This window comes from Nuphar pumila, chromosome 10 (genome assembly GCF_984573655.1).
Source record: "Nuphar pumila chromosome 10, dmNupPumi1.hap1.1, whole genome shotgun sequence".
Taxonomy (NCBI): domain Eukaryota; kingdom Viridiplantae; phylum Streptophyta; class Magnoliopsida; order Nymphaeales; family Nymphaeaceae; genus Nuphar; species Nuphar pumila.
This window is the reverse complement of record NC_143258.1, coordinates 76,097,593-76,169,681: the sequence shown is the minus strand read 5'-3', so window position 1 is coordinate 76,169,681 and position 72,089 is coordinate 76,097,593. Positions and strand designations below refer to the sequence as shown.

At 38.5% G+C, this 72,089-nt stretch overlaps 2 protein-coding genes and 2 non-coding genes across 4 annotated transcripts; 1 reads left to right on the top strand and 3 right to left on the bottom strand.

The window, feature by feature from the left end:
* Positions 1-45,572: 45,572 nt before the first annotated feature.
* MC9 (metacaspase 9) lies at positions 45,573-48,077 on the bottom strand. The gene is made up of 2 exons (XM_090018390.1): positions 47,720-48,077; positions 45,573-46,174 (listed from the first exon to the last, which is right to left on the bottom strand). The coding sequence occupies exons 1-2, from the start codon at positions 48,075-48,077 to the stop codon at positions 45,573-45,575; spliced, it is 960 nt and encodes a 319-aa protein (XP_089874516.1).
* Positions 48,078-58,241: 10,164 nt separating this feature from the next.
* On the top strand, positions 58,242-58,314 carry TRNAF-GAA (transfer RNA phenylalanine (anticodon GAA)). The gene has a single exon. It is a non-coding gene; the product is annotated as a tRNA-Phe (tRNA).
* Positions 58,315-58,651: 337 nt separating this feature from the next.
* TRNAW-CCA (transfer RNA tryptophan (anticodon CCA)) lies at positions 58,652-58,723 on the bottom strand. Its single transcript has one exon. It is a non-coding gene; the product is annotated as a tRNA-Trp (tRNA).
* Positions 58,724-63,481: 4,758 nt separating this feature from the next.
* Positions 63,482-67,250, bottom strand: LOC149826868 (SNF1-related protein kinase regulatory subunit beta-1-like). Its single transcript, XM_090020153.1, has 4 exons — positions 66,824-67,250; positions 64,932-65,107; positions 64,610-64,772; positions 63,482-63,924 (listed from the first exon to the last, which is right to left on the bottom strand). The coding sequence occupies exons 1-4, from the start codon at positions 67,040-67,042 to the stop codon at positions 63,610-63,612; spliced, it is 873 nt and encodes a 290-aa protein (XP_089876279.1). The 5' UTR covers positions 67,043-67,250; the 3' UTR covers positions 63,482-63,609.
* Positions 67,251-72,089: the final 4,839 nt, after the last annotated feature.

Sequence of the window (72,089 nt, the reverse complement as noted above, 5' to 3'; positions counted from 1 at the left end):
TCATTGGTGGATGAAACATTCATAGAAGAATGTGATCCAAATGATATACCAAGTGGATGGGCAAACAATCAAGAAGAAGAAGAAGAATATGAAAGTCAAATAAGTGATGAAGAAGAATTCTCAAGCTAGTGAGCAAAATCTTGTAATACAAACCTCTATTTGAATGTATTGCAATACTTGATGTGAATGATTTGAATTATTTGAATGTATTGTAATACTTGATGCGAATGATTTGAATGTATTACAGTACTTGATATGAATGATTTGAATGTATTGCAATGATGTGAATGATTTGCAGGTATTCCAAGGATTTGAATTATTTGAATGTATTGTACTACTTGATGCGAATGATTTGAATGTATTATAATACTTGATGTGAATGATTTGAATGTATTGCAATGATGTGAATAATTTGCAGGTATTTCAATGATTTCAATGTTTTGAATGTATTACAATACTTGATTTGAATTATTTGAATATATTGAAATGTATTGCATTGATGTGAATGATTTGAAACAATTTGAATGTATTGTATGACATTTTTTATTTGTTAGAATATGGTTCATGGAGCTTACAGTTGTCGTTCATCCAGTAGTAGTCAGGCCCAACCTTCATCTTCACGGGTTCCTGTGATAGGTATATCATTTAACTAATTGGATGCTTGATTAGTTGAAATGCGCATTCTGAGAATTTCTAACATATTTTTTTACAGATGATGTTTCGCCTGTACATGACCCACCTACATCAGTTGATCATACAAGTAAGAAGCTAACACAGGATGTAGAGTCTTCTCAGTCTGGCACAAGAAGACTCATTCAAATAGTATATATCGATAATCGACCGTAAGTATTTTGTTTTCACTTATTACATATCTTATAAATATTTTATATTGATATTTACTATATACCAATTCATATGCAGCACGAGGTTTGAGCCACAAGAAGTAGTACGCGAGATTAGGAATTCACTTCTTCAACATCTACCAGGACCGGTCGCTCAATAGAAATAGTATCCAAAAGAGGTGATAGACAGATCGTGGTTCTTATTCATGGTATACAGTTGTTTGTCATAGTTAATGTGTTTCATATTTAATTTTTTGTTATAGTCATGTTTACTAACTTTCTGAAAATATATATAGGCTTCGAATCGATTCGCGACTATGATGGAGGAACTTGATGCAAAGAAGGTGTGGCAGAGGGTGGCTGCCAATCAATTTGCAGACATGCTGCACAATATGAAGACTGCAACAAAGAAAGCATCTGGCGGAATAGATGATGCACTACAGTGGAAGGGTCATGGCTCTATTACTATCAGGAGAGATTATTGGAAGGGAATGTGCGACAAGTGTGCGGGGGATGCATTTCGAAATCACTCTATGAAGGCTGTACAAAATCGAGCGAAAATGCCCGAAGCCCATCTACACACAGGTGGATCTAAGACTTTTGGGAGCCACCTGAAGAAAATGGTAACTCATCAATATATATTGTCAATTTTATAAGTATTGTTGCAAACCTATTAACTAAATCTTTTATCATTTAACTTCGCAGGAAGCAGAAAAAGGAGGCATTGTACCATACAAATATGTGCTTGTTGAAACACATAAACGAAAGACCACGAGAGATGTTGTATCAGAGAAGGCGAGAATGACAATAGTATGTATTTATTCTATTAATAATTATTATAATATACAAGTTATCATAAATATTGTAATTCTTAATCATTAATGCATATTGTAAACATTATTTTGTAAGAGGCATATAAGCAATAGATAGTAAAGCGATATGGCGATGACTCTACTCAACATTCATCATTTGATCCTGCAGCATGGGTGACTGCAGCAGGTGAACCCAAAAAGGGTCGTGTGTTCGGGTTTGGGAGTAATATGACACCTCACCTGTCGTTGCTTCCTTCAGTCACAGCTCACAGACTTCTCTCATCGACATCAGCTCCAAGCATTCTATTTTTTTTGTGATGTTGTATGCCAGATCGTTAAGGACACAATGCGTAACTACTTCCATGAAACCATCACTGACGTTCTCCGAGCTGAGTTCAACAGGTTTTTGCTGAACAGAGGAACTTCGATTGCAGGTGCCTCTCAGGTATGAAAGTTTCATGCGATATATTCCATGTCGTTAGATTTCATATAACTTTGATTGCCTTAACTTAGGTGTATTGGATATAATTTATTTCAGTATATTTTGTTTATCAATACTGACCTTTTATATAATATTTTTATTGTCTTTAAACACATATGAGCACGATAGAATCACATATACAGTGTTTTTACTGCCTTAGAACACATATGAGCATGATAGAATCACATATACAACTTTTTTACTGCATTTGAATGCATATGAGCATGATAGAATCACATATAAGTTTTTTTACTGCCTTTAGAATACATATGAGCATGATTGAATCACATATACAGTTTTTTTGCTGCCTTAGAACACACATGAGTATGGTAGAATCACATATACATTGTTTTGTCTGCTTTAGAACACATATGAGCATGATAGAATCACATATACATTTTTTGCCTGCCTTAGAACACATATGATCATGATAGAATCACACATAAGTTTTTTTACTGCCTTTAGAATACATATGAGCACGATTGAATAACATATATAATTTTTTTTACTGCCTTAAAGCACATATGAGCATGAAAGAATCATATATACAATTTTTTTGACTACCTTAGAGCATATACGAGCATGGTAGAATCACATATACAGTTTTTTTTACTGCCTTAGAACACATATGAGCATGATATAATCACATATACAGTTTTTTGCCTGCTTTAGAATACATGTGAGCATGATAGAATCACATATATAATTTTTTGACTGCCTTAGAGCATATATGAGCATGGTAGAATCACATATATAGTTTTTTTGACTGCCTTAAAACACATATGAGCATGATATAATCACATATATAGTTTTTTTCCTGCTTTAAAACACATGTGAGCATGATAGAATCACGTATACAACTTTTTAACTACCTTAGAGCACATAAGAGCATGATAGAATCACATATAAAGTTTTTTTGACTGCCTTAGAACACATATGAGCATGATATAATCACATATTCAGTTTTTTGCCTGCCTTAGAACACATATGAGCATGATAGAATCACATATACAGTTTTTTGACTACTTTAGAGCATATATGAGCATGGTAGAATCACATATACAGTTTTTTTGACTGATTTAAAACACATATGAGCATGATATAATCACATATACAGTTTTTTGCCTGCCTTAGAACACATATGAGCATGATAGAATCACATATAAAGCTTTTTGCCCACCTTAGATCACATATGAGCATGATAGAATCACATATAAAGTTTTTTTGACTGCCTTAGAACACATATGAGCATGATATAATCACATATTCAGTTTTTTGATTGCCTTAGAACACATATGAGCATGATAGAATCACATATACAGCTTTTTGCCTGCCTTAGAGCACATATGAACATGGTAGAATCACATATAAAGTTTTTCTGCCTGCCTGAGAACACATATGAGCATGATATAATCATATATAGAGTTTTTTTACTGCCTTATAACACATATCATTCATGATAGAGTCACATATAGTGTATAATTTATTTCAATATATTTTGTTTATCAATACTGACCTTTCTTTTCTTGTGTAGGTTGCTGGCGATAATCAGCGTAGTGGAGCTGAAGGGACAAATCAAGGCAATGAACAAGAAGACGCACAAAATCTTGGCGATGATTAGATTAATGTGTTGAATTTGTTCTACTTTCTTTTTGTTTTGAAAATGTAAATGTTGAATTATAAATAATTAAAACTTGTGAATTTTAAAGTGAAACGATTAATTATTTTAGTTTCCTTTTATATGTATTTTTATGTGTACTTTGTTTTTTATTCACAGGAAATATAAATTGTACAAGAAATACAAATTATAGCATGAGAAATTTTTTCTCGATATTTAATTTTTAAATTTTTTTTTTAATTTTTCCCTTGTTTGCGACAGATATATCCATCACTATTTAATATTACCGTTGAAGGTAGCGACAACTATAAAGCCATCGCCAAACCGAAGTCGCCGTTTAATAACGACGGCCTTGCGATGGATGTTGCATTCGTTATTCTGTCGCAATTTAGCAACAAAACGGGTGACAGATACAATATGTCGCTACTTAGCGACAGAATGGGCGACAGATATATTTCGTCGCTCATTAGCGTCGAAAAATTCGTGATGGAAGATATCCATCGCTAATTAATTTGATGCTAAGCCATCGCTAAGCTGGTTAGCGATGAATTAGCGGCAGATTAGCAACAGATTTAGGTCGCCGCTAATCCACTGGTTTGTTGTAGTGAATTCACCAAATTTTGAACCCTCAAAAAATCACATTTTTACCAAAAAGATATGACTGAAGGGTCAATTCCTTTCCTTAACATATTTATGGGGTTATATATTTTTTTATCAAAATAATCTTCCGTTATGAGTTTCAACTGAGGTGTTCCTTGCCCATGTGGGTAGCACATACTTTTCCTTTGAGATCATCGTGATACCAAACCCTTTTACTTACATGAGAGCAGTCATGGTCATATTGTAAATGATGGACAATTGCTTATATTCAACCCCCACCACACATCTCACTTGGCAATCGCGAGATATGTGAGAGCGGGATCCACTCGCACCTCCATCAAGTGAGACGCACATTGGTGATCATGGGATACAATGTGGTATACAATATGGCAGTAATTAACTTCACTCATACTTGCGCTCTTCTTGGCAAAATCTCAAACAAAAGCGCTTATCTTGTTCTTTGCATATTTATGTTTTTGTTCTTTTGGTTATATATTTTGCTTTTAATTATTTTTGTTGGGAAAACCCGTAATGTCGAATGGGTTTTCCACCGAACTAAAAACGGACAAGCCCTGCACGTTGGTTTTGTGAAAAAAAGGAATTATTAGCAGGCCGCTAATGCTCTGGGAGGAAAATGCACATTTAGCGGCGATCGCAGCCGCCTCTATATGTGCATTTTACAAAAAAAAATGTTCCACCACTGATCTGCGTGCGATCAGCAGCGGATGCGTCTGATAACAATAGACGATTTGCTCGTCCACTGTTACGAGCTACTCATTTTTGTTGTTTGAAGATTTTCTTTATAAAGAAAGGAAGAAAATGAAACATGATAAAAATATTGCAAGAAATTGTCGGCCCAATAATAGTTATTTAAAATGTTTAACATGCCTCAAGCATGCACACACAAAATCATAATGCCATTTTATTCTGTATTACTATTTTGAAAACCAACAAACATCAGGGTGAAACTCAAAGAACACTGGGCCCTAGAAAGTCTTACAAAGGATTTGGAGGGGGGGTCTCCTCAGGGGTTTATTTGATTATTTGGGCTTTGCTGAGAGAGCTAAAAATACAGTCTCTTCCTACACTGGAAGAAGACTAAAGAAGGCCTACAAGAACACCCCAATTCACTGATGACCGCTTCCACTAATGAGCCAAATATGTCACTTTCCAAAACCAACCCTATCCTTTGAAACTCCAAGTGCTCATTCTTAGCACACACTTTTAACAGCTCTACAACATCCCATACAAAGACCCCAACATAAGGAGTCTTTGTTGGGCCATTGGATTCATTTCCATGCTTAGAATAGGCATTTGTGTCCAGTCTACGGTACTTGTCTGACTTATTCATTGGGATGTTTTTGTTAAAAATGTCATTGGCATGTTGCCTTGGTTCTGCATCAAAGAAATAGTTAATCAACGGTAGTGTTAATGACTTCATAAAATCAAAGTCTGAACCAGTTTTTAAAGTGGACCAACATTCTACATGACTATGGTTCGAGCAAATTCAAAAGTTTCAACCATTTTTTAGCCTTTAAGTTGGACCAACTTAGATATGACCTACAACCTGGTATGTGATTGACTTTGAATATTCAAGAATGACTAATGTTTTTTTTTTTAGCTAAGCCAAGGAAAAATTAAACCCCATGGCTAACCATATGCTTGGCAGGCCTCTCCTCTGGTTTAGGGATGTCAGTGGACCTGGGCGGGGGAGGGGGACAAGGTCTCCACCCCTGCCCCGTCTCAAAATTCTGCCCTTCATCCTTGCTTTTGTCCCTGCACGAGTTTTGATTTTAACCTCCATCCTCGTTTCATGTCCTCCATCTTTGTTTCATGTCCTCCATCTCAGGTCCAAACGGGGCGAGGCAGGGTGAGGCGAGGCGGGGTGGGGCGAGGCTCCGTTTTTCCTCGGTCCACTACCATCCCTAAAGAAGGAGAGGAAGGTTTACCAACAAGTATCGGAGATGGAGACGAAGAAGGGCGGGAGAAAGCATAAGTCCATCCTCACCTTCATCCCCGCACGGGGTTTGAATTTAACCTCCATCCCCTTTTCATGTCCTCCATCTCCAGTTAAAATGGGGCGAGGTGGGGCTTCGTTTCCCCCCCACTGGTCTACTGCCATCCTTACTCTGGTTGGTAAAACACTTGAGGTCATCCCTGCCTATAGAAGAGTACACACAACTTTGCCCTTGCAGCAAGGGATATGAATCAAATCTATATTTGTCCCTAATTCCAACTATTCTGGATAGACCTATTGAGTTACAGACCTGATGTCCACACCAAATCCCAACTTATCCCACATTTTGAGTAAGTGCAATAAGAAAAATTGAAATATGTTTACCAACCAAATATGTTTGCTGGTATGAATTAAGATTTTCATAGGTTTATTTACAAATCTAACCCTATAAATGCATTCACTGTGGTCCATTATACTGTTATCATAATTGAATCAAGAAATGTGATTTTTTTTGCTTGAATATTATAAAAATTCTAAGCCATTGATTTTCAATCCTTAAAAGATCCTTCTTTTACATCATAATTGGATAATCCAAGAGTCTGTTTCTATAAAACCAAGCGTCTAAATCACATTCTTACATGTGAAATTTTTGAAAAAAAGTAAAAAACCTATGAAAATCTTGGTTTATTATAGCAAATATATTTGGTTGATAAACATATTTCAGTTAACCAGTTGTTATCATCGCAAAATTTTACTTTTGCAAATCAAACTGACCTTTGAAAAAGATTTTGAAAATAACTCGCCTCCGTTTTTAAAATGAAGGATAATTCCGAAGAATGGGACTCGTCTGTCGGTACGAGATTCAACCGTTCCTGGCGCCTTTACCAGGGGTAATTGAACCAAGGATCAATCAAATGCTTTGCTTTGTTCAACTTGTCTAAACCATATTCTAATTCCTAAATGCACAAAGAATCAGACATGTGCTATGAATTTCTAAAAATGCACATTTGAAAACATGATGTTTGCTTCAAAGATTGGTAAATATTTGGAAGATTCTTGGAAAATAAACTCTTTGAAAATTGTGAATTATTTTTGAGATGCTGTATTTGAGAAAGTGAAAATCGATTTCTGAAGAAATATAAGGATTTTGTGAAAATCGATTTTGAGAAATGTGAAATAACTTTGAAAAACTTGATTTCTTTGAATTCAAACTTTGAAATTGAAAATATAACTTAGAAAATCGAATTTGGAACTTGGGAAATAATTGAAATATCATTGGCAAATCCATATTTTGAGAAAATCGATTTTGAATAAGACTTAAGAAATTTTGAAGAATTTGATTCCTTTGACTTGGAATTTGAATTGGAATTGGAATTGGAATTGGAATTGGAAAATTCATGAAATGAATGAATATGATTTTGAGGAATTGGGAAAAACTCTTTGTATTTTTGAGAAATGCAGTGCATTTTGAAATTAGCCTAAGAGTGTAGGCTGAATGTGGCTAATGTAAAGATCATAAATCTAGATATCCTTCATATTCTGACTATGACCATAAATACGAATTCCACCAAGTTTATAAACTTCATAAAAACTAGTGTGTGTGCCATTCGTGTAGACCATAGTGAGTTTGAATATGCATGAATCATCATCCATCACACATTAACATTATTTAAAAAAATAAACTATATGCAATGCTGCCTAAGCTAAGCAGGAAATGTAAATTCTTATTCCAAAGTTTAATCTAGTTTACATCACTATTGAAATTTAAATACATGAAAAATAAAGTCTTCAATGTACCTGCAAAACTAGGAAACTTTGTTAGTGATGATATGTTGGCTTTTCTAGATTTATCCAGCAATATCAGGAAATTGCTGGATTTTGCTAGATATAAGCCTTTTTGCCATGATTCCCTTAAATCAAAATGATAAAGTATGAAATAAAATTGAATAAATAAGGAAGATAAGATATAAAATGGGGTCAAAATGACCAAAATACCCCTAATAACAAGACTGTGGCCTTGAAATTAGGGTTTTCAGAAAGATATTTGGTAAAATGCAAGTTTTGGAACACAAATAATGATAAATCAAACTAAATATGATGTGACATGATTAAAAATATAAAAATTAGGGTTAGGGATTTCGAAATTGAGGTCAAATGACCAAATTGCCCCCGATAGCAAGACTATGGCCTTGAAATCACGGTTTTTAGAAAATATTTTGGTAAAACTTAGGTTTTATGCACTAAATGAAATCAAATTAACATCAAGTTTGACCTAAAGTATCCTAATATGATTATGAATATGATTAAACCCTAAAAATGTATGCTTATGCACGAAAATCCAAGAATATCACAAAAACTGTGATTTTGGCAGTGTTTTTGGATCTTTCAGGAACCCGGTTTTGCAATTTGCTTAATTCAGCTATCAATCAGATTCCAAAATTCATCAAATTTGGTACCTACACTTGTTATAACCCTAATTTGGAATTAGAATTATAAAAATATTTTTTTGACATTAAATTAACCCGAAAATTGCATCAAACCGTAAAAATATGCTATTTTTGACTTAGTTCACCAACCAGTTTCAGAGTTAGACCCGAATCAGGGGTCAATCTTTCATGAAAATCTATGAAATTTTACAGAGACAAACTAGGAAAAAAACAGAGATTTTCCAATTTACAGATCGGAAAAAGCATCTCCGGTTAGGGAGAAACCCTTCCGGCAATCTGAACTAAAATCTAACAAATCTAACAGGGGTTAAAACAAATACTTTCAATTGATAATTTTGGTATAAATAGAAATACTGATCTAAAATATCTGATATTTTATCAGTAAACATTAGACAGAAAAATAACAATACTCACTTTTTACAGATCATGAATCGGATCTGTGGTTTGGGATTTATGAATAACACAAGTCTGATTAGGGTTTTGGTAAACCCTAACGAGTTTTAAATTGAAAATCAGAATCTCTGACAGAGGAAAAATACTAAACAGCAATCAAAAAATTTGAAAATTTCACAGTAGCTAGATCTAATCAATATGAATCTATGGCATTTTACAGATCTAAAATCGGATATAAGATGAGAAAAATATCATCACAGCAAGTTACTTTCTTGATTCTAACTTTGATTTTAAAGATTTAAAAACCCGATTTGATGTCTGATTTTTCTGACAGGGTTCCCGAGGTCCAAAACCTCTGATTTGTGTACAGTAGTTTCTTTAGATATGCATGCATCACATATAAAAAAATAAAAAATAAACAACAAATATTTCAATCCGAAACAGCATGCTTTTTACTGTTCTAAACTAAAAAACACATAGAAATCTAAGAAACTTAAGAAATCATCCCTTAACTAATGAAAAACAATAAAACAAACCATAAAACAGTAAATAAAAATTATTTCTATGCTGGAAAATGTAAAATAAACATAAATAAATAAAATAAAATCAAGGAATCAATGGCTGGAATTTGATTTCACCCTTAAACACATGGATTTGACCCATTAAAAGGGTAAATCGTGTATTTTATTGGTTAATAATGCAAAGAATCATACTTAAATCACTTTTAATGGATTAAAATCCTTGTAAATCACACAAAACAGGGTTAGATCATCTTCTTGGAATATTCTTGATGGTTCTTGAGGTTGGATCATGGTTGAATCTTCATAAGGAGTAGCATCCAATGCTAAATCTAGGTTTAAAGCATTAAAAACATTAAATAAAATAAATAAAAGTGAAGCTCCAAGAAACCTCAAAGGTGAATAGTGAAAATCGTCCCCCTCTCTCTTTCTATTTATAAAAAGAAATTAGGTTTAAAAATCAAGTTTTTTAAAAAAATTGCACTCTCTAAAGGGGGGGGGGGGGGATTTTGGGGTGTAGTTACTATCCTACCCCTAGCCAAAATTATCTAAACTAATGCCTAATTAACCCCTAGTCTATCCTAGAAATCCCCCAAATGTGATGCCACTTGGCATCCTTCACATTTGGGTTTTTAAAACACCTTTAAAAACATTTAAAAACACTAGTTTTAAAAACTAATTTTCAAAATGAATTTTCAAAATGGTTTTGACTCTTCTAAACTTTTGACACTAACCAAGACACTGACTAACCCTAGTCTAGCCCTGACTTACTCGAATATGGTGCCACCCCAAGTGGGCCCTACTTGAGTTTTTCAAAAAAAAAAGATTTTAAAACTTGAAATTGCAAAAGTTTTCTAAAGATTTTCAAAAGTTAGCTTGAAATTAAAAGTTTTGAAATGACATAGGGTTCTAACTGGGTCAAAACCCCTCTAGATATGGTTCCAACTGAGTGGGCCCACATCGATTTTTGCAAATTTTGAAATAAACACTGAAAATACCTTTGAAAAGAGGTTAAAATTAATAATTGAAATTCAAGATTTTTGAAAATAGAGTCTCAGGCGAACTGGAACTCCAGGTTAGAGTCCTGAACTCTTAGAATTTTGAGATTTTAGATTTTAAAAAGCCAAATGAAAGGTTTTTGAAAGATTTTATCAGAAAATGGTGAAACAAGTCAGAAAATACAGTCAGGGTTAGACTCCTAACTCGATCAGAACTCTGACATAGAGTCCTGAACTAACTGGACTCTGCAAAATGACCTAATTTTTTTAAAAACGAATGGAAACAAATGAAAATGGAATAAAAACAGACTTCAAAACAGACTCCTGACTGGACTGGGACTCTAGGACAGAGTCTTGATCGGACTAAAACTCTAGATTTTTTTGGTATTTTCTGAAAAATTGTTGAAAGAACTTATGAAAACAGTTAAAATAATAACAAATATTGGAATAAACCAGAGTTCTGATTCAACTGAGACTCTGAGAACAGAGTCCTGATTGAGCTAGGACTCTTATATTGTTGGATTTTCTGATAAGTGATGAAATTTAAGCAAAGCTTTTGAAAACCAGTGAAAATGAAGTGAGAAAATCAATTTTGGATAGAATCCTACTTCGATCAGGACTCTGGGGTAGAGTCCTGATTTGATCAGGACTCTGAGATAAAACCTCAGAATTTTAAAATTCTTTGATAAAAGCGCAACAATTTTGATAGATGAAAAGATTTTTGAAAGATTCTTTCAAAATTTGAAATCAGGATCGGAGTCCTGATCCAACTAGGACTCTTTGAATAGAGTCCTGTTTTGACTAAAACTCTGAGTTTCTGACTCATTTTGAAAGATTTTGAAAGATTTGATTGAAAATGATTGTGAAAGATTAGAGTTCTAATCCGATTAAAACTCTGAAGAAGAGTCCTGATCCGACTGGACTCTTGAAGAAGAGTCCTGATCCAACTAGAACTCTAAGATTTTGGCCAAACAGAAGATTTTGAAAGGTTTTCTCCGAAAACAGGTAAAAAGGTAGTGAAAAGTAGAGTTTTGATCCGACTAGGACTCTGGAAAAAGAGTCCTGATCCAATTAGGACTCTAAAATTTTTGAGATTTTTGATAAATGAAGGAATCCAGAAGCGACACCACCTAAATGGGTCTCATCTGAGAATTGAAATCAATTGAAATTGAGTTTGAAATGAATCCAGATTGTTTCAAAATATAAAGTCTTGGGGTTGGAAAATGACAGAATGTTGAGTAAAAACCTAGATTTTGAAATTGATTTGGAAAGAAAAAGTTCTAAAACTCAAATCTGGATTAAATATTTTGAAAACAGGAGTGTTGGATCTCGAAGATGAGATGTAATGACATGCAATGCTATGCAATGCAATGAAATGATATGCTGAATTCATGCAATGATAAGCAATGACACATGAAATGGATGAATACTGAATGAGGAGGAAAATTTGCGGTGTTTTCAGATGCCCCTCTTTGCTGCTAAGCCGGTTAGAGGCCGAGCTTAGTGGCAAAGAAAAACACACCAAATTCAGACTATATAAAAAATGTCCCAGTTAGATATATTTGACTGGGTATGAAAGAATTAGTTCAAATGATGGTGGTAGATATAACATAAAGAATAAAGAAGAAGATTCACCTCATCGAAATGAGGCTCAGACTTAGCCCTTAACCTGGATGGGATGACAAATGAAATACCTCATCAGGATGAGGCTCAGGTTTTACCCCTTGACCTGAAAGGGGACGATACCTCGTGGAAAAATGAGGTTCAGGCTTAACACTTAACCTGAAAGGGGACGATACCTCATGAAAAAATGAGGCTCAGGCTTAACCCTTAACCTGAAAGGAGACGATACCTCGTGGAAAAACGAGGCTCAGGCTTAACCCTTAACTTGAAAGGGGACGATACCTCATGAAAAAATGAGGCTCAGGCTTGACCCTTAACCTGAAAGGGGACGATAAACGGAATCCTCAAATGAAGAAACCATGATGGGACCTTCGAATTTTGCACAACAAATTCGAGAGAGGTTTGCAAAAGGAAGAAAGGGGGTTTCCCTAAAGCTTGAAAAGGGATTGATCTTGGGCGTCTCATTGCTGAGACTGTATGGCTTTTAAGACAGATGACCTTTTTGCAAAAAATTCAGGTTTAACCCTTAACCTGAACGGGAACTGTCTATGGTGGGACAGTGGGGAGCACAGGGAAGTGTGCGAATCTGAGAGCCCAGGCACTCAGATTAAAACAAGAAGGGAAGGATCTTGGACAACTCCCATCATCCGATCCTAAAAGGGATAACAACAACGCCTGGATACATCAAAATAAACATCCAGTTCTCACTTCATGTCAGGATAACTTGAAAAGATTGCCAATAAGATAAAAAATTGTAGTTAATTCAAGAATGATAAGCACATATATATATATATATATGAAAAATATTCCCTCTTTTCTACCTGAAGTATTACCTCCAATTGGACTTAACTTCGTAGAATCAAGATTCGAATTCAAATTACTTGCAATTGACTTTCCTTCAAGGAGGCTATCAATTTCCTTGATATGGACGGAAAAGAATGTATTCTTGATATTGCGAGAGCTATTAGTGAAAGGATATTGATAAAAGAATTTCACAAAATTAAAGAAGATTCTTGATAGATTCGGCAGTCTGATATCCTGGGATTCTTTTCTCATGATGATCTTTCTGCACTCTCTTTTTAATAGAATTGGAGCTCTCTTGGATTTTTCGGGAATTACATCATCCTTCATTTTGGAGATGTCCTAGCTTTTTCTCTCTTTATTTTTTTGGAAGAGTACGTCACAAACTCCTTCATCTCAAAGATGTTCCGATCCTTCTTTTCTCTCAGGGATTATATTGACGGTTATTGGCTCATTGGTTGAGAATCTCTTGATGATAGCAGAAATTAAATATCTTTTAGGATTTGTCGGTAGGTCCATCACACTCGCCTTCATCTCGACGGTGATCTGGACTTTTTTTGGAAGGATCCGTCACAAACTCCGTCATCTTGGAGATGATCCAAATCTTCTTTGGCCCCGGGGGTCGACTCATCTAATTCGCCTTCATCTTGACGACAGTTGAGAGATCCCTTTTGCAGATATTTAATTGCAGCTTAGGTGATTGAGGAGACATGGAGATTGAGTGGATTTTTCTGTATCACTCAGGATATTTCGACTGCTTTTATTTTCCAAGAATGATCTTAAAAAGTGTGCCATTGACTGCGATCAATATCAATCACTCATGGCTTTGCAACAACATTGAATTTTCTTTGCTGGCCATATCGCGGATTTATTCTTCATCCTTTTGGTTGGCCAATAAAAGATTTTGAATTTTGAATCCTTTTTCACAAAAGCTTTGTCCTTTCGAAAGTAATACTAAAGGTATTCTAAGGTACAATTTTATGCAGTAAAGATTTTGAGATCAACAACTATTTTTCATGACAAATTGGCAAAATATTCCTGAAATCCTTGGTGAAAGAAATCACTTGAGATCTAAATGATACATCCGTGGCTAGATTCTCCTCTCCTTTCCCCAAAGGAGAGACTCAGGTTTGACCCTTACCTGAACGGGTAACAAAAGATACTCCTCTCTTCCCTGAAGAGGAGGTGTTTGCAAAACGAACTTTCGAAGAGAAATAGAGTTTTCGTCAAAACTCCCTATTTCTAGGCTTCTCTTATGGAAAGAGGTCCGCTAACAAAGATTGAAAGGATATCATAGAGGAACAAGTCCATCACACTCTCCCTGGAAAAAGGGTCATCGATGACGGGGGTGGCCTAACAAAAGACATTTAGGGTTACAAGGAGGATGAGCTTCCGTCGAAACTCTCCCTGGAAAAAGGGTTCCTTGTGTGACAATAAAGATTGTTTTGCAAACTGTTCGGGAAGCACGAGTCCCTTCAAACTCTTCCTAGAAAAAGGGGTTCAACGAACGAACAATAAAGACATGCGAAAAGAAACGAGCTCTCTCGAACTCTCCCTGGAAAAAGGGTCACTCGCAAGAGAAATACTTGACGATTGATTTTGATAGCTTTTGATAACTCAAAGAACTGCTTGATAACACGAATGACTAGAGGTCTGACAAAATCGGCAACCTGAATGTCAGATTAACAGAATGGAACGACCCAAGGGTCTGATACAGATTGTTTGGTTCGCAGGTTTGAAGATTAACATCGAGTCTGAACCTCAATGTGAGAGTCATGTTGCGACCAGTATGAAGACCGAATTAAAATACCAGTACGAGTACTGGGTTTTAAAGGATTACCAATACGAGCACTGGATTTTGGAAGATCACTAATAGAAGCATTGGATTTCAAAAGATTTATCAGTACGAGCGCTAGATTTAAAAAGATTACCAGTACGAGCACTGGGTTTTAAAAGATTACCAGTACGAACACTGGGTTTTAAAAGGTTACCAGTACGAGCACTGGATTTTCAAAAAAGTCACCAGTACGGGCACTGGGTTTTAAAAGATTACCAGTACAAGCACTGGATTTGAAAGGTTATCAATTGACGATGGCTCGGACGACTTACCGGGGTCTCAGGATTTTATACATTATCCTGAATGGGTGATAAGGCTTAATGTAAAATGGATGCAAATGAATGCAAATGCAAAGGATGCAACTGAGTGCACATGCGTGCAAAATGAGAGATTTATTAGATTCTGCCTGCACACAGGTTGTTTTGAATAAAAGGCAACTTTATAAGAAGAATGCCCCAGTATATTCTGGGGAAGAGAGATATTTCAATAAAAGAATAATTGATCATTTATTGAAGGGAATTTTTGAAGAATACAAAAGATAGAATAGAGATTTTCTAGGTATAGAATTTCTTCAGATGTCGAGCATTAATGGGGTCGGATAGCTCTACCCCGTCTGCATTAATCAGACGATATGCATTACGGGGCAACGCTTCTTTCACCACGTAGGGACCTTCCCAGTTTGGTGACCATTTGCCACGTGGGCGATGTTTGAGATAAGCCGTTGATCTAAGGACCAAGTCATTAACTTGGAATCTTCTTTCGATGACTGACTTGGCATATTGCCTTGCTATCCTCTGACGATAAGACTGAGCGTGCTCTGCTGCTTTGAGTCTTTTCTCATCGAGTAACTCTAACTGCACCAATCTCTGTTGCTGATACTGATCGAGTGGTAGCTCTAAAAGAGATGTGAACTTAAGGGCAGGCTTCTAAACGTGAAGAGGTAACACTACCTCAGTCCCATAAACAAGTTCTGAAGGAGTCGCATTGGTTGGGGTTCGAATGGTAGTTCGATACGCCCAAAGTGCATCATGGATTTTCTCGTGCCAATCACGACCCGTCTCAACGGTTCTTTTCAAGATGCGAATCAAACTCTTGTTTGTTGCTTCTGCCTGACCATTTCCTTGTGGATAATAAGGGGCTGAAAAATGATGATGAATTTTGAACAAAAGATTTTCATTCTCTCATTCTTGAAATGAGTACCATTATCTGACACGATGTTGTGCGGTATACCGAAACGACAAAGAATGTTCTTATGAATGAACGAGACTACATGTCGACCTTCCACTGTTCGCAGAGTGACGACTTCAACCCATTTGGTGAAATACTCTGTTGCGGCAAGGAAATATTTATGACCATTGGAAGCTGAAGGGGTGATGGGTCCTACGACGTCGAAGGCCCACATAGAAAATGGCCATGGAGACACGACTGATTGCAAGTACGTGGCTGGCGCATGAATGGAAGGTGCGTGCATCTGACACTGAACACACTTCTTCATAAAACGATAGCAGTCTTGCTGCATGGTTCTTCAATAGTATCCTGCTTGAATGATTTGTTTAACAAGGGTTTGGTAGCCGACATGACCACCGCAAATACCTTCATGTGCTTCTCATATGACTTCTTTGGCTTCTTCTTTGCCTAAGCACCTGGAATACTCAGAACTGAACCCACGGCGATAAAGAACATTGGCAAGGATAAAATAGCGGGCGAACATATGCTGAATTGCTTTTTGCTCCTTCTTTGATAGTTCTGGTGGAAGCTCACCAGTTTCAATAAAGTTTTTGATATCTTGATACCAAGGCTTCTTTTTCTGTTCCGCCTGGTTGACTTGCATTACTGGAATGAAGGCAGGTTGGTCAAGTCTACCGATTTCAAAAGAGCGACAGGATTCTCCATTTTTAAAAGACATAATGGAGGCCAGGCTGGCCAAACCATCAACTATTTGATTAAACTCTCTTTTGATGTGGAAAAGCTGAAATTCATCGAAATTGTTGATAAGGGCTAAAACAATCTTTTGGTAAGGGTGCAACTTATGATCTTTTACATGCCATTCAGCTTTGACTTGGCTGACAACAAGCAATGAATCACCGAAAGCTTGTACCCTCTGAACATTGAAGTCTTGCAAAATTCTCATACCTTGTATTAAAGCTTCATATTCGGCCATATTATGGGTACATTGAAAATCCAGTTTCAGAGAAAAGGGGATCATCTCTTTCTCTGGTGTGATCAGCAAGATTCCGATCCCTATGCCGGCCATGCTCTTCAATCCATCGAAAAATAGATTGCACACTGGGGATTGTTGAACATTACAGATCCGCTCATCGGGAAAACTATCCTCGATTTTAATATCTTCTGCCAATGGAAAATCTGCCAATTGGTCCGCAATTGCTTGACCTTTGATAGATTGTTGAGAAACATACCCCAGATCATATTGCATTAACAAGACTTGCCACTTAGCGATCCGTCCACTGAGAAATGGTTGCTCAAGAATGTACTTGAGATGATTAAGTTTTGAAAGAATCTTGACCTCTGATGCTAACAAGTAATGCCTTAACTTCTGACACATCCATACTAGTGCTAGGCATGTCTTTTCTATCTGACAATATTTCTTCTCGTAATCAATGAAAGTCTTGCTTACATAATAGATGGCATTTTCAATCAAACTGCCTTCCTCATACTGTGCCAAGAATCCGCCACAAGCGGCTTGGTTAACTGAAACATATAGCAAAAGAGGCTTTCCCAACTCTAGTGGCTTTAGAACGGGCGGATTAAGAAGATATTTCTTGATACGTTCAAACGATTGCTGACACTCTGGTCCCCATTCAAATTTCACTCCTTTTCTGAGTAGATGATTGAAAGGTTCACATCTCATGGCAAGGTTGGATATGAATCTCTGAATTGATTGCATACGTCCCTGAAGACTACGCAATTCCTTAAGAGTAGTTGGAGGTGACATGTCAATGATGGCCTTTGCTTTAGCGGGATCCATTTCTATCCCCTTTTTGCTGACCAAGAAGCCTAACAATTTGCCTGATTCAACCCCGAAGACACATTTCTGAGGATTGAGTCTCATTTTGTAAAGAATGAGTCGCTGGAAGACTTGACTTAAAGCATCAATATGATCTTATTCTTCTTTGGATTTGACCAGAATGTCATCAACGTATGCATCCATAGTCTTGTGCATCTAATCATGGAAAATGGCAGCCATTGCACGCTGATAGGTTGCCCCAGCATTCTTAAGCCCAAACGGCATGACTGCATAACAGAAAGTGCCCCATGGCGTAGTGAAGGATGTTTTGGATTGGTCACGAGCGGCCAACTTGATCTGATTATATCCAGAGTATCCGTCCATGAAGGAGAACATGGCATGCCCAGCCGTGCTATCAACTAGGAGGTCAATATTTGGGAGTGGATAGTCATCCTTCGGCGTAGCTTTATTGAGATCGCAAAAGTCGATACAAATTCGCACTTTGCCATTTTTCTTGGGAACTGCAACGATATTCACCAACCAGTCCGGATAATCTATTGCTCGAATGAATCCTGCTTTAAGCAAGTCCTCAAGTCCTTCCTTGACCTGTTGCTCGATTCGAGGATCCATTTTTCTTAACTTCTGCTTAACAGGTTTCACATCAGGCTTCAGAATGAGTCGATGTTCCACCAATTTAGGATCTAAACCTGGCATATCTTCATAAGTCCATGCAAATACTTCTTGGTACTGCTTGAGAAAGTCAATGAGCCTTTCCTTCTCATCTGTATTTAGGCTGGTGCCGATCTTGAGAATTTTCGGACTATCTTCTGAACCAATATTGATGTCCTCAGTCGGATCCTGGACTAGGGTCGATGGTTCATCATGTTTCTGAATTGCTGCAAATTCTGGCAACTCTGGAAGCGACGAGTCAAATTCTGCCATTTCTTCTGACTGCTTTGTGACCTTACTGTCCTCTGCTCTTGCCCGGATCCGATGTATCTTTGCCGGTTTCGATAAGATTGAAGGATTGATGACTAATCTTTTTATCGGTTGAGAAGACATTCTGAAATTTTGAAAAGGGATAGCTTTTAGAGAAAGTTCATTCACTATGACATAAATTGCATGAGAATAAAAAAGATAAGAACAAATGAATTTTGAAGACAAATTGAAGAGGAATAGGAGAAAGATGACATCTAGATAGATGAGAAAATTGATAACTTTATTGAAGACTTGAAATGAAATAAGGACATTTAAAATGAACTGAGATGGGACATTGTCCCTACAAACTGCAGAAATCAAATGAAAAGACAGATGGTAGAAAATTTTTAATGGATCCCTTTAATGAAGACGGTACTTTTGTGAGATCTTTTGCCCATGAATCCCAATCCTGCTCTACGCGGATGATGATCAGGGACCACTGGCTTTAGTCGGCCATCTCTGTTCTTGCCCAATCCTTTGAAAGGCTGATAACCATGCTTCAGTAACAGGTCAAACCCTTTCTTAGTTCTAACAAACTGCGGGAAAAGAGGATGGTCCTTGAAAGTACTGTAATCGAGTCGACCTCCAATCTTAAAGAAATGTAGTCCTTGCCATTGGACCATCGCTGCTGTGTGATTTGCCTCTGATGCTGCTTCTAACTTTAGCATTTCAAGGCTTTCACTGAGAACAACCTCTTTACCTTCTCTAATGCTGGGGATATCAGCAGTATAAGTTGGCCTAGGGATCATAGGCTGAGGTAGCCTCTATTCAGGATCTTCCCTCAAAACTGTAGTTATCATGCCACCTTTAGACCATTTGATGCACTGATGCAGAGTACATGGTACGACGTTGGCATTATGAATCCATGTTCTTCCCACTAGAAGATTATACGTTGGCGGCACGTTAACGACATGGAAAAGCACTGTATGAACAGAGTAGTTGATAAATATTTCCAAGAAGAACTTTCTCTTTGTTGTTTGTCCATGATTATCGAACCCATAAATGGTGATCGGATCCGGTGTATACTCTTCTTCTTTTATACCCAGAGCCTTGGCAGTCATTTCAGGACAAATGTTGAGGCTACTGCCTCCATCTACAAGCACGTGGGGTACAGTCATTCCCCGAGTTCGCACTACAATGTACAGGGCATTGTTATGAAATGCGTGAGGTTTTGGCAGATCCTCATCTGAGAAGGTTATGGGAGCATTGGTCATGGCCTGGTTAACTATCTGAGCCATGTCTTCAGGTGTGGTGCCTGGCTTGACCTTGATCTTTCGCAGTAAATCGTCTAGGACTTGCTGATGCTTAGGAGAGGCACGTGCCAACTCAAGGATAGGGATATTAGAGAGGGAAGTGATTGGTCTTTGCACTGTATCGACCTTTTCTTCTGATGTTCTCCCTTTTTCCGAAGTAGATTTGACAAAGCTCTTGGGTAACCACGACATTCTTTTGGCTACCTCTGGAAATACTCCAGCGAGCTCTCTCGAAACTTTCAGCTTACTGAATGCTGAAACGAGGTCCATCTTTTAAGAACTGGACTGGGCCTTATGCAACACTAATACCTGATGTTGTACCTTGATATCGCTGTTAGGGCATGACTGGATATGATCTTGTGGCTGAAAGGGATGATCAGATATCATTGCTGTTGAGTGTTGCAAGAAAGGCTGATTTAGAATTCCCATTTTCTCATCTTCAGCCCCTTCTACCAACAGATTTTTGTCAATATAATCATGTATGATGTTTTTGAGAACAAAATAGTTCTCGGTATCATGTCCCACAGTTCGGTGGAACTTGCAGAATCTGTCCTTCATTTTCTCCATAACCACTGGCGAGTCAGCTGCCCTTGGAAGCTTAATCATATCACTGCCGAGCATATATTCTAATACTGTCTCGAGGGACTAGTCTAGAGGAGTAAACTTGCGGTTATAACTCCATCCTTCCCGCTTCGGCTTTTCCTGTGATCTTGATCTCTGCTTGAGAGTCTGCTGTAGCTGCCTATCATATTGAATAATCGACTTGCCTTTCTGATCACTTTTGTTGGGATTTGACCCTCTTGAAGCATAACTGTGATTTTTCCCATTTCCTTTGTTCTGATTCTTTCTGTTACTGGCAGAGTAGATAAAATGAGTTTTCTTTCTGGACCTTGTATGAACCATCGAATATCACAAATATTCTTCTGAATGTCACTGGTGCTCTCTACAAGGCAGAACTGATGATTAGGCTTTTGAAAGAAATTGGGTTGGAGGAAGATATTTGTTGAGAATTTTGGTAGACAATTGAAAGAGTATCCCATTACTAGGGATTGAGTCGTCGCTGGGATTACGACAATTGCGTTGCCATTCTTTGCAAAATAAACAACTGAAAATATGCCTTGTTACCTAGGCGAGGTCGTCAAACCAAGATGAACTGAAGATTAAAGAAATTTTATTGAAAATATGATTTTAATAATACACTTGACAAAGGGGAGGGGGACAGACAATTTTCCACCCCTCCTGATAATCAGAGGACACTCGAGGACCAGGAAAAATAGTGAGAGTAACAAAAGAATCCCAGCCATGTCTGGCAGAATGGTATGCTCCGGACCACTGATCTGATGTGAGATCAAACTCTGGCAAGACCCCTGATAGTGGACGAATCTCTACACGCTTCTGTCTCTGAGAGAGCTGCCTGACACACTGCTCCGGATGGTAGTAGGCGCAGAAGAAGGGGCCAAGTAGCCTGAACCGCTTGCCATAAGCGTATGTGTATCTGGGTGGTGATTCCTGACGATCAAAATAGTCTCATACGACTTTTTCCTCCTGAAGGTTATCGATCAAGAACCGGTAAAGCGCAACTGGCAGAACCTTTTCACCATTATATCTGAATGAACTGGCTCGGGCTGGCACTTGCTGGAGGAACCAGGATTGCAATGCATAAGTGCACCCTTCGACTAGAATAGATTCTCCAAGTGTGAAGCGGGTCAACCCTCGGTATAGAAAAGCGAGTGCGGCCATGGCTATGGAGAGGTGGCTGGTCTGTCGACTTCCCCATCTCCTTAGAAGCTGAACTATTCTGATATCTATATAATTCCGCCCATCAGGAAAGAAGGCTAATCCCACTGTGCACAGAACCATCGCGTGCTGGATTCTCTCTCGAGCTGTCCTGGACAATGAGCTGACCTCTGCAAATGTTCCATACTATTTGTAGATTTCGAGTAGATCCACATATTCATTTCCATCCTCCTCGATCAAGGGCCACGACTTACGTCCTGTCATGCGAGCTAAGGCAACCTTAGGGTCCAGACCCTTAACATTAATCATAAACTGTTTCTCCAATGGGTCTCCAGGCTGACCGGCTGGCTCGGGTAATCCCATAATCTCTGAAAATTCATCTATCAGCACCGTCATCTCGCCCCACGGGAACCAGAAGGTAGAAGTGCTCGGATTCCACCGCTCTGCTAGTGCATGGATCAAATTGCCGTTGACTGTCTGCTTTCCCACCGCGAACGCTAGTTCTAGCCCACAATCGTCCAAGTGGTCCGAAAACATACGAGAGAAGTTCTTGAACCATGAGTAGTACCACAGGGGAAAGAAGGATCCGGTGCTGAGGACTCGATGTTCTGGAAGACCTTGTCGTACCTCGTAGGAGATGTGACCCTTGGGGAAGACTGAATCAAGCTGACTGGATGCCATCAGAATCGACTGGAAAACATGGAAAATTTGGAATAAGACTTGGGAAAATATAGAGACTTTGAAAAAAATGCAGGCAGGATAAAATGAAGTAGGAGATTCGAGATCCAGAGGATAGGAAGATAGGAAATCACCTGGAGTTTTTAGGAAAATGGAGGAATTTTATGAAAATCGTCCAGGGTTTAATGAAATATAAGGAAGTACTTCATAAAATGGAGTATTTTCAAAATCGTCCAGGGTTTAAAACATGGACAGTACATGGACATGGATTGGGGATTTTTGAAAAGTCATCCAGTATTTTAGAAAATTGGGAAAATATGGAAAATAACAAAGAAATGACTATAACACATTCAATTACAACAAGTATGCACATACAACATTCCCTAAAAGCTGACTCTAGATGCACAAATTTTGAAATAGTTGTAGGACCTTAATCCTAACTCTAAGGTTCAGATCATCTGTGTCCAATCATGCTATGCCTATATACTCAAGCCAAAGCTCGATGCGCGTGGCATAAAATCAATTCCTCTGGTTCTAGGTTCAAGTTTTCCAACATCCTTGAGCACCTGCCGATATACGTTGGACTATGGCCCTTGGTACGTGGCAGGGGGGTTTTCACCCAAATAGGTGGACCAGTTGTGAGGCTCTGTCCCGAACTATGGTTCTGGAAGAGAGCCCAGCAACGTGAAGACCGAGACAATATAGGTGGGGTGGTTTTTGAAAAATATGAGCACATGCAAGCAAATAAAAGGCTCTAAGTCCTAAAGAGATAGATTTTGAAAAATTTGAAGAAGCAAACATTGTTTTCATACAAACCTAGATTGAGGAGTGTTGTTTTAGACCTAAGTCTATGTGAGCATGAATAATTTCCTCCTCAATATGGTCCTACCAAACCATGCCTAGTCTATATGCAATCCATGTCAGCTAGGTTCAAGTCTAGGCTCCTAGGTTCACATGACATTATTTAAATAAAAGCTGACATTCCATGGAATACGATTTTGACAATTTAAACTAAGCAGAGCATTAGATTGATCAGGCGAAGACAGGTCCCATCACGGTCTCCAAACCTGTTATCATCGCAAAATTTTACTTTTGCAAATCAAACTGACCTTTGAAAAAGATTTTGAAAATAACTCGCCTCCGTTTTTAAAATGCAGGATAATTCCGAAGAATGGGACTCGCCTTTCGGTACGAGATTCAACCGTTCCTGGCGCATTTATCAGGGGTAATTGAACCAAGGATCAATCAAATGCTTTGCTTTGTTCAACTTGTCTAAACCATATTCTAATTCCTAAATGCACAAAGAATCAGGCATGTGCTATGAATTTCTAAAAATGCACATTTGAAAACATGATGTTTGCTTCAAAGATTGGTAAATATTTGGAAGATTCTTGGAAAATAAACTCTTTGAAAATTGAAAATTGTGAATTATTTTTGAGATGCTGTATTTGAGAAAGTGAAAATCGATTTCTGAAGAAATATAAGGATTTTGTGAAAATCGATTTTGAGAAATGTGAAATAACTTTGAAAAACTCGATTTCTTTGAATTCAAACTTTGAAATTGAAAATCTAACTTAGAAAATTGAATTTGGAACTTGGGAAATACTTGAAATATCATTGGCAAATCCATATTTTGAGAAAATCGATTTTGAATAAGACTTAAGAAATTTTGAAGAATTTGATTCCTTTGACTTGGAATTTGAATTGGAAAATTCATGAAATGAATGAATATGATTTTGAGGAATTGGGAAAAACTCTTTGTATTTTTGAGAAATGCAGTGCATTTTGAAATTAGCCTAAGAGTGTAGGCTGAATGTGGCTAATGTAAAGATCATAAATCTAGATATCCTTCATATTCTGACTATGGCCATAAATACGAATTCCACCAAGTTTATAAACTTCATAAAAACTAGTGTGTGTGCCATTCGTGTAGACCATAGTGAGTTTGAATATGCATGAATCATCATCCATCACACATTAACATTATTTAAAAAAATAAACTATATGCAATGCTGCCTAAGCTAAGCAGGAAATGTAAATTCTTATTCCAAAGTTTAATCTAGTTTACATCACTATTGAAATTTAAATACATGAAAAATAAAGTCTTCAATGTACCTGCAAAACTAGGAAACTTTGTTAGTGATGATATGTTGGCTTTTCTAGATTTATCCAGCAATATCAGGAAATTGCTGGATTTTGCTAGATATAAGCCTTTTTGCCATGATTCCCTTAAATCAAAATGATAAAGTATGAAATAAAATTGAATAAATAAGGAAGATAAGATATAAAATGGGGTCAAAATGACCAAAATACCCCTAATAACAAGACTGTGGCCTTGAAATTAGGATTTTCAGAAAAGATATTTGGTAAAATGCAAGTTTTGGAACACAAATAATGATAAATCAAACTAAATATGATGTGACATGATTAAAAATATAAAAATTAGGGTTAGGGATTTCGAAATTGAGGTCAAATGACTAAATTGCCCCCGATAGCAAGACTATGGCCTTGAAATCACGGTTTTTAGAAAATATTTTGGTAAAACTTAGGTTTTATGCACTAAATGAAATCAAATTAACATCAAGTTTGACCTAAAGTATCCTAATATGATTATGAATATGATTAAACCCTAAAAATATATGCTTATGCACGAAAATCCAAGAATATCACAAAAACTGTGATTTTGGCAGTGTTTTTGGATTTTTCAGGAACCCGGTTTTGCAATTTGCTTAATTCAGCTATCAATCAGATTCCAAAATTCATCAAATTTGGTACCTACACTTGTTATAACCCTAATTTGGAATTAGAATTATAAAAATATTTTTTTGACATTAAATTAACCCGAAAATTGCATCAAACCGTAAAAATATGCTATTTTTGACTTAGTTCACCAACCAGTTTCAGAGTTAGACCCGAATCAGGGGTCAATCTTTCATGAAAATCTATTAAATTTTACAGAGACAAACTAGGAAAAAAACAGAGATTTTCCAATTTACAGATCGGAAAAAGCATCTCCGGTTAGGGAGAAACCCTTCCGGCAATCTGAACTAAAATCTAACAAATCTAACAGGGGTTAAAACAGATACTTTCAATTGATAATTTTGGGATAAATAGAAATACTGATCTAAAATATCTGATATTTTATCAGTAAACATTAGACAGAAAAATAACAATACTCACTTTTTACAGATCATGAATCGGATCTGTGGTTTGGGATTTATGAATAACACAAGTCTGATTAGGGTTTTGGTAAACCCTAACGAGTTTTAAATTGAAAATCAGAATCTCTGACAGAGGAAAAATACTAAACAGCAATCAAAAAATCTGAAAATTTCACAGTAGCTAGATCTAATCAATATGAATCAATGGCACTTTACATATCTAAAATCGGATATAAGATGAGAAAAATATCATCACAGCAAGTTACCTTCTTGATTTTAACTTCGATTTTATAGATTTAAAAACCCGATTTGATGTCTGATTTTTCTGACAGAGTTCCCGAGGTCCAAAACCTCTGATTTGTTTACAGTAGTTCCTTTAGATATGCATGCATCACATATAAAAAAATCAGAAATAAACAACGAATATTTCAATCCGAAACAACATGCTTTTTACTATTCTAAACTAAAAAACACACAGAAATCTAAGAAACTTAAGAAATCATGCCTTAACTAATGAAAAACAATAAAACAAACCATAAAACAGTAAATAAAAATTATTTTTATGCTGGAAAACGTAAAATAAACATAAATAAACAAATAAATAAAATAAAATCAAGGAATCAATGGCTGAAATTTGATTTCACCCTTAAACACATGGATTTGACCCATTAAAAGGGTAAATCATGTATTTTATTGGTTAATAATGCAAAGAATCATACTTAAATCACTTTTAATGGATTAAAATCTCTGTAAATCACACAAAACAGGGTTAGATCATCTTCTTGGACCATTCTTGATGGTTCTTGAGGTTGGATCATGGTTGAATCTTCATAAGGAGGAGCATCAAAGGCTAAATCTAGGTTTAAAGCATTAAAAACATTAAATAAAATAAATAAAAGTGAAGAAGTTCATACCTTGGAGTTGCAGCAATGGAGGAAGGGCCGGAGAGGAGAGAGAAGCTCCAAGAAACCTCAAAGGCGAATAGTGAAAATCGTCCCCCTCTTTCTTTCTATTTATAAAAAGAAATTAGGTTTAAAAATCAAGTTTTTAAAAAAAATTGGACTCTCTAAAGGGGGGGGGGCGATTTTGGGGTGTAGTTACTATCCTACCCCTAGCCTAAATTAACTAAACTAATGCCTAATTAACCCCTAGTCTATCCTAGAAATCCCCCAAATGTGATGTCACTTGGCATCCTTCACATTTGGGTTTTTAAAACACCTTTAAAAACATTTAAAAACACTAGTTTTAAAAACTAATTTTCAAAATGGTTTTGACTCTTCTAAACTTCTGACACTAACCAAGACACTGACTAACCCTAGTCTAGCCCTGACTTACTCGAATATGGCGCCACCCCAAGTGGGCCCTACTTGAGTTTTTCAAAAAAAAAGATTTTAAAACTTGAAATTGCGAAAGTTTTCTAAAGATTTTCAAAAGTAAGCTTGAAATTAAAAGTTTTGAAATGACATAGGGTTCTAACTGGGTCAAAACCCCTCTGGATATGGTTCCAACTGAGTGGGCCCACATCGATTTTTGCAAATTTTGAAATAAACACTGAAAATACCTTTGAAAAGAGGTTAAAATTAATAATTGAAATTCAAGATTTTTGAAAATAGAGTCTCAGGCGAACTGGAACTCCAGGTTAGAGTCCTGAACTCTTAGGATTTTGAGATTTTAGATTTTAAAAAGCCAAATGAAAGGTTTTTGAAAGATTTTATCAGAAAATGGTGAAACAAGTCAGAAAATACAGTGAGGGTTAGACTCCTAACTCGATCAGAACTCTGACATAGAGTCCTGAACTAACTGGACTCTGCAAAATAACCTAATTTTTTTGAAAACGAATGGAAACAAATGAAAATGGAATAAAAACAGACTTCAAAACAGACTCCTGACTGGACTGGGACTCTGGGACAGAGTCCTGATCGGACTAAAACTCTAGATTTTTTTTGGTATTTTCTGAAAAACAGTTGAAAGAACTTATGAAAACAGTTAAAATAATAACAAATATTGGAATAAACCAGAGTTCTGATTCAACTGAGACTCTGAGAACAGAGTCCTGATTGAACTAGGACTCTTATATTGTTGGATTTTCTGATAAGTAAGTGATGGAATTTAAGCAAAGCTTTTGAAAACCAGTGAAAATGAAGTGAGAAAATCAATTTTGGATAGAATCCTACTTCGATCAGGACTCTGGGGTAGAGTCCTAATTTGATCAGGACTCTGAGATAAAACCTCAGAATTTTAAAATTCTTTGATAAAAGCGCAACAGTTTTGATAGATGAAAAGATTTTTGAAAGATTCTTTCAAAATTTGAAATCAAGATCGGAATCCTGATCCAACTAGGACTCTCTGAACAGAGTCCTGTTTTGACTAAAACTCTGAGTTTCTGACTCATTTTGAAAGATTTGATTGAAAATGGTTGTGAAAGATTAGAGTTCTAATCCGATTAAAACTCTGAAGAAGAGTCCTGATCCGACTGGACTCTTGAAGAAGAGTCCTGATCCAACTAGGACTCTAAGATTTTGGCCAAAACAGAAGATTTTAAAAGGTTTTCTCCGAAAACAGGTAAAAAGGTAGTGAAAAGTAGAGTTTTGAGCCGACTAGGACTCTGGAAAAAGAGTCCTGATCCAATTAGGACTCTAAAATTTTTGAGATATTTGATAAATGAAGGAATCCAGAAGTGACACCACCTAAATGGGTCTCATCTGAGAATTGAAATCAATTGAAATTGAGTTTGAAATTAATCCAGATTGTTTCAAAATATAAAGTCCTGGGGTTGGAAAATGACAGAATGTTGAGTAAAAACCCAGGTTTTGAAATTGATTTCGAAAGAAAAAGTTTTAAAACTCAAATCTGGATTAAATATTTTGAAAACAGGAGTGTTGGATCTCGAAGATGAGATGTAATGACATGCAATGCAATGAAATTATATGCTGAATTCATGCAATGATAAGCAATGACACATGAAATGGATGAATACTGAATGAGGAGAAAAATTTGGGGTGTTTACACCAGTGCAATAATACAAAATATTTAAGAAAAAAATGAAAGTACCTTCTGTTGGACAACAAAGGTTCTGATAAAAGCAATATCTTGGATAATCCATCACAGGTGAAAAATAAACCTCGGCTAACAAAAACAAGGATACATGCATTCTATACAAAAACTGGAAATACAGAGAAATAGAAACATGTACCTTGTGTCCCTTCCATTGATTGATGATGGAGCTCAGGCTTCTCGAGTAGAGCAGAAGAGCCTTCTCCTCTAGCTTTTCTCTGCCTTAAGTGAGTTACAACACTTGAATAAGAAAACTAGAGTAGGGACTCCACTTTGTAGGTTGAAACCTTTAAGAAAATGTATATCGTACACCCCTGCCCTCAACCACGCAGGGATACTTATATTCTCTTCTGCAACTGACTAACAGTTACAGATAAGCCCACGACTAAGTGAGACTTATCTTCACTTCAAATCTACGCACATTTGACGTCCATAACGGTTAGTTATGGAAAATGGATCTGTATCTGAACTAAAATCGAATGGATCTAATCTGAATCTAAGTAACTAACAATCTCCCACTTGGACAAAAAATGTGCCATTCCCAAATGATTTGAAATTACAAACTTGAATAGATTGGCCTTAATTCTATTCAGGTCCAATTTATATTGCTTCAACAAAATTCTATTCACATAGACAACTTTATGCAATATAAGTAAAGAAAGAATCAACCTTTATAACAACATGTGAACACAAGTACAAAATTGTGTATCTGACTACAACGAAATGGATAAACTCATCCTCTTTACATGTTCAACATATAATTCCGGGGCCAAACCCTTAGTAAGAGGATCTGTAATCATTTCTTTGGTACCAATGTTATCAATACACACATGTTGATTCTCAGTCCTTTCCTTGTCAACAAAGTACTTCAATTTCATATGCTTATATGATGTAGTACTCCTGTTGTTGTTGGAGGACACATCAACTTCATTGTCTCAATATACCCTAAGTGGTTTCTCAATGAATTCAACTACTTTGAGTCTAGATATGAAGTTCCACAACCAGATAGCCTGTGACGTCCTCTCAAATAGTGCAATGAATTCAGACTCCATGGTGTGTGCAGTAGTAGTGGACTGCTTCCCACTACTCTAAGAAATGGCACCACCAACAAAAAAGAAGATGTATCATGTTGTAGATTTTCTACTATCAAAACATCCTCCTAAATCAGCATCCGAATAGCCAATCACTTCAAGGTGCTCTGATCTCTTGTAGGTCAACATATAATCTTTTATCCCTTGCAAAATACCGCATGACCCTTTTTGCAGTTGTTCAGTGAGCATGTCATGGATTCGACTAAAATCTGCCAAGAACCCCAACTGTATAGGATATGTCAGATCGGGTACAGGTCTGCGCATATTGCAAGCTACCAACAACTGAAGCATATGGTATTTTGTTCATGAGTGTCTTGTCTTCTTCAATTTGAGGATAATCTTTGAGGCTCATTTTATCCCCTTTAAGTATGGGTGTCGTAGTTGGAGAATAATTTTTTATTCCATACTTTTTGAGAATTTTATTTATATAGATTCTTTGAGAGAGGCCTAAGACACCTTTTGCTCTGTCTCGATGGATCTCTATGTCAAGAACAAAAGCAATCTCTCTCATGTCCTTCATCTCAAAATGAAGTGAAAGAAATTCCTTGGTCTCTGTGAGCATGACCTTATCGTTTGTTGCAAGTAATATGTCATCTACATATAATACCATGATTATGAACTTACTCCCACTTGTCTTGAGGAACACACATTGGTCAATAATGTTTTCTGTGAATCCAAAAGTCAGAATGACTTCGGTAAATTTAATGTACCATTGGTGGGAGGCCTGTTTAAGTCCATATAATGACTTATTTAACTTGAAAACCAAACGTTCAGACTCACCTTTAGAGAAACCTTGAGGTTGATCCATATAGACTTCCTCATCAAGTTCACCATTTAGGAAAGTCATTTTTACATCTATTTGGTGTAGCTCTAAATCTAAATGAGCTACTAGAGCAAGTGTAATCTGTATTGACTCTTTAGTTGAGACAGACGAATATGTCTCACTATAGTCAATGCCCTCCATTTGGGTAAGACCTTTTATAATAAGCCTTACTTTATACTTATCAATATTACCTTTGGAGTTTCTTTTGGTCTTAAAGACCTATTTACACCCAACAGGTTTGACTCTCCTAGGTAATGTAACAAGGTCCCATACTTTGTTTTTGGCCATAGAGTCTAGCTCTTCTTTCATAGCCTTAATCCAAAGTGAGGATTGCTTACTTTCAGCAACTTTCATAAATATCATGGGATCATCATTTGTGAGATTTACGGGCTCCTGTAAATACACCACATAATCTGGATGAATAACAGATCTTCTAACTCTAGTGGATCTCCATACAGGTGGAGGTTCCTGATCCTCCTGTATGTACTCTCCAGTATTATCCATTAATGGTTCTTTTGTAGTGGGTGCATCACTTGTGGGTTCAACACTTGGTTGAAAAATGATAGGCAATCTATCATCTATCTTAAGGGTATTATCCTTATCCCAAGATTCCTCAAAATTGAGGTATTGTAATGCATCTTTCCCAACTGAATCATTTTCTAGAAATCTTGTCTTATTCATTTCTACTATATGTGGTGTATGAAACGGAAAATAAAACTTGTAACCTTTTGACCTTTCTGGATAACCAATGAAGAAACCACTGGTTGTCCTAGGGTCAAAAGCCTTTATGTGAGGGTTATAAAGTTTAACCTCTATAGGACAACCCTATATGTGCATATAAGAATGGGTAGGCTTCCTACTTGTTCATAACTCATAAGGAGTTTTTGGAACGGTTTTTGTAGGAACCTTGTTCAAAATATGCACAACTGTCCTTAGGGCATCACCCCACAATGTTACAGGTAATGTTGAATAATTCAACATTGCTTGGACCATTTTTTTAAGTGTTCGATTTTGCCTTTAGGCTATACCATTCTGATATGCACTTCTGGGCATGGTGTATTGAGGGACAATGTCCTCTTCTTTCAGAAATTGAGCTAATGGTCCTTCTTGTTGTCCCATATGAGTAAATCACCCATAGTATTCTCCACCTCTATCTGATCTAACAATTTTGATTATTCTCCCTGTTTATTTTTCTACCTCTTTCTTAAAGTCTTTGAAAACTTGATAGACCTCAGATTTCTCAAATAGGGGGTACAAATACATAAACCGAGAATAATCTTCAATAAAGGTGACAAAATACTTTTGGCTTGTAAAACAAGGGGCAAATGGTCCACATACATCAGTATGAATGATTTCCAATAATTTATCACTTTTTTTGACATTTTTCTTATATGTATTTGTCTGTTTAGCCTTGATGCAGTCCAAACACGGTTCATTATTTATGAAATATAAGGATCTCAAGATCCCTTCTTTTATAAGCCATTGGACTCTCTCTTTCGAGATGTGTCCTAAACAACAGTGCCAAAGAAGATAGGATTGATCATCTATAAGGTTACACTTATTGCTAATTATTTGATTAGTATTAAGAGTTTCCTGGATATGGATTTAGGTTTCCAGACGATACAATCCATCACACAATAATGCAGAACCAATCAAGACATTATCTTTATTGATATATAATTTAGACTTTTCAAACTTCATACAATATCCAAATTTATCAAGCCTTGATACAAAAATAAGGTTCCGGATATATGATGGAACATAAAAAGTATCTACCAAATTCAGAATGAAACCACTATCTAATACTATTATGCAGGTCCCAACAGCCTTCACATGAAACCACATCTTATTTTCGAAGATGTTGTTCTCATGACTTGTTGGTTTCCTCTGGTTCAGAAATGCCTGCAGAGAATTGGCAATGTGCACAGTGGCATCTGAGTCAATCCACTAACTATTAATTGGAACATCAATCAAATTACATTCATGAGAAACAAATGACAAGTTACCTTTCTTGCTCAACCAGAGCTGGTACTTTATGCACTCTGCCTTTTTATGTCTCTTCTTTTCGCAAAAGAAACACTTTATTGCAGAAACATCAGACTTAGCAAGTGCTTGGTTAGGTTGGGAGGCTGACCTTTTATTGGGCTTCTTCTTAAAACATTTTTTTTTCAGTCCACTCTTTTGCTGAACTTTATGAGAAGTCATATGTGCACTATGCACCTTTTCACCCTTTAACCTCTCCTCTTCCTCAACACACTTGGACAAGAGATCATTGAAAGTCCATTCGTCATTATGTGTGTTGTAGGAGATTTTAAAGGGACCATACTCAGCTGGCAATGAGGTCATAATTAGGTGGAAAAGGAAGGAGTCTGAGATAGTCAGCTTCATGTCATTAAGTTGAGTGGCTATATTTTTTTATCTCTAGTATGTGTTGTCGGATGTTAACCACATTCATGTATCTCATAGATGTTAACTTAGACATAAGGGTACTAGCCCTAGCTTTGTTGGAACTCACGAACTGTGCCTCTATAGCAGCCAAAAAATCCTTTACATTCTTACATGTGGGAATGACATTCCTTATGTTCTTAGCTACCCTAGATTGCAGCAAAAGCAGACTAAGGTGGTTAGAACACTCCCACTTCTCAAAGTCGGATTTCTATTCCGGAGTGCCAGTAGGCGTTAATTTAGCAGGTTCCTCTTTTCTAAGAGCTAGGTCTAAATCCATGTACCCTAAAGTGAATAAGATTGTTTCTTTCCATTCTGATAAGTTAGAACCATCAAGAAAATGGATACTAGATGAGCCAAAAATTGTATTAGGCACTACAAAGACAAAAGATAATATTACTGCATGTAATGATACATGTAGATGGAAAGATAAATACATGAGTAAGGCCCTTAATTATTTACTTTTTCCTAGGCAAGTGCCAGTGGTCATTATTGTTCCACTTTTGGTGGATACCCATAATACGCAAATGCACTTTGTCTTCCACTATTCGATAAAACTGAGGGAACATGTACCCAGAGACAATCGACATGGTACATTTGGGTACTACACATCTCTTGTGTTGTAAGACACTTCCTTCATTTTATCCTACTAGCCTCTGAACATAATAATACCATCTTTGGATGACATATTATTTTTATGAGGCCAATACAATTTCAATGTTAAAAAAATATTTTCTAACTAGACATTTGCAAAAATATACATCAGTTTACTTTGGTGAAAGCAGATACATACAAATGCAAATTCCATGTTAATCCCTATATCGACATTGATGTGAATGCTTAAACAATCATGCACACTAAAAAACGATACTACACATATCTTTATGCATTCAAAATGTGTATACATATGCATGAAACATGCATAATATCAATAGAAGCATGTATATAAGCATTAAAACCGACTCCAAAATATAATGAATCAGTAATATAACTAAATATGCTTTAAAATGTTTCATAAATATGATATGCATGCTCTAAAACATGTATGTCATCCCTAGAACCCAAAAACCAGTCCAAAAACATGATGAATAGTCCCCCCCCCCAAAAAAATATTGGTTCGAAACTTGATGAACCATAAAAAAATACCCTCAGAACAGTCTCAAAACGAAAAACCAGTTATGCCAAGTGAAAGAACCAACTCCAAAACCTCAAGAACCGATTTAAATTCACTCAAAATTGGTCCCGAAATGCCCTGTATCGGTCTCAGAAGCCATATGGATAAATACAGTTCGTTCTGGGTCGTTCTGTCTGTTCCAAAACAGACCGTTCTGTTCAGACAGAAATGGATCTGTTTCGGGATAGCTATTCAGAACGTTATGTCCGTTCTAGAACAGTATGTTCTGGGACAGTTGCAGAGGGTGTCTGGGACAGAAGTTCCTGATGTCTGAAACGTACTGTTGTTCAAAAAAAAAAAACATGTTCGGGACAAACGTACCCGGTATATTTGGACTTTGGGTCTATGGATCCCGAAACAAACCGACTCGGGTCTAGACCCAGACCCGTTACTGTAGCACCGCCTTACTATATGGGTATGGGAAAAAATCAGATATCTTGGATCAAGTTTGTACTTGATCCAGTTTCCTGTATATAAAACATTGTTATGATGTTTTTCAGAAAGAAAACCCTAGCTACCTCTAGCAGCTTCTCTGAAGCATCCGGCGAGGCGGCCGGTGGATCTTGCAAAAGACGACAGTGACGCTCGGTGGGACTGATGGCCGTGGAGCCGTCGACGTCTTCCGACATCTCCCAACCCACAAAAAACCTGATTTCCCATCCGACGAAACGGTCGGTGATTCTTGCGAACACCGACGACGATGCCCTGCGGGAACGATGGTGGTGAACCCGGCGGGGTCTGCCGACATCCCTCAGCCTCCAACCCAAATTCCTACAGCCTTGATCCCTCTGGCATCAGAGGCGGTGCAGGCTGATAGGTCCGGCCAGTACCGACCTCATTCCGTGCTCCAGTCACCACACAGTGATAGAGGCGGAAGTCGGCGAAAAACACCCTCTATAAGTAAATTTTTTTTAGAGGGGTTTTTTCCGGCAAGATAGCCGACAATGCCAATGCCATCATTGTTATCCGGGAGGGTTGGGTTTCACCCAATAACGAGTCCCTCACCATTTCCGGCAAAAAACTCACTTGAACAGGGATTTTGCCAACGATCGGTGAGAAAAGGGGATCTGGTCCCGGCGAGAGGTCAGAAAAAGGAAAATGATCTGACACGGGTCGTGTCGGTCACAGGAACTCATCCAAACCCGATACGGGTCGTGTCGGTCACAGGGACTCGCCCAGACCCGACACGGGTCGTGTCAGTCATAGGGACTCACCCAGACCCGACATGGGTCTGAATCCAAGATTTTGGACCTAACCTTAACCTTATTCGATTTACAATTGGATCCAAAATGGGTCATCCGATACAATTTTCATAACCTTGACCCGATTTGGTTTATAACTGGATCCAAAATGGGTCATCCCTAACCAGAATGAACTGTATCAGACCGGTCCAGTTTATTAGAACAAAAAACCGATTCTGTTTCAAAACAGAATCGATTTTTCTGGGTTTTCACGTTGCTTCTGTTTATCAAAACAACAGAAACAACGTGATATATGCAGAGGAAAAGTCTTAGAAAATCTGAGACTTGTCTATGCCCCCATCTCTGTTTTACCTCATGCAAAGATGGGTGAAACACGCCCAGAGGACCAACACAGAACCTGACTCTGATACCAATTGTTGGACAACAAAGATTCTGATAAAAGTAATATCTTGGATAATTCATCACAGGTGAAAAATAAACCCGGCTAACAAAAACAAGGATACATGCATTCTGTACAAAAACTGAAAATACAGATAAATAGGAACATATACCTTGTGTCTCTACCACTGATTGATGATAGAGCTCGGGCGTCTGGAGTAGAGCAGAAGAGCCTTCTCCTCTAGCTTTTCTCTGCCTTAGGTGAGTCACAATACATGAATGAGAAAACTAGAGTAGGGACCCCACTCTGTAGGTCGAAACCTTTAGGAAAATGTATACCGCACACCCCTGCCCTCAACCACGCAAGGATACTTGTATTCTCTTTTTGTAACTTACTAACAGTTATAGATAAGCCCACGACTAAGTGGGACTTATCTCCACTTCAAATCTACGCACATTTGACATCCATAACGGTTAGCAGTGGCGGAGCCAGAAGTTTTTTGTTGGGTGGGCAGACTTCAGGTCTTGGGGACAATGCTATGGTCTTGAAGAACGATTCATTTATTCGGACCAGTGGCGAAGCTAGAAATTTTTTGCCCACCCATCGTCAGAAGAAATTTTGGTTGTGCGTGTTAGATCTGACATGCTCTTCTAGAAGCGGCCTCCCTGGGCGGAGAAGGAGATGGCCATCAAGTTGATGGTACCACCTGGTTTCATCATTTTGAGGGCCTTCATGGCATCCGCCTGCCCGTGGCCAGGCTATAACAACACACCTTCAATCCCTCTTTTCCTCCATTTAGTGAAGCAAACATAGTGTTTTGCATGGCACCCATAACCACATTTAGGTTCCAGTCATCCATATCACCATTCCTGTCATTAGGACCTCACTGATGCAAGTTGTATTCATCAAGTTGGACCCTGTGTATGCAAAGGCGTAGCTAGGGGGGGGGGGGAGGCAGGACTGGGCTGGCCCAGTCCTGCCTCCCGAAACAGTTAAAATTTGTTTTTTTTTTTAAAAGCTCAGTCCTAGCCCAACCTGATTCCATATGAAATAGATTTTTATCCATTTTTGTAGCCCAACCCAGTCCTAGCCCAGCCCTGACTGCAGCAAATAGTTTGATTTGTCCATATGAAATGGATTTTTATTAATAATTGTAGCCATTTTTTATTTTATCTCAATTTTTTTTCGGGGCGCTGCCCCCGAACCCCCGACTATCACACAAATAAATTTTTTTTTGCTACACCCCTGTTTGCCCCCCCCCCCCCCCCCCTCACATGAATCCTAGCTACGCCCCTGTGTGTATGTGATCTACATCATCCATTTAGTGAAGATAGGCATTTGAATAGACAAAATCTGACTTATGTGCAGGACTTTTTGATGATTCGAAAATCAATAACCATTAATAAAAACATGATTTTTTTTGTTAAATAACACTGTCAAAATAAATTGAAAATCATAATTTTTTTTTTGTTAAAGAACACTACCAAAAGATTAATTTCTATTAAATCAACCGTACGTGCTGAACCCATCGATAGGGCCAGATTGATCAAAACAACTTAGTACCAATGAGATCCCAGCGGGAGTTATGACCACAGAGGATCATATACAGATGAGTGGAGCTAGGTTCCCCATAAACGTAGGTTACACGGTTTCACAAAGAACAAATGACAAAAGAAGAAGCTGGGGAAAAACACACAGGTCTTCGTTGAATATTCACAAGAGAGAACTCCAACTCCCACAAACTAATAACCCGTCTCTTCTGTGGTTTTTACACAATTCAATAAGGTGAAAAAAATTAAGAGAAAAGATTAGCACTACCATCGTCAGAAGAAAACACACATGGACGCATAATTCTGGGGTGGGCGACATGCCCGACGGTTAGTTATGGAAAATGAATCTGGATCTTAACTAAAACCGAATAGATCCAAATAACTAACACCATCATTTTTATCTCATTTTTCGGTTGGGGGTGTTGTGGTCTTCGCAACGGAAGGCCCAGTCATCTAGTACGGACACAGGGCTCGTTGCTCACAATTGAACTCCATGCATCTCCTTCCATGCAGCGAAGGCCTGACCATTAGGATCGCCGGAGGACACTCATCCCTCCTAGTTGCACCAACTCTAGCGTCCATTCTCACCACCAAATTCGGAGGTGCCACTGGTGGAGTCGCCAGCTTCCTGTCATACTTCTCAGCGGTCTGAATCACTTCAATTATCTGTTTTAGAGCGCGGAGATCCTCATCACACTTTTCCAGTGCCCCCAAGATCCTCTGCCGCTTCTCTGAGGCAGTATCCGGCGGGCCTGGGTGCTGATCCACCACCACCGGAATATCGTCAAGCCCCATCAGCCTTGCCACAACACCCGGCTGCCAGTGCAACTTTTCCGGCCGGGCTACCAGAGGTTCTGGCTCTTGCCGCCTCATCTCCGGTGGCAGCGTCGGGCTACGGGGATTGTTGCATGATAATTTCTGGGGATCAGATGCTGGTGCTGCTGACAGTTTAGGTTCCTGTTGCTGCGAACTGATCTTCATCTGCTTCTAGTCATTGCCGGAAAAATGGGTCGTGACAAACTCTTTGAATTGCTCGGTGTGAGCGAGATTCTGGTCGGTCTTTCTTGATGCCAGAAAATAGATAAACAAGAATCAGTATTAACTAATGGAGTTAATCTATGATAGTATCAGTGCACAATGCCTTGGGCTTTGTTAGATCATAGACCCAATTATCAATGCTGCATCAAGTGACTCACACAGTCCAGTTGAATTAAGTTTGATTATCTCAAAGTCTGAACTTCACTATAACAAATTTTCACCTTTATTGATGCTTGATGAATCACAAATCCGTCCCGTCGCATGAATCAAGGTCGATCAAGTTATTATGTGAAAAATGCCTTCTTTCAAAAACAGAGTTATTACGTGAAAATCCATGAAACATAATATACTGAGTAGCCCAAGTAGAAGCAGATATCAAAACTAATGACTGGTGCATAGTTCGAATAAGTAACTAAATCAAAAGGGAGGACAGAGAAGATTTGGACTTTGAAGAACTAATCCTGTGTTAGTCTTTTCCGATCAAGGGTGTAGCTGTGAAGAAGATGAAAAATTCCAGACATGCACTCAATACTCTTGGTGCTGTCGCAGCCACCGGATGAAGTCCTCCTGCCGCGAAACAACGGCATAACTTCTAAATTCTTCTCTTTGTTTCTTCCTCTTCCTTCTCTTTATGAATCACTTAAGATATTGGAGAATAAATGACATCCTCTTGGGAGTTTCTAGTCCTTGACTAGCATATTGGTGAAAAGAGTGGCCATGGGGAGCTGGATGTGGTAAAGTAGAAGAGTCTCTTCTTCTTCTTCTTTGGCTTCTTCTGCTATTTGTTTCTTCCTCTTCTTTGGCTTTATGGATCACTTAGTGTATTGGAGAATAAAAGACATTTTCTTTAAAGAGTAACCATGGTTAGCTAGATGCGATAAAGTAGAAGAGCACGTACGTGATGATGACCTTGAGTGGTGGAGATAATTTAAGAGAAATCTTCTCCTTGGAACACCCACAACAAGGGTCCTTAATATCATCTTCGTAATTTATTATATTGAAAAGAAAAAGACCAAAAGTCACCACATAATGTAATGAAGGAGTAACTGTGGTTGTAGGAGTCAAATTATTAAATTATTTGGCAAATTGCAGAATAATAATGCCTAAAGCAAGTGGGATGCTTCTGAGATCTCTTGTGGGAGTTGGGACCCAATGTCCTTGCAAGAGCACGCACAAAGTCAGGTATGCCCATTACCCACTATCGGCTATCAGAGGCAAAGCTTGCAAATATAATGAAAAATATCGGCTGTATTTTTAAAATATAAAAAAAATCATGATGTTTTGGTCATCGTTTTTAATGGCCAAAATATTACACTGTTTTCAAAATATCGTGATATTATAGTTTTAATGGAAATATCACAATTTTATCATGATAATTATGTTTATATTGCCTATATCTCAGAAAAACATGGGTTATACTATTTTTTATCTAGTTTTTGTTTGTTGTTTTTTTATTTGCATATTTTTGTTCCTAATTTTTAATTAACTTATTTTTTCCCATATTTTGATGATAAAAGTGCAAACATTTCAATTTCTCAAGAGAATTTTGTATTTTGCCGTTTTAAACTTTTGTCACTATGCTCCAAACCATTGAGTTGTTCGTGCTAATCAAATGGTTTAGAACTCTTAGCTTAGACTCCACTTTAGGTGCTCTATAAAAATAGATTAGCTGAAGAAATGGTTCATTGTTGTCCGAGAAACTTATCTCCTATAGCTAAGAAGTCTCCAGAATATTCCAGTAGAGATAGAAAAGAAATTACATAATCTTCTTCTTGTTGGTTCCAAGTTACGGTTGTTTCTCTGGATTTTGCTTTTCTAGGACCAGCATAGCACTTTAAGGACATTTTGGTTATTTTTGAAAAGCAGAAGCGTGACATTGTCATTAGTCAAGGACAGTTTTTTTACGTAGTCACAGTGGTTCGTTTAGTTGGCTATTTTCCCTTATAATTTCACAAAAGATGATTACCCTTAGGAGGGGCCCAGGACCATTGTTATCAACATCGGTGCGTATCTGTATACGTATCGTATCGTCAGAAAACCCATACAATACTGACCTGAATCGGCTGTTTTTTAATAAATGTAAAAAATGCTGAAAATTATCTTTTAATATTATTTTAATGGATTTTACACATGACATCTGATTGACATGTAATATTTTTTAGTTATTTTTTGGCCTATACAAAACGATTTATACACCTGAATCGTTGGCCAAATGATTCAGGGCCGATTCCGATACAGACAACATTGCTCAGGACTCACTTACATCCAGAATGTGTGATATAAATTGGGATATTTCATTGTGTTATACCGTGCAATATCCAGAATATCCCACTTTTCTGGTTGGATATTGCATTGGTCTCTCAAATGCAGTATCCCAACTTATCCCACTTTTCTGGTTGGATTTTTATAGGAATAGATTCTCTCTATCTTTATATATAAGTTGAAAATGAAGCTAGGTATAGGAGCTATGAGTCTCAATCTAAGATTCATCATTATCCAAATGCAAGATTTCATAAAACTCCATCGGTCCATATTAGAGTTTGTTTTTGAATAATTTTTTCCAAATATAAATATTCATATTCTTAAGTTTTCTATCAAGAAAGCAAGTTTTTTTTATAGGCAAGCTGAGGTTAGGCAGATCCCTACCAGTTATACAACTATACCATTGGGTTTTGCACCTGCAACACAAGGTGACGGGCACTAGCTGTTCCTACCAGACAAGCGGAGCCCCATTGGTAAGAAAACAAGTTTTTTGCTGATATTTACAAAAAGGAGTTTCATGTTGAAATAAGATGTGTTTTAAACCCAGTTTTGTTAACTATGGGTGTACAACACAATTTCTTGACTTGTCCCAATTTTCTGGATAAGTGGGCGCATGCAAACACCCCCTAGACAAGTTAACATGGACCCAATTCAAATGATGCCAAAACTCAAAAGTTTGCACATTACATAATGGAATCTTTCTGTGCTAAAAAGTCTTTTGACAAAATCACGGTGTGATCCAGGATGCAAGTCAACATACTGCAATTTAACCTTTTTGCTTTTTTTGCAACAGCTTGAGGAGGCTTTTTATACCTAGGGTTTAGGGTTTTATTTTTATTATATCTTTTTTTTTAAGGCTGCAATTGAGCCATCATTCTCACACGCTATGCATTTCTGCCCTGACTTTAAAGGGTCCCCTCTCTTTTTTGTGGGTACCTTCCTGAAGCTGGAGAGGTGCAGCCCTAAAAGCAAAGCCCATGCTCACTGCAAATAATAACCATGCACATGCAGCCTTTTTTCTTACCACTCCTTTCTCTCTATTTACCAAAGGTTTCTGTTCGCTTCTTTTGGTTTGTTACTGGACCGAAACGAGGCTTGTTCTTGGAAGGGGTGATGAATAGCGTAAGTATTCATGTGAGGAGATGGGGCCCATGGGGGTATTCTTTTATTTATGTTTTTTTTTGTTTTTATGACCAATTTCCTTCAGGTAATCTTCTGTCGGGGTCAGGGCATTGTAACAAATATCGCGAAAAAATACTTGAAAATTAAAAACAGAAATTTCTATCGATATTTTAGACGGTGGTCAACCAGGGGGGACCCAAGGGGGGGTCTCCTGCTGGCTGACCACCGCCCCGAGGGGCATTGGACCCCAGCCCTAGGACACTTGGCACCACTCCAGCAGTGCTGAGCATGGCCTTATAATAGATATTCTCTCTCATCCTCTGCAGTGATCAGGGTCTGAATTGGTTAAAGATTTTACCAAAACAGATCCAGTGTTTGCGAAGCAGGTTATATGTCCCCCCCCCTCCCCCCCAAACAGGGGAGTTAGCTACATCTCATGTTCGGGGGTCCCAAAGAGCACCACGTATGTAAGCATGTGCGTCTCGTATCCCCATGTTTGTCAGCATTAATTAGCGTTGGAGTTTGATGCGATTGCAAAGACTTAAGTACCCTCTTCTCCATTGGAGCAAAAAAAAATGACGATTCTTAAAAAAGAGTGGTTGTAAAGACTTAAGTGCCCCAAAGATGATTATTTAAGACTCAGTCTCTGCACTGCAGGATTATCCGAGAAAGAAATCTCCCCTGGAGGAGGCCATGAACATCAACCCTCTCACTCTCTCTCACTCTTTCCCTTCTCTTTCTGCTTCTGTGCACATCCAGCAGAAGATCATACATTGCTCCATCAAGCACCGACTGACCTGCACATTGGCTGTTGTGGAGTCTGATTCAGAGTTTTTACCCTTACAGGAGGAGGGTTTGGGGGCTCCTCCCAGCGTGGGTAGCATCATTCAACTAAATGAGTTGTAGATCCTGATTCAAAGTTTTTACCCTTACAGGAGAGAGGTCTGGGAGCTCCTCTCAACGTGGGTAGCATCATTCAACTTGAAGAGTTGTGGAGTCTGATTCAGAGTTTTTAGCCTTATAGAAAGGGGGGTCTGAGGGCTCATCCTAGCGTGGGTAGCATCATTCAACTTGAAGAGTTATGGAGTCTGATTCAGAGTTTTTACCCTTACAGAAGGGGGGTCTGAGGGCTCCTCCCAGCGTGAGTAACATCATTCAACTTGATGAGTTGTGGAGTCTGATTCAGAGTTTTTGCCCTTATAGGAGGAGGGTTTGAGGGCTCCTCCCAGCGTGGATAGCATCGTTCAACTTGATTCGTTATGGAGCTTGATTTAGAGTTTTTGCCCTTATAGAAGGAGGGTTTGAGAGGCTCCTCCCAGCGTGGGTAGCATCGTTCAACTTGATTCGTTGTGGAACCTGATTTAGAGTTTTTGCCCTTACAGGAGGGGGGTCCGGGGGCTCCCCCGGCATGGGTCCCAGGTGTCATGGTCAAAAAATGCACAGGGTATCATGGTGAGAAAGACATATTTTTGTTCCAAGAATCAAGATGTGGATGTCAAGCGAGAATGGTGTTGTGCAACTCAAATAACACAGAATAATAGGGGTCTGGTTTTTAGTTAAAATGAAGAATGAAATGACAATAGAAATCGCTGAAAATTCACAGAAATAAACTAGACTCAATAACAAAGACACCATTTTTTACAGATTTGGAATATGACCTTCGGTTAGGGAGATATGGCTCTGACAAGTTGGTCCTAATTCAGATAGCGATTTACAACAATTTGCTTACTAAATAACACTACAAATCGCTATAGTGATTTGCGGAAGACACTACATATCGTTATAGTGAGATCCAAAAACACTATAAATCGCTATAGCGATTTGCGGGCTCGTTGGAGACCCAAAAACACTACAAATCGCTGTAGGAAAGCCCGATAACACTACAGATCTGCACCGGGGGGAGCCCCTAGACCCCTCCTGTAAGGGCCAAAACTCTAAATTAGGCTCCACAACTCATCAAGTTGAATGATGTTACCCACGCTGGGAGGAGCCCCCAAACCCTTCTCCTGTAAGGGCAAAACTCTGAATCAGGCTCTACAACGAATCAAGTTGAACGATGCTATCCACGTTGGGAGGAGCCCCCAAACCCTCCTCCTATAAGGGCAAAAACTATGAATCAAGCTCCACAACTCATCAAGTTGAACGATGCTACAATCAGTGTGCAGGTCAGTCGGTGTTTGATGGATCAATATAGGATCGTCTGTTGGATGTGCACAGAAGTAGAGAGAGAAGGGAGAGTGAGTGAGAGGGTTGATGTTCATGGCCTTCTCCAGGGAAAACTCTTTGCCTCCCTTGATTTCTTCTCTAGAGAGAGAGAGGGTTTTACAATGTTTTACGGAGAATGAAGAAGAAGACTTTGAAGAGTCAACATCATCCTCGACTTTCTGGATGGAGGACATGTTTGTCCTTTTTTTGAATTGTTTGTTTTTTCTTTTTTGAATAAAAGGCATTTTTGTCATTTTCTTAAACCATCACTTTATGAGAAGAATAAGAAGAAAGGGTATTGAAGTCTTTGCAACCACACCAGATTCCAATGCTTAGTGATGTCAACATACATGGGAATACGAGCCCCATGTGCTTGTATACGTGGTGCTCATTCAAAGCCCCGAACACAGACGTGGGATTCAGTGAATCATCCGGGGGGAACATACCAAACACTTTTGTGCAGTATTTTTTGCCGATTTTAAAATCAACGGTTTTAATTGTCATTTAGAAAATCATATTTTTTCATCAAAAAAATACAATCCAGGGTTCAATTCTTATTAAATCGACCATGGTGAACCCATCTGCAAGGTCAAATTTAATCAAAACAACTTTGCATCATAGAATTTAAGAGGGGTAAGAAGATGGAGGATGGCATAGGGGATGAGTGAAACCAAACTCCTGTGTGCATACCTCCTCGCTTTAAAAGGGCCAAACACCTATACACTGGATCACGCCTCGATGCAACCAATTAGAGACCGGGTTGGATATTTGACTGAATCAGAGTTCATTTAGTCAGATTAGGTAAGCAAAGACAGATCCAAATCAGATTTGGACTTGGATTTGGATGCAGCTTTCTCACATCCAAGTCGGACTTAATCCAACAAGGTCTGACCTGACTATATGTATATATGTCTGATCTACTAAAGTAGTATACACAATAGTCGGATCTAGGTTTGGTATCTGTTCTCTCAATCCGAGTCCAACAAATCTGATTCTGAATCAAATTATCTTACATCCAACAAGATCCGACCCATTTACATCCCTAAGTGTGGGTAGACTCGGTTTTGATGGAATACATGCATTAAGGGGTTTTACAGTATATTTAAGAAACTTGAAAGACCAAAAACTTGGTGAATCATTTTGTTCTGTCACATAGATGCATTAAATAATTTGAGTGAAATTTTTGGGTCGGGTCGTGCTAGATCGATACGATGGAAACTTCTGCTAAAATGCCATCGTTTGCACGTGCTATATTCGTGTCAGAATGTCATATCGTGTCTGACTCGTGTCACCCAAACTGACATGTCATTTTTCATGTGTAAAACTATGAACGTTGTTGGAGAAGCAAGGGCCCGGGCACGTGCAAACATTTATTACACTAACATGTAAGACACCATATGAATATGATACACACACGCACACGCATAAGGCAAGCACGACGCTAGCATAGGTACACCTGTGAAATTGCAGTTGCGTGCGTGCGTGCATGCAACCGCGCACACACACAGAAGGCGTTGCATCACACACGCTAATCAATGCTCTCATCTCCATCGTTGGGCTGCCAAAGGAAGGGGGCGTCCGCGTTCTGATCGTTGCAGTAGAGGCAGGGGTGCTGCTCGTACCCTTGCACCAGAAGCGCCTCTCTAGCACGCGCCACCAACTCCCTGTTGCTCATCCTCCCGGCCTTCTCCCCGAGCACCGTCTGCAGCGCGTTGCTGAAAGCCCCGAAGGCCTGCGAGAGGTCGCCCGTCGGGCACGCGTCCGCCGACGTCTCGTCCGCCTGGCACCCGCTCAGCAGTATCCCGGCGTCAGGCCTCGCCGCCGGTCTTTCCAGCAACGACCGGAACCTGGCGCTCGCCTCCGAGCCGAAGAGCGCCGAGAGATGGTGGCCGATCTCCGGCGAGTTGATGCCGGACACTGCGGCTAAGTGGTGCAGGACGGCGTTGAAGGGGATGGCCTTCGCCTTGGGGCAGTGGCGAGCAGTGGCGGACGCACCGGAGTCGACGGTGGTGCTCGGCCCGATCTGCTCCTTCTCTTTGTCGATGAGGCCACCGCTGTGGCACGAGTCGGAGATCATCGTGAAGCTCGCTCCGGCAGGAAGTAGGTCGACAAGGTGCCGGAAGTCCACGTCTGCGTTTGGAAATCGTCGGACGGAGTCATTTTTCGATCACCTTATCGTCATATTGTGTGTATGACGCTATATTCCATCACCACCGCATATCTCACTTGTCGGAGGTATGCGTGGGCTCCACTCTCACATATCCCACGGCTGCCAAGCGAGATGTACGGTGGGTATTGGATATAACGGACGTACGGGGGATTATTATATGACCATAACTGCTCCTCACATACGGGGAAAGACTCGTCTCAGACTCGGAAGCTTTAGAGACAGCAACCGAGTCTTTCAAAGACACTGAAATTTTATGCCAGAACTGGACCCGACCCGTGTTCCGATTAAATCCCACAAATTTTCAATGTAAAAACAATAAAAAATATGGTTTTACCGGGTATGGTCAGAGTTTGGTTCATGTAGTTCTTATCGGGTCTGGGTATGGTTTTTCTTATAGTGGACCCGATTAGACTCAGGTCTGGACCCGATACTATACCCGAAAATCTGGTCCAAGTCTGGTTTCACCTGTGTCCGAAACAAACCTGACCCGTTGACACCCCTAGATACATGTTAAAAATGCACATTCTCTCTCTCTCTCTCGTCAAGTATCCGTCGGGTCCACTTGGTTCTAAAGGCCTGGTTGACTGGTTCAGTTCTGTGGGCTCAGGCAATTATTGACTTGGATTTGACACATAGTGTCAAATACGGACACAAGGTGGATCCAGACCCATCTCCATATTTAGCTATAGATTTTGGATCTGGGTTTGGATCTAATCGGCTTATATGGGATAGAACAGTGTAGGATTATGATTGACCCACTTTCTTCTTTACTTTCTGAGTTTCGGTACGTAAAAACTGGATTAGATTTGATCCTACTCACCGACCTGTTTAGTGGTCTGGAATGACCTAGCCAAGATCTAACACTGAATATAAACCTTGTTTCGTGTCCAACTTGGATCCATATCCACATCTAGTAACCAGTGTTCAATAACTATTATGTGATAATTTTTTTTATATATAACATTTAGAATATAGAGTAGATAAGTTCTGGTATAAATTTATTTCGTCTTCATTTTTTCAGGTACATAATATATACCCAATTGGTTTGGGTATAGAAATAGCCTCGTATAAACATACTCCGGTCTTAAATTTTTCATACCCAAAAGCCGACTAGCTTTCCATGAAATGGGTCCAAGTTTTGGACCCAACGAGATCCATGGGTCTGTTGGGATTTAATTGGTTGGTTGAGGTTTAGTCGGTTTGGTTTTCTTGGCCCAAGTTGGGTTTCTTTGACCCACTCACACCCTTCAATTTATAGACCCTCCTGATGTACTGATGTAGTAAGATGCGATGGATTATGGATCTTACTCATCCAAAATCCTATTCCGTCCACACTATGATGACACTTATATTTCAAAAGTAAAAAATCTTAGTTCATAGTCAAGGACAATAAAGGGCCTTAATGGTGGATGACAAAAGTACCCCCATTCAATGTTTTATTTTCTAAGCAACAAGCATCTTGAAAAATCTGGCTAGGGCAAGTTTGTTCCTGAGCTTGTTCATACCTGTAATAAGATTGAAGTCGCAAGGGACGATGGCTTCATCTCTTTGGAAAGGGTGGTGGCTCGGCTCATGAGGCGGAATTCGGGTTCCATGCCCACTATAGTGGAAGAAGAGCACGTCGCCCGGCTCGGCTTGATCAATCATCCCCTGAAGAGCCCGCCGTATGTTGGAACCGGTAGGTTGAACCGGCGAGTCAGGTTCATCGATCAGCAATGTTATGTTCTCAGGTTCGAAACCAAACCGGCTCACAAGCTGGCTGTGCATGGCTAGAACATCGTTGATGCAGCCATGCAGCTCGTTAGGGGTATTTTTGTAATTGCATCCAACCAAGGTCGCCAGCCTTTTGTTTCCCTCTTCCATTCTTTGCCTTCACAATTTCTGATCTCACGTTCCATAATGGTTCTCTCTGTGTCTATATATAACCAAACTTAACCAAAATACACCTTCTTTTTCGCATAAATTTCTCTTATGCCACTCTATACCAAAAAATATTGCCTACCCTAGATTGTACTATACTCTCTAGTAAAAAATCATATGCGTGAGGGTCATTCGATGCACTCAACATAGTTTCTTTGTTAAAATTCATACTATGGATCAGGTGGTTTTGACCAATGTTATCAGTATTGGTGCGTATCCACCTATATCGGCTGATACGCAGCAGAAAATTGATAAGCTTCAACCTGAATCAGTTATTTTTTTAATAAATACAAAAAATACTAAAAATTAAATTTGTTTATTATTTTAATATTTTAACACATGTAACGTTATGATTGACACAATATTTTTTTATTATTTTCTGTCCAATACAAAACGATTCACTTGAGTATCGGTATCCACCATAGAGCTGAATCGCTTTCCCAACGATTCAGGGCCGATACCCATACTGACAACATTGGTTTTGACACAAAAAGGCAGTCACTAATCATAAAAAGGGTTGGCATGTGGTAGGCTGTTGATTTTTGAGGAACTAAAAGTACTTGCGCAACATAATCTGATGATCCAAAACTTTATTTTTTTAACTAACCAAACTATACAGGTCATATTATATTATTATCCATATGGATTGACCAAGAGAAAATTGAAAAAGAGTGATTTCAACATAGTTTTTTGCTAAGGATAAACCTTGGATCATGCTTTTCTAATGTAAAAATGTGATCTTTTGAGCTATGAAATTTTGGCACATTATATAGGCCATTGATTTTTCGACCTCTTTAAAAACCTAATTACTTGTCATAATCACATGATTCAAAGCAAGTTTCCCGTTAAACAAACCGTGTAGATCACATCCCTAACATTTGAAGAGAATAACCTTCATTAGTAGCCGATATTTAACCTTTTCTATAAGCCATATAAGAAGTTCATGAACCTATACTGGCAGTTAATAAATGAGATATCTGCAGGTGATGGCATTTTGGCAGTTATCGAAAAGATTAGGGGCATATTGATAATTGTCTTTTTAAATCATTGTGAAACCGTAGAAGCAACGGTGCGTATGGTTTTGCTCTTAGTTATCTTCCACGTTTAGGCCAATACATCGCTTGAAGAAAAATGCAAAGAGTTGGTATTACTCTTCCCCTTTATTTAGTTATTTATGTTTTATTTTATTTGTGAAAGGCGATACCATAACCAGATTCGGATCGGGTAAAGAGTCCTGAAAACCAGAGTCCAAGTTTGAGATTGATTCTGTTGGATCTGGATAAGATCCGAATCTAAGTGACCATGTTAATTTCAAATATGGTCACATGCGATTAGGTCAGAGGTGGGTCCACTCTCACCTTATCGCATAGGATGCCCACCAAATACAGATTTGAAAACTGTTTGGATTGCACCAAACATATCTCCAAGCCGGTTTTCCCCGTGATGCATAACGCTATTGCTGGGCAACGGCTATTCAGGGAGTTATCCCAGCAGCTGCCTCTCTATAAGAAGGCATTCACATCGATAACTCATAAGATATCTGAGATCCTAATAGAGTGTGATAAACCGCCCTGAAGCATGCCGTATACCTGTAGTGTGCATTGACTCAGCCCCAACTTTCTTTGTTCATAGTCTTCTGTCGCTGTTTGAAGCTGCAGATCGATGCTCAGAGCCTTCGATCGCTGATTGCTAACTCATCATCGAAAATCAAAAGCAGGAAAAGCGATAAAGAAAGATGATCCCTGACCGATGTTGATGCAACTTTTTCAATAAAATATTTTAAATATATATTTTTGATAAAAATGTGTGTAAATCGTGCATCAAATCATAAAAATTGGGTCAATCTTAGGAAACAAGAAATGCTTTATATTTAACCACAGTCTAACTACACTTTATTGTCAAAAAAATAAAAGATTAATTAACTAAAATAAGCAAGAGAGTGCAGCTCCTACAGAGGGCTTCAACGAATAAAAATAAATAGTTTTATTATAGACTCAAATTGAATTGAATAAAATAAAATAAAATCCTAATCCAGAAAAAAGTCTTCGGTGCTCGAGTCTTTTGCCCCCTTGATCTTCTTCTATGTTGAGCACTTTTGCATAGTTTGATTAAGGGCTCCCTGAAAAGACCTTATAAAGCACTTTGATGGCTCAAAATGGGGCTCACTGCACATTCGATCGCTTCTATGTAAAAAAAAAAAAACCAAAACACAGAAGAAATGACACAAAACTAAACGAAATCTAAGACTTAGAATCACTAAAAATTCAGCAAAACAAGATTCAACTAGAGCTAATAACAACATATTGACTGCACTAAAAGACAAATTAGCAAAACTAACTAACAACCTAAGTAATAAATTATGAAACAAACTACAAGAAACTATGAAGTGGTTAAATCTGATTTACTTTAAAAAAAAATGATCTTGACTATTTGAATTAAGAAGAAACAAAAACACCATACCATGTTGCTAAGGCTTGAAATAAATTAACTAAAACCAACAAACGTCTAATGCAATAAACTAAAAGAAATAATTAACTAATAAATCATGGCTAACAACATAAAGTAACTAAAACATATAATTAATGAAATAGCTCAATGTCTAATGCTAATGAACTAAATAAAACCACTAACGTCTAATGATATAGAGAAAACACATACATACCTAACCTATTTAAAATAACTTAACCAACTAACCTATATTGACATTAATTAATCTAACCTATGTGAAACATGAATTACTAACTACCGCGGACGTTAATTGTTAAGTTGGGTACCAAAACAAAAACAACACGCCTATAGACGCTGAAACATATAAAGATGCTGCAAGTTCTGCCTGCAACTAAGAGAAAACGTTGAAATAGAATAAAATAAAGACGCTGAAACTAATGATTAAAACAGAAAAATCGACTGCTACCAACCAAACTCAAAACACTATATGCAAGGAAAAGACTTTGATTTACTAGTAAAATAACTAACCTATGACCGTATTTACAGGAAACCTTAGATAAAAGAAAATAAGGATTTAAAAGACGGTTCATTAACAAAACCGCAATCGGCTAATTAAAAACAAAACTTCTAATTGATTAATAAATAAAAATAGAAAACACAGAATCTGATTTAAATCTAAATCTGAAATTAAACTAAACTGAAACTTGTAAAAATATGAGAAAATACTATGCTACAGCTACGGATTCAATTAAAATATTATTAGCCTACACGTAAATCAAGAAAAATGACTGAAATAGATTAAGCTATATATATATATAATCTTTTACTTTTTAGATGCTAAATTTAATCTAATCTAAGCTAAATACGCAAAATATGCATAATCAAATAAAACTATATGCGATGCTATGATTTATGAGATGCGAAAACTAAAAACTACGGTAAAACAAAGGAGAAGAAGATGATTTTTACCTTGCTGCACCCAAACGGACTTCAGTTCTCTCTCTGGCAGAGGGGATACGAGGAACCGATGACGACGGAGTTTAAAAGACAAATTGAGAAGCATAAGAAGCAAGAAGAATGAGGTAGGCAACCGATCGATCAAAATGGAGGGGGAAAGAAAGAAGGGGAGGCAAAGAAGAGAGAGAGGGGCGCAGGCTGCAGGAAAAAAAAACCCGTCTTCTCATGGATGGAAAAGAACTGTTTATAATGCTACTATAGGTCAAAACACAAGTTTTCAAAAAGAGTCTGAAATGTTTTCATAATTTTCAAAATAATCATCTAGAAAACATATTTTTCAAAAAGGAGTTTAAAAGAAAAATTCTTAAACTAATTTAAATAAGTTAATTGCAGCTTAATCTAACTAAATTATAATTACAAAAACTCTAAAATTAATAAAAATACTAAAAACACAGGGCTGGATCAGAAAATGTGATATTTTTCTTAAAAAATTCAATTTAAAATAAAACCTCAAAAACAACGATAAAGATGGGTTTTTAATGCGATTTTATCTTGGATTATGTATAAATAGAGATGAATAAATGCAAATATTATGCATGATCAGATGTCAAGGGCAGAGGAAAAGCCCTTTCACTCGGATGGAGGTTGTCGACATACAACAATAGAGGGAATCACCCCTCCTATCGTCTTGTGCCACCTGCATCAAAGAGAAAAAAGAGAAAAAGAAAAAGAAACACCCCCTCCGTCAGGTGGTCATCAGATTTCAATGACCCTTGATGCCTTGACAAAGGGAGGAAGTAAAACTCTGCCAATAGGAGGTCGTTGAACTACGTCGACCTTTGTTGTCAGCAGCTAAGGAAGTGGACTAGATCCCCTCACCGACGAGAGGACAACATCATGCCTTAGGGCATTAAAGGCTCTTTCTCCAACGATCGTCAAGGGCAGTAGCCTATCTTTGGAGACCCTTCTTCTCTAGCGAGAGGTGAACGCCTCCAGGGACAGTGGCGAAGGAGATCTACATCTCCGGTGAAAGGTGGACACTTCCAGGAGGAGTTCTCCTCCATCTGATTCCAGTCCATCAGAAATGCAACATCTATGGTGGAGGCTGAGGCAGAAAGAAGAGAAAAAGAAATTCGAGTTTAGGATTTGAGAAGGGTCTCGACCCTTCTCTTCTCTTTTACATATTCTTTTAATATTTTATTAATATTATTCTTAAAATTATAGTATTGTCCATGTCATTTTTGGTAATTACCTTATTATCTACCATTAAGTGATTTATATTTTTACCCTTGCTCTTAGGCTAAACTCTAAGAACCTGGCACTTGATGAGTTATCTAGTCAATTAAAAATTGAGCAACAACATATGCAACAGGATAATAAGAGCGAGTTACACTTTGCCAGAAATGATTTCAGTAGTAATCATGGTCCACCTAGTTACCCAAAATTTAAAAGAAAGTTATTTAAAAAATTTGGCAAATTTTATATGAAAATATGTCCAATATTTCACAAGCCGCAAGAAGCCACCTCCCAAGTAAAGTGCTTCAAGTGTGAGAAACTTGGGCACTTTAAGAGAGATTGTCGAAGTCACCCAAACAATAACAATAACAACATGAACAACAAAATGACAGGCAAAAGGAGAGACATGATAATCCATGTGAGATCAAAATGCTTATATGCGGACCAAGATCTTTCTGGATGGTGGGTGGACTCGAGAGCAACTCGACACATTGCCATTGTATCTACACCTTATGAGTTATAGATTAAGAGAAAACTAGACCTAACTCATCCTTGAAGATGGGGTTCAATAGCTTATATAAAAATTGTAGATTGATTCAGGGATAAACTAGATAGCAGATCCAAAAGATATACTTTTATTGGTTATCCAAAAAGATTCAAAAGTTAAAGATTATTCTATCATAATATGTGTTTAACTGAAAGTAGAGACATTGTATTCTTAGAAGATCAAAACATGGAACCAGTAATTCATGAATCATATTAAGATGATCAATTTGATCTCATCTGTGATTCTAATAATTCATTGGAACAATTAGGTAACAACGGACCAACTGTTAGTGATCAAGAATAGTTAGGTAATGATGAACCAACTGTTAGTAATCCTTCAACTTCATGTCAACTAAGGTTGGCCGTAAAAGGTCAATGGTTCCTTCTTTATATCTTGATGACTATTATGTCTATTTGTCGGAAGAACTTTGTTATTCAATATATCTTAATGACATAGAAGATAATTTGTCATATAATGAAGTAATAAAATCACTTGAATCAACAAACTGAGTAAAAGACATGGAAGAGAAAATTGAGTCCATTGAAAAAAAGACCAAGTCTAGAAATTGACTGATTTAACTGAGAAAAAAAAGGCATTTCATGTAAATGGATATTAATGAAGAAATTCAAGTTTGATGAAAGTATATATAAATTTTAGATTCGTAGATAAAGGTTTTTCTCAGAAAGAGGGGATAGACTATCTTGATACCTATCCTTTCATTGCAAAATTTAGATCTATAAGAATAATCTTGGCCATCATAACTCACTATGATTTAGATTTATATCAGATAGATGTTAAAACTACATTTTTAAATGGTAAGCTTAAGGAAACCATTTTTATGGAACATCCTAAAGGTTGTGTTGTCAAAGGCTAAGATGATAAAGTGTATATATTAAAAAACTCTTTATACAAACTTAAGCAATCACCATGTGAGTGGTACTTAAAGTTTTATAAGACAATTACTTTATTGAAATTTGTAGTAAATAGATTTGACCATTGTGTTTATGTTTAAAAAAAGGGAGCAAATTCTTAATTCTCTCATTGTACGTGGATGACATTCTCTTGATTGAAAATGGCAAAACCAAGTCATGGTTAAATTCTCAATTTGAGATGAAAGACATGAGAGAGACATCATATGTACTTAGAATTAAAATCACTCGAGAGAAAAATTCTAAAGTTTTGAGCTGGAGTCAATAAAGGTATATTGATCATATACTTAAGAAGTTTAGAATGAGTGATTGCAAACATGTTAGAACACATGTAGTAAATGGTGTAAAATTAAGCAAGAATGATTGTCCAGGTAAATAACAAGAAAGGTTAAACGTCTCTTATGCACAAGTTATTGAAAGCTTGATGTATGTTATGCTATGCACGAGACCTCATATCAACTTTGTTGTTAGCCTAATTAATCGCTACCAGAGTAATCCTGATTGGTCTCACTGGCAAGCAGTAAAGAGAATATTTTGATATTTGAAAGGGACTAAAAACCTATAATTATGTTTTCAAGAAGGTATCTTACTGATTAGATATTCTGATATTGATTTTTCAGGTAGCAGAGATCATAATAAATCCACTTTTAGATACATTTTTCTAATTGAAGGAGGTGCAATTTTTTTGTCATGCAAGAAACAAGGTTGTTTAGCTCAACATACTCAAGAAGCTGAGTATGTTGCCTGCAATGCTGCTGCTACCTTTGTCATTTGGATAAACAGATTCATCAGAGAATTAAAGCAAAATATAACCAACAGGACAATACAAATTTATTGTGATAATCAAGAAGAGATTACTCTTATGATGAGTGGAGCGAATAGCTCTAAAAGTAAACAAATAATGGTAAAATATTATTATATTCATGACATGATTGAAAAGAATAAAATTATATTTAATTACTTACCTACCTCTAATATGATTGATGATTCCTTAATAAAAGGCATATCAAAATAATTATTTTCAAAACATATATATTGTATGGAATTGAAATATGTTTAAGTAAGACATCCAAATGGATGGTTAATAGCAAACTACTTTATTGCTATATTATCGATGCTCGTGTAAAACTCTTATAGTGGAAAGAAAAATCCAACATCATCCCTTGGTATGCATAGCTAAGTAGGAGATGTTAGATTTGGATAAGATTCGAATCTAAGTGGGCATGTTAGTTTCAAATATGGTCACATGTGACAAGGTCAGAGGTGGGCCCACTCTCACTTTATGGCATAGGATGCCCACCAAATACAATTTTAAAAACTTTTTGGATTGCACCAAACATATCTCCAAGTCATTTTCCCTCTAAGCGAAAAAATTGTCATGCATTTCAAGATTGCTGGGAGGAGGAGTTATCCCAGCAACTGCCCTCTCTATAAGAGGACATTCATATCGATAACTCGAAAGATAGATGATATCCTAATCGAGTGTCGTAAAAAACCCCTAAAGTAGGTTGTATACCAAAACTCTCAGTTCACTTTTATCCACAATAAGAGGTTTCACCATTCTTTCATCTTGGCCTCTGAAGTTATTCACTCCTTACATTTTAGTGGTCAGCTCTATTTTTCTCTTAAATTAGATTTTCATAAAGCTTTTGATTCTGTGCAGTGGCCCTTTTTATTTCAAATGTAATCCAATTTTGGCATTGGTCATCATTTTTCTTGGTGGGTGGGGAAATTGGTCTCTAATGCTCATGTCATGATTAAGATTAATGACATTAGAGGTGGCCAGATCAAGTTGGGGCATGGATTACGACAAGGCTGCCCTCTCTCGCCTTTGTTGTTCAATGTCATTGCTGAGGGTCTCGTGGTGTTGCTTAAGCGTGTTGCGGAGAAGCGCCTGATAGATCCTTTAGATGTTTCAGATTTCTCGAACCATATTCTTATTTATGCTGATGATATGATTATTTTTGGGCAAGCAAACGTGCAACATATGCTTAGATTCAAACTTGTTCTCCAGTTCTTTCTCTCTATTTCTGGGCTTTCTCTAAATGATAGCAAATGCTCTCTTACTATGTTTAATGTTGAGTCTTCTATGCTTGCAGCGGGACAACGAATTTTTAATTGTGTGATCTATGAATTATCGATGACGTATTTGGGTCTTCCGTTACAAGTGAAGCACCTCTCCTCCGCAACTTGGGCTCTAACTATTCAAAAAGTGAAAAATAAGTTTTATTCATGGCAAACATCTTATCTTTCCATCGCTGGTCGTCTGACTTTAATCAGACATGTTCTTTTCTTTATCCCTGAATTTTTTATGTCAATGTTCGTGATGCTTGTGGGTGTGGAGAAGCAGACTTGTCATTTAATGGCGGATTTCCTTTGGTTTGGGTGTCAACTCGAGGGTAAGCGTCGTTTGATTGGTTGGCAAATGGTGGTGTTACCTAGGCGTATGGCAGGCTTAGGTGTTTTTGCGCCCAGACAGATGAGTATTGCTCTTGTGGCCAAGCAATGTTGGATGGCCCATCAACCAGGTTCTCCATGTGCTCGTTTGTTTCATGATAAATATGGTGCTCTTGATTTATCTCTTCTTCGTCATAGAACTCAGGGGTTGGCAATCTCGCACTTGCGAAGCATGTGGTTGAGAGCCTTATCGTTCTTCATAGATCAAATTGGGGATGCGAGAAATTACGATCAGTGGTTGCAATGGGTGATTGCATCAAATGGTGCGTTCCACACCCACAAAGTATATAGATCGTTGCTCCTCCTAGGGATCGATTGGTTCTTAGAGTGCGTGTTATGGGCTAAGGGCCCTTCCTCAAGATCTCGAGTCTTGGCTTAATTAATTTTGTATGATAGGGTCCAGACTCATAGTTATTTAAAGAAGTTAGGTTTTCATTTTGCTAGTTGATGTGTGCTTTGTTAAGCTGTTGAAGAAACTACCTTTCATTTATTCTGGTCCTGCCCAATCTTTGTGGTCCTATTTAATAGGACGTGAAGATCTCCGAACGTAATTGTCAAAGAGGAGTCTTCCGTGCTTGATATGCTCCTGAGCCCTGTTGAAATTAGATGATGCAAGCGGTGGAGGCTGATCTGAAAGACGTGATTGCTTACTACTTGGTGGTTTGTTTGGATTGTGCACAATGATGCTATTTTTCATCAAATTTTGATCGTCCTTAATAATCTTGTCCATAAAATCCGGGTTGATGTATATGTGATTCTACGTATGCATCTTAAAGACCTCTCCTTCGCTCTAATCAACGTTTACTCATCGGTGGTGCCTTCTAGTCCAGTGGATCCTGTTTGAGCTTGGCTTTGTTGTTTCTTTAGTTTTTTATTTTTCTATATTTTTATTTTTGTTTTCTATCTTGTTCAGTTTATGGGTTCAACATTTTGTTGTTCTTCATGAGTGGTAATGTTGATCTTCTTTAGGCTCTCTTATCTCTCTGCAATTGTGCACTTCATCCAACATACAGGTTCTATATATTCCTTAAATGTTAGATATAACAAGTTCAGATTTTTCTTGGTCTTCATTACTTATTCGTCTCCTGTTATTTTAGGAAGGTTAGTTTGTGATATTTATGGCCTTATTGTTTCAATCATATGATTTTCGACTTCTAAAGGGCAACATAGACTTGGCTTTTGATAGAAGACAAACCTAAGGGGGTTATGGCAAATAGTCCGGTGACTTTGGAGGACTTGAAACTTTTTTTTCTTTCTTTTGACAGAGAAAGCCGGGGTTAGGCTGACACTACCAGTCATACAACCATACAATTTGGGGTTCGAACTTGCAACGTCCCAACAAAAGGTGACGTGCACTAACCTCTCCTGGCAGACAAGCGGAGCCTCCTATTGGTACCTGAAACTTTGGTGCGTGATACATCCAGGCCAAGAGAACTCATAGGATTTGTGGAGGAAATAATAATAACGTTTATTGCTCTTATTATTGTTAACTATTATAGGCTAATATAATAAATTGCTTGCAAGATACTAATAGCGGGGATAGCTCAGTTGGGAGAGCGTCAGACTGAAGATCTGAAGGCCGCGTGTTCGATCCACGCTCACCGCATGCTTTTTAAATTATTATTTTTTTACAAGCGGAGCCCCCGTTGTTACCTGAAACTTTGGTGCGTGATACATCCAATTCCAGGCCAAGAGAACTCGTATGATTTGCGGAGGAAATAATAATAACGTTTATTGCTCTTATTGTTAATTATTATAGACTAATAAATTAGGTTGCTTTGTGATGATTTATAGCTGAGATAGCGCCGTTGGGAGATTGTCAGACTGAAGATCTAAACGTCGGTTTTCGATCCACGCTCATCGCATGTGTTTTTTAATATTTTTTTTGCGACGAAAATTTCAGAAAAAAAAAATTTACCGGATCAATTTTTGATCGGGGAACTTGAACCCGACGTGAATCGAACACGCAACCTTCTGATCTGGAGTCAGACGCGCTACCATTGCGCCACGGATCCGTTTGTATTCTTTATGCATAAGGTTTTTATTTCATAGTTTTCATTTTTTCCAATCTTGTCAAATGTATTGACTAATGAGTTGCGTCCAAAACCATAACCAGATCCACAGTCGTGGAAATCACAACGTCGGATTGGGTCGTGCACAAGCGACCGTAGATGGACATCTCTCTCTCTCTCTCTCTCTCTCTCTCTCTCTCTTGCCCTGGAGGATCATATTCATATAAGCAAGAAGCGTGCACTTCTTAACGCATGGACCATATGGCTGAAACAAGTGGGATAAACGGTTCTCCATACCAATCTAAGAAGAGGCAGACGTTCATGGGACCAAGCATAGGCTCACTGCATGTAACCAACCCGTATTACAACAAATATCTGCTTAGATCATTTTAGATACCAGTTGCATTTGACGCTGGTAAAAATGCACCAATCCACTCGTAACTCAGCTCGGTTTGGCTCAGCAATTGGCTTGCTCAGGCTCCAAAAAAGGCTTGTATCTAGGGCTTATTTTGTATCTATTATATATCAGTATCTATCCAGGGATTCATGATTCCCTTACAAACTAAAATATAAAATAATTTAAAAAATAAACAAGATATGGCAGGAGTTCGTATTGCTGCTACTAAGCAATAGTGGCATTTGTCAACCTGCCACTACAGCCAAAATAATGCTGACCCAACTTATTTTCTGCCCCGGCCCTGTGAGAAAGAGGCCGCTTTTCATATGAAAATGAGCCTCTTTCTCACGTTTTTTGCACGCACACATGAGTATGCTTATGAATATATGTTCGTAGTGAGTCCACTAAGACACATTCTCCAGCACATGATGGTAAGCTAGGGCTTGGAGGAAAACAAGCTGATCCTGAACACAGGCAAGCTTGGCTCGTCTTGTTTGCAAGCCCTCGATAGCACCACGCAAAGTATGCATTGTGGAAATTTGAGTTGGACAAGTTCACTGCTTATGACCCATTTCAAGATACGCATGTGGTATATAAGGTACCATATGATTTTCTTTTCAAGTTAACCAAGGAAAAACTGCCTTTCGCATTGAGTTAATTGGCTTAAAATCCTAAGTTCCTGTTGCAGCAAAGGATATGCACCCAGTATTGCCATATTTCTTAAAATCTATGATTTTTTTTGCGAGATTGTTGAGACGGATACAAAATGATATTTTCAATATATTGTCTGTTTTGAAAATATTGCATTTTCATCCTGGTATTATCTCATTATTAGTATAATATTTATATTTTTATGTTCTTAATACATTTTTTATGTATTTTTAAATTTAAATATAGCAATGTATTTCCAAGAAAAAATACTCTGCAAAATTTTTCTTTGTCGAGAAAATCTGAATAAAAAGATTCTCGGCTATGACAAAGCACTCTTATTGTCACAGGCTTATTTCTTCAACAGGCCAATGCGACACGATGGTCCTTCCTTACCGCCGCAAGCCTATCGGGTCGCTCGCTTGCCACTGCAGAAGCTTTAAGTATAGAGAGTGCAAGAGAGTGAAATAGAAGAGAGGAAGAAAAATTGCAATCACTTGTGGGTAATCACAACGAGGGTAAACAAAGAAAGCTCAACGCATTTGCATTCATTCACTATTTTTGCTCGCAGACACATTTCAGATCTACGGGCTAACCCTTTAAGATCAACGTGAACTAAGGTACAATACAAGTGACTCAACACTTACATCATGATTCAACCAAAGCAAAACAAACTTTATACACAACTGTACAAAGTAGGTCACAAGGGAATACTTATCGACCCTTTAATTTTTGTGGCCACTGACATGGGAAATCCATTTCCTTCCATGTCTATGTTTCATATCCATACCTGGCCCATTTTCAACCGTGTTTTCCCAAGAGAAAAACATTTTAAATGGTTTTCTTTTTTGAGGAAGAAAATTTTTAAAAATATATTTTTCAAATGATGCTTGTTTGAAAAATAGAACTTTTAAAGGTATGAATGTAAGCGCCAAAGGGTTTGGCATAGTGGGAAGGGGTCTTGGCTACTAGGTAGATGGTCAGAGTTCCATGCTCACATACTTCAGCTCCTTGTACCTATTTTGACTCTTGTATTGAGAATCACAATAGGAGTATTAGTAATTGTGGCAAAAAAAAAAATATCTACAGGAATACAACGACGAATTGGTCCCGAGTATGTCGATCTCTTGGGGATTCTTCGACCAAACTACTTTTCAAAGAAGATTTTCTTCCATCTAGAGAAGATATATAATGACTAGTTGTACCATAACCTTTGCTTATGCTAAATCAAGGTGACTCCACGGGACAGCAACCATAAGCACAACAGTTCTAGCCGGCGCAAGTAGGTCTCTGATCCGGGACATGGTTTCCATAGAATGCAGGCTTTTGCTATGACCATAGAATCAAGTTAAAAATAAACATTTGTGCACATATTAACCATAATTGCTTTTTGCTGCCGTTAAACAGGCATTACCACTTAATCAGATTTGTCCTAATCGTATTCAGATTATGATGAAAAAAGATAAAACCAAACCTGGATCCAACTAGCTTAAAACCCGGCATTTGCACTTAATCCGGTCGGGTTTTCATGAGATTTGGGTTTTAGTCAGATTTGGGTTCGGGTTTGAATGCAAAATTTAATACCAAACCTGAATCCTATTATTAAACAGTTTCAGATTTGACTACCAAGCCCGCTTAATGGACTCAGTTTCAGGTCAGGTATCGGGCGAACCATTTACATCCCTATCTATGGACTCCAAGCGCCAAAAACAGTTTCATGGCTGCTGCCTCTGCTGCTGGAAGCCAGGTTGGAGCCTCGCCTACCAGACCAATGTTGGTCGAACCCATTTAGCCGAAACTGACTAACCTCAGTGAAACCCATTCAGTATCACTGAGCCTGGTTAGACCATGGAGACAATCTATTTAGTACGTGTGCTTTGCATAAATAGGCTTATACCATGAAAAAATACCATTATTTTTATTGGTGGTATTTTCAAAGGCGGATATTATACTGACAAAACACCTCGTTCCAAATACCAAAAAAATACAATATTTTCAAAATATCATCTCTTTTGAAACTATGGTCTTTCTATCACAATAGTAAGGCGATATAAACACTTTCAAGGGTCGATTCCTACTAAATCGGGTATGTAGAGCACATCATGAGATTCCAACTCATTCTAGGCGCTATCTACTGTTGCAAATATTTATCCATACACGGGTTAATGTTTGCTACAGACAATTGTATCCACACTAACTTAGCAAACAGTAATTTTTTCCTTTTTTTTTCACATCTAACACCATAGATGTAATTGACATCTGTTTATTAGCAAAATTGATTATATTGTATATGACATGTTTTCCTAAAAAACTCACAATTTATGATAGTTTTCTCATGTTCAAAATCGCAAATAGCCAACGTTGAAATGATTTTTTACTCTTCACATTCACGAAACTGGTGAAGTTTGCATGATATATTGCTTTGCTCCTCGGGTAGTGCATACACCAACTTAAAATGAGGTCTGCACGTTTTTTGCGGACTTCACAAAGTTTGCATAAAATTATATGTGAACTTCCTTGAACAAAAATGAGGAACTCTGCATAAAATATGTGGGACTTCCTAAAGTCCGCATAAAATATATGAAGATTTTCTTATTTTGTCGAAGTTTAACAGAAAGTTGACATAATTTTATGCGAACTTTGTAAAGTCCACAAAAAAAAAACTGTGAACCTCATTTTAAGTGGGTGTATGCAGCACCCGAGGAGCGAAGCGATATATCACGCAAACTTCATCAGTTTCATGCATGCAAAAGAAAAGAGACATTTCAATGTTGGCTATTTGTAACTTTGAACATAAAGAAAATATCGTAAATTGTAGAGTTTTTAGGAGCACATCAAATTACCCTTACAGTCTGTTATTTTTCATTTTATTAGAGAGAACCGGCATTTGTTTCGCCGAAATCCAACTTGTATAAAGGTTTTCTAGTGAAAAAAAATCAACAGTTATGAATGCATCAATTTTTTGACTAATAAAGGCAAGTTTTTCATCAAAAAAAAATGATCTAAGGGTTTTTTTTTAGTTACAAAGAGAAACCCAAAGCCTAGTAGATCATATATCAAGAAGGAGCAAACTCGATGGCTATAAGACCCTTACCCCAAGGCTTATGCTGAGCATTGGCTTGTGCAGAGAGGTGTCATCCACAAGAATTGACCCTTAACCACCAGTATGATAGCCAAGGCCCATTCCCAATCCACCAACCCCCCTTAGAGCAATCTAAGGGTCAATTCCGAAGTTAGATTAAGTCAAAACAACTCAGCATGATATTCCAAGTCGATTGTAGGTGCAACCATTGTAGCAAATATATATATATACTGATTTATCAAAAATAGATTTTTGGATTTTTCCTTGCCAATATATATATTCCTGAGAATGAGATTTGTGACCATGGGCCTCACTGACAGCTGGGCAAACCAACTCAGATTGTCAGGCTTCAAGGGAGCCCAAAACTGAGTCTGGAACTGCCTGATTGCAAACATTACCCCTGAATCCCCGACTTTCCATAAATTTAAACCTGCATAACTAATAAATCTCAAAATTAAGCCGAGTCCCAATTATCAGACGCATGGAAGTATTAAAGCCCAAACTAAATGGAGAGATCAAAAAGTCTTTGACTTGGATCAACTTCCAACTTCTCAACTTCATTCTCTCCAATATTATATTATACATAAACAGCAAAGAAGCTAATATAAATCAAGACCAAGAAAAGAAGAATGAATGAGATAGAAAAGTCTGATCTATTTAACAGAAAGGCCTCTGCTGAACAAGAATGAGGACTGCAAAAAGAGGGGATGAGAGGAAAAGGTAAACTTAAAAGATGATCAGACTATGTACACTGTCAGTCTTTCACCTTCTTGGTGGCTTATACAGAACAACAGTGACATGCTTCTCCTGGAACCTGTGGGTCAGACTAAGCGCCAAAAGTGACTGAGAACCCCAACCTTTCTCGATGAAGAGATGGTTCAGGACGACGTGATGAGGTCTCACAGGTGACTCTGGAGTGTCCTGCATTCCAAGGACTGTGACGCGAACTTGAGGCGGTAACAGTGGTGGCTCCTTTGCAAAATCCTCCATAACTGGAAAAGGTTGGTTGTAGCTAGAATCTGGCGAAGGTGGAGCCTCAAACTCTGCCACACTTCCAACACAATCTGCAACATAGTCCTTCAGACAAAAACAAGACCTCAAATGTGAGTCAAGGCTCTCACTTTTATCCAACCAGAGAGAGAGAGAGAGAGAGAGAGAGAGAGAGAGAGAGAGAGAGAGAGAGAGAGTTGGCGCCTTTCATTCTTTTGGTCAGATTCATGCTAACAAGAATTGTAACACTGCTGTTTGTTTTACATTCAATAATAGTATCAAGTTGAGATTGAGAACCATTGGATGTTTCCATTTTCGATTGATCAGTGACAACCGTGGTGACACATATGATAGCTTTTCAGTGACAAGGTTGTAAAAGGGGAGAACACGTTTTGGAAATGCATCCACTGCACAAAGAAAATACTAGTCTGAATGTTCCACTAGAGAAATAAGGTGGGACCAATGCCAAGACGGGCATTTTCTGCTAGTTTCCAATGCACCGATGAACATATGGCATCTATAGTATCAAGTCTTTAGGAAAATATCTGATATCAAGAGGTTCCAACCATGCTCTTGATCGCATCTTCCCCCTAGATGCAGTGACAGACTGAAACACCTAAAGTACCAGGTTACCATACAAAGTTTCAAAACAAAAATTTTCCTGATAGAGTTGTAGTAATGCATGATTTTGTAAACTATTGTGTCCATCAGTTCACTTGAAGTCTAGAACTTCGATTTCAGATGTCAGACTACAAGAAAAACTAATTCATACCTGCACGTCAAGGATATTACTAACATGGCCCATCTCATCTGGTACCTTAGGAAGATCAGGAATGTATCTCCATTCACCATCTACAATAAATTTGTACTGGTAAATACCAGACGGAAGAACCAACAGAATGACATGATCCTTTCCCGATCTCATTAGCGTTTTCCTGCAACAATCCATACATAAATTAAATACAGTTGGTCTAACTTTTATGTTTGCAATCTAGCTACAGTTTGGATAAAATCTTGTAGCAGAAAAAAGAAAACGTAAATAAACTTAGAAAGCCAGCACCTTATCAATTGCAACCAGCTAAAGTACTACATACCTGGACGTCCAGTTGTCCCATGAACCTTCAACAGCAACATCATTTCCACCAAAGCTCCAGGTGATCAAAACTGGGATTCCTGGCTCTTGAGGAAGGTCTCCATAAGGGTCATTTGTCCAAGGCTGATCGGATGTTTGATGAAGTTCTGAAGGTCTAAGCAGCGGAGGTACAGGCTCCTGCAAAATTTATATGCTGTTCAATCAATCAAGCTAGTTTCATTTTTCATAGGCTCAAACTATTAAAAGGCATTGCAGGACAACTACATCACAAATATAAGGGAATGTGGAATCTTCATTGAAGGCAATCTTGTTTCTTCAATTTCTGATTCCACTAATTTCACAAGGTATAAAGTCAAGAACGATCAGACATGCAGGCTTTCCTTAGGCATTCTCAAATACGACATCCTTATGTCTGAACATTTTAGAAATCCTTAACTCTTTAGCTGTTTGGACATGGGCCCAAGCTCACCTGATTATCTTAGAACTTGTACGCCAACAAAATATTGCTCCATTCACAACCACCTAAAGTGTTCAGCAAGGTTGCAAATCATGAACCAAGCTAGAGAACCTGGTAACTATTCTTCAGTCAGATTGACTACAGTTGAAACAACAGGAATATCTAGCGAGAAAACAGATAAGCTGCGCTCAACAACAATGAAACAGACATTTGGAGAGACAGGAAGAACACTGAGCAACTTAGAAAGTACAGGAAGCCAATGCATAAATATAGTTACAACTTAGAACGAGTAACGAAATCAATCCAAACTTTGACCATTTTTTTTTTTATCTTTGGCTACAAACATTTCTACATGTCCAAGAAAGATTAAATTGATCATTCTTATGACGACAATGGTTTTTCCAAGAACATTTTTAGTCTGCAAAGCAGGTTGACACTAGATAGTTGTCCCTAAAAATTGGAACAATGTTAATGCAGCAAAACCAGTCTGCTATGAATTGTTCTTACAGCCAAGGCAATCAAACCATGGACTACATTGTCCCTCAAAATCAGAATAAAGTTAATGCAGCAAAACCAGTCTGGTATGAATTGTTCTTACAGCCTTGTTTTAGAGCCACTATATCTTTACTGAACAAGAAAAAAAATGGTGCAAAACAGCATCTTAAAAGGAAAATTTAACTTTATACAAGTCCCGAGCGTTTGAGCAAAGATCTCGCAGACTAGAACACCACATACAAGCCGATCAGTTGCATCAAAGGAACAAAACAATGCGAAATAAACGTTGACAAGTCAGAAACTCAATGAACAAGTGCATTCAACCTAATTTCAGGACAGAAAATAAAACACAGATGGTTTAACCAATCGTTTAGTCACGCAAGTTCTCATGGAAACAGAGGAGAAGCATATGGAAAGCGGGGAATACCTAATCACGGCAGAGCTGTTTCCCAATAGTACAAAATCACGACTAAACTTAGTATCAAACAATGACACCTTAATCTACCGCGAGATCTAAGAACAGAAACTGAAATAAGGTCATCATCAGAATCCTTTCTTAGATTCCGCAACTTTTAACTAAATACGGGCCAAAGAGATCCAATAGCATAAGAAGAAGACTTCATTCCACCAGAAACGGATTGCTGAACTATTTATTTTGCAAATAGACTTCACAGCTTCAGTCATTACAATCTAAAAACTACGCTTCAGATCCCAATTCTAACACCGAAACGCGGTACACGAGCGCGCGCGCGCACACACACACACACAGACTCGGACACCAAATTTACAGAAAAAGGAGCTTAAAAAATACTAGAATGAGCTGAAAAAGGAAACAGGACAACCAGAAAATTCCGGAGATTGCAGAAAAGGAAGAAAATAAAAAGAAAACAGTAAGAGGAAGGGAGGAAGACTTTGTCGTAGTAGCGTCAGATCCAGGTTACCAGGGGAGCGAAAGGGATCGGAGACCAGGATCTCCTGGGGCTCTGCGGCGGCGAATTCGCGAACGAGTCGAGGGACGCAGGCCGGGATATCCGGCAGGGTCCCGGAGAGATATCTGCCGGGAAACCGTCCGGGAGGTTCCCTCCGGCGCCGTCCTGCCTCACTCCGCGCTCCCGAGCGGCATTCTCGCCTCCTCCCTCGGCGACGTTCGCGTTTCCCATTCCTCTCTGCGCCTCGCCCCCACTTCTCGGATCCCTCTACGGGACGCCAGAGAGCATCGGATTCTCCACAAGAATGACGCGCCCCGCCGGAAAGGGGTAGTTTTGCAGAGAAGGAGGTAGAGAGAGAGAGAAGGAAGGAAATGGCGATGGGGAGAGGTGAGGGAAGAGGTTTTCTGAATTTCAGAGAGCGAGTCGCCGATAGAATCCAATTTTTTTAATAGAGGAAAAATTACATAAATATATATTGACAGGTTCTAAATAACGATTTTGTCTCTTGATATCCTTCATAACGATTTTACCCCTGATTGGATAGATAATGACATTTTTTGGGGGGCCCTCTTTATTTTGGGACCAGTTGACCAATGGAGCCGCATAGGGTGGCATCATGATTCATGAGGACGTGTGGGGCCCATACAGTTTTGAGGATGAGTTGAGGGCGTCCATGACACCGGCACGTAAGGTATTTAGGGATGCAAACGGATCGGATCAGGTATCTGACCCATCAGAATGTACTCAAATCAAACCTGCCCAAATAACTAGCTGCCAGATTCATGCCTCAAGAAAATGAATTGCCAAGCCCAGGTCAAGTAGGGGTGGGAAATGGGCTGGGCGGCTCTATGGGCCAGGCCAACCCGGATCACCATGGGCTGGGTTTGGGTCAAGGTTTTAAGATCGTGCCCGTTAGCTACCGGCCCAAAACCTGGCTCGTCATATACGTGGCTGGGTTCGGGTCAGCCTGCAGGCTACTGGACCAGCCTGCTATTTATTATTTTTTAATAATATAAAATTTAAAAACAATAATTCATTATATAATAACTTGGTAACTATTATTATTTGCCTAATTAATTGTATTAAAATTATGAAAAACTAGAAAGATAATTAGTTGGGTACATGAAAACTTGTTAATTATTTATTATTTACCTAATTACTTACACTAATTAGTTGGGTTTAGGCTGGGCCAGGATCAGTCGGGTCTGGCCCGCTTCATATTGGTGAATTAAGTCAATGGGGGTCAATAGGCCGGGTCGTGGGTTGTGCTTCAAACCCGACCCCGTTAAGAACCGGGCCATCTCTGTGCCAGTTCACACTTAGAGGGTGTTTGCTTGTCATAGAAAACTCAACTTTTGCGTGGAAACACATTGACGGACCTGCATTTTCGTGGGGCCCAACATGCTGAAACCTCATTTTCTGCGAAAAGTGTTCGCGTGTCGGGGGGGAGTACGATTATGTTTCCATGGCACCCAATTCCGTGACAAGCAAACACACTCTTAAAGATCGATGGGCCAAGCTCTAAACAGGCCTGGGCTGGGCTGGGCCGGGCCGATGCCCACTCCTAAATTAAGTCAAGCCATGTCGGGTGGGATATCCAATATAAATCATAGCCCAAACCTGACCCACGCATTACTCAGGTCGACCTGAATAATATTCCGATCAGCATTTGCTATGCCCATACCCTCGTGTTCTCGAGTTTGGTCCTCGGTCTGGGTACCAGATACAGTCACCCAACCTATTGACAGCCCTAGGTTGAAGCATGGTTGGTTTGAATCCAAATCCAAATCCAAATTCAGATCAAAGTCTGGATAACTTCATGTAGTGTGAAGTTGAATCCGGGTCTGAATTCTGTATGGTAAACTGGGTCTGAGGGAAGAAAAAGGAAGTTGAAAACAAGTATTTTACATGAAAAAAGTATAGAAAACCGATTTGATCTGAACCAGGGCATAAGTTCGATGGAAAATTGTGACTCAAATCAGAATCCAAATCCAGACAGACCAATTGGATGAATCATGAATCCGAGTCCCATGCATGTAATTCCACTTTCAAATTTTATTTTAAGATCCATATTCCATAATAAGGTGTTAGGTTTGAAACGGAGGAGAAACTAGACCCGAACCATTTTGCACTCCTAAGGATAGCCTACCGCCTAAAGTGCTTTTGACCTTATCTAGTATTCCCATTGACTTGGACTAGAGCCAAGCCTAGACTCAAGAATTGCGTTGATCGCGTGCCATGGTTTGAATCCTGAATTGAGACGTGCTTGGGTTGTGATGCAAATCAGGTTATATCACAGAGATTCTTCAACTACGACAGTGTGGTGTCCCTTTATATACTATTTTCATTAGACAATTACACAAAAAATGGTGTCTCGTGTCCTTTTACTCGTGTCCTTGTGACAGAGAAATCTAGATCAAGACAACCATATTTTTAGAATTAGAGCATCTTAGTTTCTTATAAATAAATATTAGAAGAGCTCTCAAACTTTTTTTATATAAATAAATATTAGAAGAGCTCTCAAACTTTTTTTATATAAATAAATATTAGAAGAGCTCTAGAGAAGATATCCATTGCTTTCCCTGCCTTCTTGTTACTTGTTTTTGAAGGTCAACAGGATTTAGTTTGAGCATAGATTAGATCAATAGTAAGTGATAAAACCCTGTCCTTTAGATGAGAGTTTCGTGAATATTATTTAGGTCAAACTAAGTCTTCACCTAGTCCTACCCCAAGTTGACTCGCAGACAGTTGGGCCTCAAGGCTGACTTCGAGTGGGTTGCCCAACCAAGTTCAAAGGTCAACAAAGACTGGGTTACCTGAAACTTCGCCAATTCCTATCATCCGAGTCAAGTCCAATGAGCCATCATTGACCGGCCGAGCAAGTTTCTTTGCTCGTCTTGTTCCAACTAGGGCCACATACTGTCGGGCCTCGAGTCCGACTCCAAGTCGGTCAGCCAAACTCAAGGTCAGCCAAGATTTGGTGAGCTGAACCTAAGCCCACTCCAAACATGGGAGGCCTGGGCAGTCAAGGGGGTGATCCCGTCATTTTACGTATTTGGGCCAAGTTAGGAATTTTCGACAAGAAAGTCAAGACTTTGGATAATTTGGATATTCGGAGTGCCCTCTTAATGACGTGGAAACACGTGTGCACAGGTGCGTGAAGATTAGGTGGAGCCCACGGTTTCTTGTTCCCTCGATGCCACGTACCGTACGAGGACTGAGCACGTTCATTAATTTAATAAGATACGAAATTACGGAAAAGCCCTTTAACATGGACAGCATCTTGGCTTGCCCTCGGGCCTACACGATGCGGATAGAGCTTGGGACGGTCAAATGACCAAAACATCCCCGATTGAATCATCTTCGGACAGCAAGCAAGCTGCAAACATGGATTTTCATATTCTATGATATGAGGTCCTCTTTGCCCACAAAGGAGTACACCCAGCTTCAACAAGGTTGCAAAGGATACCACCGCGGAGGTCGCCTGCATGGCCAGTGCGGTGGTTTTAAGGGTGCTGAGATGAAAGCACCGGATCAAAACCCCACTGAAACACGGGTGTGTCCAATCCATAGCTTTCAGAAGTGGCCCACATAAGGTTATGCCCTGGGCCGGGGTTTTTCTCATTTCGACAAAAGTTCATCATTATAAAAAAAAAAAAACTTGTTGCAAACATGCTCTATGTGAGTTTTAAACTTGTGAGTTGCCCCTACCAAATGAGTCGAGCACTTACGAGCTACCACCTACATTTGTTACTATACCATATCTTCTTTCATAGTCTTTTATTTAATAACCCAAATACATGAGATGTGTTTCAATTAGGGGTGGGCAAAGGGCGGGGCAGCCGATGAGCCAAGCTGATCCGGCTCACCATGGGTCGGGTTTAGGCCTGAACCCGTTAGGTATCAGGCCAAAGCCCTGTCTGTTGTATACGTGGGCCGGGCTTGGGTGATAGGCTTGAGTTATTTATTAACTTGGTAACTATTACTATTTACCTAATTAGTTAATTTAATTCTATGAAAACTACAAAGAAAATTAATTGAGTGCATGAGAAGTTCGAAACTTGTTAATTATTACGATTTACAAACAGATAGATTTGGGACGAGACAGGCTGGACCCAGCCCACTTTACATTGGCCCGTTCGGCCAATGGGTTGGACCATGGGCTTCTCTTCAAAACCAAGCCTGTTAAGAACCGGGCCGCACTTAAACCCAGCAGAACGAGCTCTAAATGGGCCAGGCCGAGGTCCCCCCTTGTTTCAATGCCTGCAGCCTAGCCCTACTGTTAATGACTCCGAGAATGCCTTCCTGCTTCAACCCATCTCCATCTCCAATAGAAAGGTTCATTGGGCACTGTTTCATGCTAACCCAAATAAGGCCTCGTGACCTGATGTTTTTCTGCTAGCTTTTACAAGCATTTTTGGGATGTTGTTGGGCATGACATTTTTTTTTTAATTTATACCCCGAAGAAATCGCACCCGCATGAAGACCTGGTCACGCTGACTCAGCCTGCCATACCTACAGTCGTCGTGCCGACAGCGTAAAACTCTGAGGCTAGGACCCTTGCCCCTGAGGCCTATGCTAGGCATTGGCTTGTACAGAGGGCGACGCTCATGAGAATCGTACCTTGACTACCTTTCTAGCAGCCCAGGCCCCCACCCCACTAAGCCAACCCGTCCTTGGGTCTAGTTGGGCATGACATTATACACAATTCAAGATTTTCTTATTAAAAGGCAAATTGGCTCATAAACTGAATTCCACAATTTTGATGCTTATTTCTAAAGTTCAAGTTCCTCTCACTTTTCAGGATTAGCTTTTCGTTTCTCTCTGTAATTTTCTTTACAATATTATTACTAAAGTATTTCTAGCCTTTTTTAGCTTACCGAGTTTTAATCAGCTACTCTCCTTGGTCTAAGATCAGGTGCAATATGACTGCACAAATATTTGTGCATTAATCACCTGATCACCCTCCATCTTGAGGAAAGGGCCTGCCACTTGTCAGTTGCTTAATGCACAAATATTTGTGCAATCATGGCACCCGATCCGGATTCACTTTTATGAGATTCAAGTAATTCACTTCCAGAAGCATGTGGTTAGGGATGTCAGTGGGGCGGGGCGGGGCGGGGGACAAGGTCTCCACCCCCGCCCTGCCTCAAGATTTTATCCTCCACCCCTGCCCCGCCTCCCTGGCGGGGATGGATTTTATCCTCCACCCCCGCCTTCATCCCCATTTCATGTCCTCCATCCCCGGTTCAAACGGGGATGAGGCGGGGTGGGGCAG

What these genes read in the sequence shown, in the direction of transcription:
- MC9 (XM_090018390.1), bottom strand. Translation starts at nt 48,077, where the DNA reads ATGGAAGAGGGAAACAAAAGGCTGGCGACCTTGGTTGGATGCAATTAC. An exon ending in CGACTTCAATCTTATTACAG is followed by an intron (nt 46,175 to 47,719) that starts GTATGAACAAGC and finishes TTCCAAACGCAG; the next exon opens with ACGTGGACTTCCGGCACCTT.
- LOC149826868 (XM_090020153.1), bottom strand. Translation starts at nt 67,042, where the DNA reads ATGGGAAACGCGAACGTCGCCGAGGGAGGAGGCGAGAATGCCGCTCGG. An exon ending in TGGGACAACTGGACGTCCAG is followed by an intron (nt 64,773 to 64,931) that starts GTATGTAGTACT and finishes GGATTGTTGCAG; the next exon opens with GAAAACGCTAATGAGATCGG. An exon ending in GTAATATCCTTGACGTGCAG is followed by an intron (nt 63,925 to 64,609) that starts GTATGAATTAGT and finishes TTTTGTCTGAAG; the next exon opens with GACTATGTTGCAGATTGTGT.